The sequence below is a fragment of the Periophthalmus magnuspinnatus genome, chromosome 14 (assembly GCF_009829125.3).
Source record: "Periophthalmus magnuspinnatus isolate fPerMag1 chromosome 14, fPerMag1.2.pri, whole genome shotgun sequence".
Taxonomy (NCBI): domain Eukaryota; kingdom Metazoa; phylum Chordata; class Actinopteri; order Gobiiformes; family Gobiidae; genus Periophthalmus; species Periophthalmus magnuspinnatus.
Window position 1 is genome coordinate 14,748,041 of NC_047139.1, and position 71,588 is coordinate 14,819,628.

Sequence of the window (71,588 nt, forward strand, 5' to 3'; positions counted from 1 at the left end):
GATCTACAACACAGACATTAAAATGTCATTCGGGCTTGAGAAGTGTAGCCAGATGGTGAAAAAGAAAGGAAAGGTAGACCACACAGAAGGGGTCTTACTCCCAGAAGAAACAATAGCAGACATTGAGGACAGTTACCAGTAGTTTGGTATCCCACAAGCAAATGGCAACCTTGAAGAGGAAAGAAGGAAAGCAGCCACTGTCAAATCCATTGAGTAAGTCACCTCCTAAAGAGTCAGCTCAATGGCAAGAACAAGGTCCAGGCAATAAACAGCTACACCCTGCCAGTAATCTGACACCCAGCAGGAATCATAAGCTGGCCAAGATATACCGGCCACAGACCCAAAAGCCCCTGACCACACATTTTGGGGTTTCCATCCCAAATCAGCACCCTGAGAGTGTACACAAGCTGGAAGAAAGGAGGCCAAGGACTGGTGAGTGTGAGAGCCACTGTCCAGAGGAAGAGGTGCTGGTAAATGGTCAAATTTTTCTATAGCACTTTTCCACCTCAAGGCACTCAAAGCACTTTACAACAAGGAACCACTCACCCATTCACACACACACTCATACACCAGTGTATGAGGGCAAGGTGGGTTAAGCTCAATCAATGATGTTTATGTCGAGAGCGGGATTTGAACCGCCAACCTTCGGATCAGTGGCCAAACACTCCACCAACTGAGCTACTGTCGCCCATACTGGTACCATGAGAGGACAAGGCCCTGCATGGGATATACCACTGGAACATAACTGAAGTGGCTGATATCAAGAAATCCTACCAATGACTTGAGAGAGCTGGTCTGAAGGACAACACAGAGGCACTCATCCTGGCTGCAAAGGAGCAGGCCTTGAGCACTACAGCAATTGCGGCCCAGATTAACCACATCAGACAAGACCCAAACAACCTGAAACAATCCAGCACATGACTGCAGGGTGTAAGATGCAGACAGGGAAAGAAAACATGGAGAGACATAACCAAGTGGCAGGCATAGTGTACAGAAACATCTGTGCAGAGTACGGACTGGAGATCTCAAGGTCAAGGTGGGAAACACCTCCAAAGGTCTTGGAGAATGATCAAGCCAAGATCCTGTTTGACTTCCACATACAGACTGACAGAATGGTGATGGAGAACCAATCAGACATTGTGGTGCTAGATAAAAAACAGAGCCGAGTTGTTGTGATAGTAGTACCAAGTGATGGGAACATCAGGAAAAAGGAACATGAGAAACTAGAGAAATATCAGGGGCTCAAGGAAGAGCTGGAAAAGGCCTGGAAGCTTACCCTAAAGCTCCCAGGCTTCTGGTAGAGGACACGTCCATGGAAAATGGATGAGGCCACCCATAGACGGTAAGGATGAGAGCACTACTAGGAACAGCAAGATACTGCAGCAAAGATATATTTTATCAGATTAGACACATTTTTTACTTTAATTGATATAATGCAATTCTTATGGATTATGAGTTGTATTTATTGAGACTGTATTTATGTAGACTTGTCTGGTGTAAGAGTTTTTTTTGTTTTTTGTTTTTTTCATCAAAGTAGCTTGCTGGGGAAATCCAAAATTACATCTTTCTGTATTTGTATACAGATTAATATCAGTCTGACTAATCACTGACTTTTCCTACTGTGTCTTAGTTGCTTTGGACCATTTTTATGTCTGTACTGACATTTTCAAATCTAATTATTCAACCTGCAAATCTTATTTTTGCTAAGTAGGATTTTTAACCTGTAAATGAAGGACACAAGGATACAAGTCTTTCTCATTCTTAGTATATGGACAGGCCACGCCTCATGTGAAAACTCAAAATCCCCAGAATTCACTTAGTGAACAGCAGAAATTGAGGTTTGGGTAGTGACGATTCAGGAGTTCAGATTCTAGGAGGATTCAAAACAGCTTTCTATAAATAAATTTAAAAAAATCATTATGATCCATTGTGGGTCAGCTACAACCAGTAAATAGTCCAATTACAATTTGTACATGTGACTGAACCAATATTTGGAAGCCTGCATCTGTCCAGCAAATTTTTCAGGATCTGTCCAATATCAGTATTGGAATGGTACACCCCTACTCACACACCCTGTGCAGTGAATGAGAGCACTTCCACATCCCATTTAAAGGCTGCGCAGGGCAGCCGTGGTGCTCCACCACTGCTCTGGAGCAAATCTGTTTTCTTCTCTGCTGGCAAACTTAATAATTTAGAACTTTGATAACATGATCTTTTTTATTATGAATTAAAACTGTTTTTTTGTTTTTAAGACTTGCTCAATTTGTCAGTGCAATTTTAACTCTGGAAACACTGGACATGTTTCTTTTCCATTCTTCATGTGGTTTCAGTTTGAATTTTGTCAAATAATGTTTGTGCTTTGTGTGTTGTTTTAACTGTCTAAATAAATACATTAATAAATTACCAACCTGTGATGCTCCCACAAGAGATGCTCAGTCTGTGATCACAGATCTTGTGTATGTGTCATGAGGCACCATCCGCCTGCAGCTCCCTTGCTTATCTTAAACACATCTAAAAGTTAAATAAGTCAACTATTTGAAAAAACAAAAAAAACAAAAACAAAAACAAAAAAACAAAAAACATATTTTATATTCAAATCATCAAAGTAGCTTGCCGGGGAAATCCAAAACTATATCTTTCTGTATTTGTATACAGATTAATATCAGTCTGACTAATCACTGACTTTTCCTATTGTGTCTTAGTTGCTTTGAACCATTTTTATGTCCGTACTGACATTTTCAGATCTAATTGTTCAACCTGCAAATCCTATTGCTCAATAGGATTTTTAACCTGCAGATACATAGGACACATACAAGCCTTTCTATTTCTCAGTTTATGGATAGGCCCTACCACAGGTGAAAGCTCAGAACCTCCAGAATATCAGCTTGAAAATAATAATGATAATAAGTATTAAATCCCAAAACACATTGAACAGAAATAGAGTACCAAAAAATATGCAATTGTATATTTGTGTTGTTGTTTGCAGTATGGAGAGTGGGATGGGAAAAGCCGTGCAGGAAGAAGAGGTTAAACCCATCCAGAAGTCACCCATGAAGGAACCTGTGGTCATCTTGGTCAAACCTGCTGCACCTGAAAACATTATCCTACAAACATTATCCTATCAAATATTATATTATCCTTTAAAGAAGATGACTACGTGAGCAAGAAGTGAGCAGGCTTTGCTAGTCTAATGACTGACTGATACAATTTGTTTTAAAACAAATTAGCCCTGAACGGGATTAAAGATAGGCCCACTGCTTCTGACAGGTCCAATGCAGAGGTTCTGACAGGTAGAGGGACACTGTAATCCATAAATTGTTTTTGAAATGCAGCAAACCATGGCTCCAAAAGCTGGGAGAACAAGGCCTTCATATCCCTCCTGATGAACATCATGCAGTTGATCAAACAAAGTACCCCAAAGTTGCTGGTGTGATGTCACGTGATTGATTTGAGAAACACTGCTGCACTTTCATGAAAACCTCAGTATGTCTGAAGATGCAAAGAAGGACAAATTGTGGAAACTGAAGCCATGGCTCCAAAAGCTAGGAGAACAATGCCGTCATATCCCTCCTGAAGAAGATAATTGATGAGATAATGATTCCATTTAAGGGAAAATCTCATCTGAAAGTCTACATGCCAGCAAAACCACAAATTGGCATTCAAAATATGAGGACAAACAGGACAGAGTGGTTTCTTGTATGGCTTTGATGTTTGTCAAGGGGCAACAGATCGAGACGAGGTCAGAAGTTGATATGAGTTGAGATGTTGTTCTCAAATTGACATCAACCCTTTCTGCAGGGAAGAACCACAAAGTATTCGCAGACAACTATTTTACATCACTCCCACTGTGAGAACACCTGTGAGACAGAGAGAGATTACTACATTGGCAACATCAGGATGAACAGGGCACCCAACTGCAGCATGAAGGATGAAAAAGACCTGAGGAAACAGGGAAGAGGGTCCATGGATTACAGAGTCAACCAAAACAATGTGATTGTTGTAAGGTGGTGTGACAACAAACCTGTCAACCTGCACAGGCATTTTTTGTTTAAATCAATATATTGAATAAATATTTTGTAATATTTATATCACTGCCACTATTTTGTTCTTTTGGAACAAACAAACACGTCTATGATATACACAAGTGTCATTTTTCATCTATAGATTTCATCTATAGACTGTTTGGGCCCCCCCTTCTTTGCTCACTAGTGTCCCCCTCTCCCCTCGTACTGTCCACCCCTGCCCTTGCATTAAGAGTTTATGACAAATAGTAAATTATAGTAAAACCTAATTATATATAAGAATATATACAGTATCCACACAGTTTACTGTCATTAAATAAGTCTGAAATTGAAAAATCATTCCACCCCTGTTGTTACACTTTGGTTTAGTCTGTTGCTCCACTGACATGCACACGGGCACCAGGGTAGTACATTTACTGTCATTTTTTGCACCCAAGAGACAGAAAATCGGCAAAATTGTTTAGCTAATGCCAATAAAGCCTCATTGTATCTCTGTACCCTCTTCCTCCCTCTTCCAGCCTCAGGGTCAGCTCTTCCAGGGCATCCCTTTGTTGTATGTGCTCCTGCTGGGCGTACTCTGCCTGGACCATCTCTGGTCTGGGGTGTCTGTTGAAAACAGCAAGTATTTGCCCACTTGTCAGCGTTAAACCAATGAAATGTTAGAAAGGTCTTTACAGCCACCTAGCACTGCTTCTTGGTCACCTTTACAGTCAATCTCTTCTTTAGCCTGCCTCTAATCCTTGGTCTCGGTCTTGCTTACTTCCCAAAACGAAGGAAAAACTTTGCAACCTCTCTGAATGAGACAAGAGAGCTGTGTCTGACATGTGATCACTACTGCTTCTCACAGTAAAATAACAAGCCCCGTTATACTGACAGTAACTATAAAAATGTTACATTAGTGAGATTACTTGTTACTGGTTAAAAAATAACACTTTGACACGTTATTATACTTAAATGGTGTTATTTCCAACACTGATGAGGATGGGTCTACCATCTCAGTACTAGTTAAGCCAAACCCTGCTTTGATTCTGAGATTAGACACGATCTATGGACCAAGACTTTCATTGAGCAATAGTGGTACCTCTGATAAAATAAAGACACCCCTGACCTCCAGCTCACATAGCAGAGTAAAAACACAGCCCCTGTGGGCCTTTATAATCAATGTTTAATTTTTTTATTTTTTTTTAAGCATTTTGTTTAATTAATAAAATACATCTTTGTTTAATTTTTACTGTGAATAAAAGTGCAAATGTTGTCCTTCACTTGAAGATAATCTGAAAACGGCAAGTATGTGGACTGCGTTTACATGCCCACTCAAAATCAGATTAATGGATCATTCTGTGGGCCAACTTTTAAAAGATTTCAATTTAAGCTTGGTATACAGGCTTTAGTTAAAACAATTAGAATGGTCTGATAAGATAACAGATAAAGTGTGTTCAAATGTAAACATTTAAACATGATTGTTTCCTCCATTCTAATTTCTATATGGACAATTTGGACAGTTCTTTAGAAATTATCGTTGGCACTGGATTGCTTTAGGGCAAATGTCACATCTATTGTAGCAAATGGAGAGGAAATAAGTCCTTCTTTTTGAATTTAAATTCTACTATAGCTCTCTGTGGACAATGAAAAACTGGAAGACTACAAAAACCACCTGTTTAGAGATTACCTTTAAATTAAGATATAAGATAAAGTGTCTAAAAAATCCATTTACTTGGTTGTGTTTATTGGTAGGACTCCAGTGTCTCAAAAACCCATATTTTTGGTGCACTGCTTTACTTTGTTTTGTTTTGTTTTTTGTTTTGTTTTTTGTTTGTTCTTTTAACAACAGTCAAGATAAAGATTTAATTTTATCATTATTTAATACAAATAAATAAATAAATAACACCAGGGGGAGCTGTGGACAAGAGGGAGCTGTGAAGCCAGTTATTTTATTGTCTGTAAATACCTACATATGCAGAGCTATAGCATTTTCAACAGACAGTTTGCACCAAAACCTTGAATTCCTGTATCACCTAAAATACAAAGCATGTCGCAACCCCTTGACCAAACTCAGAGTTCGCCCCTGGTTGCAGCTCTGGCGACATCTGGTGGATTCGGGTGGTAACACGTTTGGAATTGTCTATATCAATCACTGCTGCCGTCAACTTTGTGCAGATTTAACGAGAAAAACACGTAAAGTGTGCAGCTAATATTCACAGTTGGTCTTCTTTAAATCATCACATTTACATTGCTTTTTTCGTCACTTACATTTACTTTAATACTTTTCCAATATATATATATTTTTTCCGATGCTTTTTTAGTTTGTAATTGTACTTATTGGTTTATTTTATTAGCATTAACAACAGTATTTAATAATTATTGTTAGTGTAAGAGCAGCCTGTCAGTAGCCCCATGAGCAGATTTCCTCTCTGACCAATGGGAAAACAGTGCAGCTGTGCCGTGATTACAAGCCGCCCTCTGATTGGCTGATTTGAGATGACTTCATTAGGAAACACACTTTCATTGGCTGATATCTCATGTTTAGCTTTAGCTTCAGCACGTCCCACAGTTTGTTCCGGAGTCGTAGCAACTCACGAAGGTAGGTTATTACTGCGTTTGATGTTGTAATTCATCATTTTATCATAATATTGTAACCGGATGCAATCATTATACTCATTAACAAACATTTTATTAATTTGTGTAACTTTAGGTTGTGCTGCTTCATGCATTTTGCAAGAACAACCTTAGTTTAGAATAGTAAAACAGACTATCAGTATACAGGACGTGAACTTTTGGCTCTATAGCCACTGCTAATATTGGACAGATTTTTTCACAAGGACAATTTAAAGACACCCTGTACAAAATGACATAAAACATTGTAAAATGTTGCTTTATTTGCAAGTGCAATTTTATTTGTTTAGTTCTGCTTTCTCCTCCTAAACCAAGGAGGCATTTATAAGCTTGGCAATAGAGTAGTAGTAGTAGTAGTAGTAGTAGTAGTAATTGTTGTAGAAATGTATTCAGATGAGACAGTGACATAATAATAACTTTGAAATCAATCTGCTTATATGGCCAAGGGGACATTTGTAACCTTGGTAATATATTGGTGGTAGTAGTAGTAGTAGTAGTAGTAGGAGTTGTAGTAGTAGCTGACATTTATTCAGTCAATGACATAGTAACACTGAAATTACCCTGCTTATATGGCCAGCCTTAACCTATCCACCCATACACCTACAGCCTATACACGTACTAACATTCCCGTATTTTGTTTTAATTCATTTTGTATTAATTCTGTGTTATTACATTTCTAATATTTTGTTGTATAATTCTTTGTGATATTTGGTGTATGTTCTGCTGGACAGTGGCTTCTTTCCAAGTGGCAGAGTCCAGGCACAAGCTGTAATGTGAAAGGCTAAAGGCTGATAATGTTGTTATAAAGTGATATAAATAAATTATAACTTGAAACTGGCTCAATATTTGTTAAGTTCTGCAGGTAGCTTTAGAGTACTATAATTTTAAAGCAGACCTATTATGCAGAATCGTCTTTTCAGACCTTTTAACCATGTTATAGTTGGTTCCATCCTCATTTATCCAAGTTGTATTTAGAGTGATTTGTGCAATGCATGTTTGTGCAATCTGTAATTGCTTATTTTCAAGACTCCATATTGCTGATTATCCCCAGTTTTCAGCATATTCCACCGTTACACACCCCCTCCTTTATTCTTACTTCATTCTCCAATTATATTTTCTTAATCGATAAAAGTTAAAATTAAAACAGATCAGGTACTAGCCCTTTAACCATAAAGAACTAATCCTATCTGAGTGTAATCTATTCCCTGTCCTCAGATCCCAGCATGGACCTGGTGCTGAATGTGGCCGATCACTATGTGCTGACCCCGTACGTGTACCCCTCCTCGTGGTCAGAAGAGGGTGCTCTGAGGCAGATTCTGAGCCTGCTGGTGCTCACAAACCTGGGGGCCGCAGTACTGTACCTGGGGCTGGGGGCCATCAGCTACTTCTGCGTCTTCGACCACACTCTCATGAAGCACCCGCACTTTCTGGAGGTAGGAGCCCATCAGCTATTTCTGCTTAGGCAAGACACCACCTACATCCTTTCTCTGAGTGTACAGAAGAATTTTATATTGCTCGAAGGAAGAAGCTGATTGGTTATGACAGGCTCTTGTTGTCTTATGACTTTGGTTCACACGAAACTTAACTATTGTTACAAAATACATGAATAATATATATTGCTTACTACCCGTTATGTGTCTGGTGTGTAGTGAACCAACGAAGTCTCTCCATCAATACAACTGATAATATTTTTTTTTTCTATCACTTCTGCTTTCTGTTATGATGCAATTTGCTACTATGCAACAAGTATAATTTATCATTTAACGCATTAAAGGGCCTGTACCTGACTTTAATTTATTCTTGTCAAAGATAAATGCTCTTTACATTATGAATTGCATGATAAAAAGCTGCTAAATAAGAAAATCATTGAGACTGTAAAATATAATCAAATCATTTTACATGGCATTTTCTCAGGTGATACCTAATACAGAAGCTACTTACACAGGGACCATTTTCGTCCAAACTACCTAAAACTATCCAAGGCACTTGATTCTTTGTTATGGTGCTTTTTTAAGAGTGACAACAAAACAAATATTAAGCAAAGACATTTGTTTCTGTGTCATGCTTCAATATCACAGAGGACTTTGTGAGTAGAGATAAAAGTTCAAACTAAAACTTGTTCCTGACTCATAGATTGAAATCAGGCACAGGTTTCCGCACATCATGGAACACCTGAAAAATGTATCAAAGAATAATCATGGATACTTGTGTTATCAGTAAACAATGGGTATTAGTGTTCAAATCAAGCATTGTTTTGAACTCTTAAGTACAAAGAGATAACTCCACAAAATGTGACTACACTGTTCTTTTTAAAAGTTTGTGATAAAAATGGATGGATGAGTTTGTAGTCAATTTAATCTGGATTCTTAACAATTATTATTCTTATTATCTGCCATGCAAAAACCCATATCAATCTCTACAGCTTGTCAATTTTAGGGATTTCAAAACCAACAGTTAAATGATGACGTTGAATTTTTGTTCAGTTGATAGAATTAAATTTTGCTTTTGCAATAGACTTGACACTAAAAAATATTGATTCCAATACCACGATGATAATAAAAACACTTCTAGACAATATAATGTCATTTTCAACATTAAATCATAGGACTTTCTTTTATTTTACCATGTCGTTTTACATCTGTGTAATCCCAAGTAGTCCAAGTAGATTCCATAGTGATCCATGGTGTATACTAGTCTATGTGATCTTATACTTGATCTGATACAGCTCAAGATCATTCTAAAGCTATTCAGGAAAAGTTGATTTATGTCATGTGAATGTGACTTTTTTAGTATCGATACCTCCTTTAATGAGTATCTAGTTTCAATACTAGTTTTAGTATCAATTACAATCTGATTTTTCATACTTTCGACAACCCTACATAATCTTACAATTGTCACAATAATTACTATATTTACTTACTGGTCAACAAATGATATCTGAAGCAGTATGTTTTGGAGCTCAGTATACATTGTGTGTACAAGTTTGTGAACCCTGATCTTTTGTGTAAATATTTGATCCAGAACCAGGTGAGGAGGGAGATCAAGTACGCCATGACATCTCTGCCTTGGATCAGCCTGCCCACTGTGGCCCTGTTCTTTGCTGAGGTGCGGGGATACAGCAAACTCTATGACAACGTGTCCGACCATCCTCTGGGCAAGTAACACATATACTTCTAAAATAGATATGAAGGTGTGTGGAATTTAAAAACACAGTGTACAACGTCCTGTATTACCACATGACCATACAATGTGGAAGAGAGCGTTTTCCATTTGACAGAAGAACGCAGTCAATCCCCGGGTCAGGCCACATGTGTGAATGGCGTTATAGAAGGACAGTCATTGTTTTTACTCAACTGTTCAATTAAATGCATATGACAAGTTTTCAGGTTTTTCTAATTATGACTTGGTTTGGTGGGATAGTAACTGTGCTAAATATTTATTAGTTTGGCATGAGTTAAGTGGTAGTTTGTGGAAAAAGTAGAGAAGAAAAGTACAAAAATACAGGAAGTAGCTGTGAGTTATTAAACAGAATACCTCTACCTATGTCATCAACATGGACAATTCCAATCAAAATGCAGATAATTCACGCACAAGTTGTCATTTATTTGTATTAGTCTAATTATAATTACTGTATATTTATTATTATTATTTCAGACCTTTGTTTCTTTTATGGTTGCTAGCTAACAATTATGGAATTACTGCTTCCTGTGTCCAAGCAGAAAGTGAAATTATAAACTTCACCAAAATCATAAAACTAGAAAAAAATTGGCAAAATGTTTCATAAAATCTCACAATACAACAAGATGGTGTTGACTATGTTTTGTGAAATGAGTAGTCTAATCTGTCATATTACTCAAGTTGAAGTAAAAAGTCACCTTGCAAGGCTTCACAAAATTGTTGCTTTATCCAACAGACAGTTCGAAAGTCAAATACTGAAACATACAAGCAGATTAACCCACATTTACAACCATAACTGTATTCCCCAGTCCAATATGCAGTGGTGTGTGCTGTGTGCAGGCTGGACAGGCTTCTTCATCAGCATGATCTCCTTCCTCTTCTTCACTGACATGTGCATCTACTGGATCCACAGGTTTTTGCACCACAAGAGCATCTACAAGGTCAGCCACTAGAGGAATTCTTATAATATTATTATCATAATGTAAATCTTTAGGTTTAGCTGGAAAAATACTTACAGAAAAGTTGTCTGCACAATAGTTTTTAATTTCCATTCAGAAATTCAGAATATGATGACATATTAAGAGTGCATTATAATAACAAAACAACATTTATTGTACCTTCCCTCTTCTCTCTCTTATAGTTGTTCCACAAGCCCCACCACATCTGGAAGGTCCCTACCCCGTTCGCCAGCCACGCCTTCCACCCAGTTGACGGCTTTCTGCAGGGCCTGCCATACCATTTGTACCCCTTCCTCTTCCCCCTGCACAAGGTCCTGTACCTGGCCCTCTACGTGTTCGTCAACATCTGGACCATCTCCATCCACGACGGGGACTACCGCGTTCCTCGCCTCCTCACAGCCTTCATCAACGGTTCTGCGCACCACACGGACCATCACCTGTTTTTCGACTACAACTATGGCCAGTACTTCACGCTGTGGGACCGGCTTGGGGGGTCTTACCGACACCCCTCTGGGCTCATGGGGAAGGGCCCGCTGGATCTCATTAGGAGAATGGAGAGAGAGGGGAGGCTAGGGGAGAGGGAGGAGAAGAGGAATGGACACCAGGGGAAAATGGACAAGGAGGAGTAGAGTGGAAGGACTGCTGTATTTACAAAATAGAATATCTCAAGTTTGTTTTTTCGCATTATCTCAGTAACAATATTTGGGCAGTCCTGTGGACTAAAACATTGCGTGAGGGCGGGGTCCAGGGGTATAAGAACACTGTGATTGGTTTAACAAGCAATCTCTCTGTATTATTTATGCAGAGAGATATCAGCCTGGTTCCCATTCCCTCTGTCACATCAATCTCCAATCAGATTTGGTTTTTTTATGACAAATGTGAAACAAAGTTCATTGGTCATTTGTCATTTTGAACACACTTTTCTTACATCACTAACAGAGTTTAGTGATTTGCTCATTGACTCTGCAGAAATCCACAATGTTTGTCAGTTCCCTGGGATTTTTTTCTCCTTATAATCAGCCTGGTTTGAAATGAGCGAACCATGCATGTACCTGGCTGGCTAATCTGTCTGTCAATCATGGCCATCTGAATTTGGAGAGATGCCCCGATGTATTGGAGAAGTGCCTATTCTAGATCCCAGGCAATTATGAAAGTGTCAAATGACTGAAAACTTGTCATTGTGATAGATTGTTGTTTAGTTTCCTAATGGTAAAGCTAACAACAACTAGCATGCTAACCATGCACGTCCCTATTATTAGACAATAAAACACTATAATTACATGCAGACAGGACACAGCTGACTTATTTTGACCTGAAGAGGTGCGTATACAATATATCTGTACTGGGGCTAGACAAAGTCTACACTACCAGTCAAAAGTTTGGACATACTTTTTAATTTATGTGTCTTCTTTATTTCCATGACTATTTACATTATAGATTCTCGTTGAAGTCAGAACTATGAATGAACACATATGGAAAGTAGTAAACAAAAAATGGACTCAAAATCACTTCAGATTGAAATTAAAATAGTCATCTTTTGCTTTGAACCCTGGTTTCATTCTTAACCTTGACAAGGTTCACTTTTGAAGTGAAAATCATTTGAGGATAATTCATCCAGAAGGCCAAGGGTTTGCAGCGCTGTCAACAAAGTGAAGGGTGGATAATTAGAGGATTTGAATGTAATATATCAAAAATATTTAGATCAGTTATTTCACTTTTTTCCTACATAATTCCATATATATTGCTTCATATATTTGATGTGTTTTATATGTATCAAAAATGTAGAAAAAAACATTGAATGAGAGGGTATGTCCAAACTTTTGACTGTAGTGTATATGGAAAATAAAAGTACAAACTTAATATAATTTATTGTAATGTTTTGAGACATTTCTTTGTACTGTGTCATTAATTGTATTTCCATTACATATTTTTGTAATTAAATAAAGTGAATTGAAATCACAATAACAGACAAATTACAGAGTGCCACTTTAAACTTGCATGAACAATTGTATTGAATATTCTTTAATTCTTTAATTCAACTCCTATTTCTGAGTATATAAGACACCATTGTTGCTAACAAAGAATTTGGATTACCACTTAATGACATCACAAAATGAAGATGTGCGTGACCTTAATATGCAGGTAGGGGTGGGGCCGGACCAATTCTCACAAAACCAGACACAAGATTGACTGCACATGATGAGATTGTAAGATAATTTACATTAATCTGTTCAATTAACAATTTTGATGTCTAAACAAGAATTATTTTAGTTGTGGGTTTATTTTATGTGTTAATATAATGGGATAAAAATAAATAAAAAATAGGTAACTTTCTGGAGGTAGCATGTTAGCTGCGTGGTTTCATGGAAATAGAAAACTAAAACCATACTTTGGAACATTCTCCATGTAGATAGATATGTTTTATAACATACTGTGGAATATTATGGCCAAAGGAATAACATTACTATGGAAACAAGCAGGACGAATAAGAGTCAGGTCTGTGGAGATGCAAGCCCGCTCACAGTAAGGACGCATGTTTTTCTACATTTTCAGAGCAAAAAACACCCAACAAGAAAAAATATTCACTTAATTTCTTTAAATCATTTTCTTCATATTTGCTTTTAGCGGTGTCAGTACAGACTAAGGCCAATCTGCCGTGAAAAATAAATAAAATAAGAAAGAGGGAAGCAGGAGGATGGGGCTGCAGAGGTGGATAGAGGAGCTAAATATTGTACTCGTGTAAGAGTAATGTTGCGTCAGAATAATGTTACTCAAGTAGAAGTACGAAGTAATGGTCCAAGAAACTACTTGAGTAAGAGTAAAAGGTATTTGGGAAAACCTCTACTCAAGTGAGAGTAACTTAAAGATTACATGTCAGGACATAACATCTGATTTATAATTTGAAGTTAATGTAATTTGAAGGACAAAACACTAAATAACTCACAAAATCTGATATTTTAGACACAAAAAGGCTAGACATAAAATTAGACAAATGAAATCATATCTAAAGGGGCAGTGCAAGAAACACAAATGTTCAAATCATTTTATATTGTCAACATAAAGCTTTTGGTTTTTTTGAGTAACCAAAATTTTACTCAATACTACTTTTACTTCAATAAAAATATTACCTAAGTGGGAGTAAAAATATGAAACCTATTCTGAAAAGTACAATTTCTTTAAAAATTGCTAAGTGAATGCAACAATTATGCCTTAAACCCAGGAATACATATTATTTCATGCATGAGAAATCAATTTAAAGCAGATCTAAGACACATGTAAACCTCATTAAACGTCTTTGTATGTCCCTGTGACGGTTAAATACATATTTTCGGACTGTTTGAAGTGTCCATCGTCTCCACCTGCTTTCTCTGTGCAAGGACAGGTATCAAGGAAAAGGAAGCAACGAAAGAGAATTTAGAAGCCACCAAGGAGAATCTTGTGGTCCCGCTAACTCACTGAAGGAAAGTCATTGTTAATTGCAGTAGTGGAAGAAGTACTCAATTTTATCATTTAAATAAAGGTACAGATACCAGGACAAGAAAAAAATCAAGTAAAAGTATCACATGAAAAAGGGACTTAATTAAAAGTATTAAAGTACTTCACAAAGTAAAAGTATTTCACACAGATTTTAAGATCTAATAAAGTTTAAAATGTAGTGATTTTGATACAGATTTGAGTTTAATTTTGTTCAACAGAAACAAATGAGTCAGTAGTTTTTTCTAACTGTTTTTATTTGTTTCATTTTTTTGGTCAAACCACAGACGTGTTAAAAAAATAAACCCCTCAGCATTTTCAGTAGGTCTAAAAAATGATAACATGAAGTAGAGTGTAGTGAAGTAAAAGTAAAATGTATCCACTTAAAAAATGTACTTACATAAAGTACAGATACCTAAAATAATTAAGTACAATACTACTTTTACTTCTTTACATTCCACCACTGTAAATAAGGTTTTAAATGTTAAAATCCTTAAATTCCAGCACAAATGCCGGGATACAAGTGACACAGGCAGACATCTGTAAACAACATTCAGAACAATGTAGTGGGAATGAAATGAGTCCCTGGAGGAAACTGCAGAGAAGAAATAGTTATTTCTTGAGTGAGGATTATACAGGTTTGAAGTACTCCCTGTGGAAGACTGACAGACACTGTAATGGAGCCTGTGACTACTGCACTCAGCCTGAAACTGTGGAGCATGTCCTCATGGATTGTGATCACTATGAAGAACAGCAAAGACAACACTGCTCTGCAGCTACAAAAGAAAAGATTTATTTTACTTTAAGTACTCTACTGGGGAAAATCAAAAAATTAAACAACTGTTTATTTTCATGAAAAATACAGAATTCACTGGACATATTTAAGTGCATTCTGACCACACGGTCCACACAGTCCAGTCCAGTAGGTGGCGGTAATGCTCCGATTACATTTAGTTGGCAAACATCAAAAGAAGAAGAAGAAGAAGACTCTGGCGCGCTCTTACGTTGAAAGTGTCTACACCGGAAGTTCTGCAAAGTTATCCGCTGTGTGGAGTTTTTCCTCTTTTCCTCCGTGAGATCAGTGTGAGCTGTGCCCGCTGCCCCGCGGCGTTACAGCTGTGTCCAGGTGTAAAATGGTCCGAACAACGACAGCAGAGAATGAGGAGGACCAGAGGGGACAGGAGCTCGTGGGTGAGTGTGTGTCCTGTGTGTTAAACTGCTGCTAAACGTGTGCTGTAGATGAGCGGCTGGTGTGTGTTTGTGGAGATGCGACTGTAGGATTTTATATTATATTATACACATAGGCCTATATCATAATGATATATTATATTCTAGGCTCTATAGTACAGTAGCCCACGGGCTGTAATCCCTGTATGATAATAACCAATGGCAAACAGTCATTTTGATCACTATTGGTTTAACAGTGTGTTGAATGAATTTAAATAAAGAGTCTTGTATTTCATCAGTCACCTGCTCTACACTTGCACGGGCTTTGGTTTGGTCAGAGCACAATGCACAGCCAAACACAGTGTTTACAGCAGCAAAACTCGATCCACCGCTCACATCCAGCCCAAACAGCGTCAGCACAACAAACTTTACTCAGGAAGCTGCTATAACTATAATAATAGGAAGGCATGGCATCAGCACAGCTCCAATAACGCACAGGCCACACAGACACACCCAACACCGGAGCAGCCTTTTAAGAGCCTGTACTTTTCTTCTGTGGCGTATTAATTGTTAACACATTACATATTTAGATCACCATGTTACCTTTTTTGTTTTGCTGCTATATTCGGCGAAAACATTGTCTTCACATTTTTTATAAGTTTCACTTTTGTTTTTGATGCACCAAGTCCCCCCTCACTCCCCCTTCAGAGCTAAGTCACTCCCCCTTCAGCCCAATCTTGCTTAATGAGACTACTGCACAGAGCATCATGTTTGTGAAGCTGTTGTGTACTATTTTGCATGGTGCTTTTGTATATTTATGGAGAATTGCCAGAGAATTGTTTGTGGGAGCATGGATGACGTAGGCTTGAGGACTGAACTTCAGACCGAATCTTGCAGATGACCCTAAGGAGAGTTTGAATAGGGCTCAGGAGAGATCGTGAGATTACTCAAACAAACAAACATATGGATGGACCTCATTGGGCATGTTTTTGGTGAGGGGGCAACGTTATAACATAGTAGAAAGCTCAAAATTCCGAATGCCTCCTCTTCAACTGAGGCTGTTTTGGGCATATTTGAGGCTCCATCGTCAAATATGTCCAAAACAAACAAAAACAAGCATCTTACTGTGCTTCTCAAGAGACGTGAAGCAGAGTGTATCCTCTATTCTCTGTTCTATTTGTTCTGTCTCAAAAAGTGTATAATTAAGTTCAATATGAAGAGATGGAACTGGTCCAAGAGGTCCAGAGGTTTAGGCAAAAGAAATAAGTAGCCAGCAGCCACTAATCAGTGAATCAAAATACGAATACACACTGCACTCATCCAGATCTACTCATTCCAGATTAATGCAAATCCTCTCCCACTGAAGAGAAGACACAGAATTCATCCTAAAAACGGTTCCTCAAACTTTAATTCGAAGGAGCCATAATTCACACTGTTGTTATCCGTTTATTATAGTAGTAAGAAACCGGCAGTCGAGATTCAGCAGCTATGCAGGAGACAGGTCACAATAGGTCCTGACTGCACCTCAAAGACATATGTTCAAAATAATATTACTCAAATAGAAATACAAAGTAGTGGTCCAAGAAACTACTTAAGCAAGAGTAAAAAGTATTTGGGAAAACTACTTCTCAAGTGAGAGTAATGTAAAGAATACTTATTGGGATGTAACGTCTGATTTATAATTTAAAGTTCATTTAAGGATGGACACAAATGAAATCATATCTGAAGTGTAAGAAACACAAATATTAAATACATTTCATATTGTCAACATAAAGCTTTTGATACTTTTAGATTTACACACAGTGGGAAGAGGAACCAAAACTTTGACTCAAATAAGAGTACTGCTACTTCAATAAAAATATCACTGAATTGGGAGTAAAATATGCTGCAAGAAAAATACTCTTTAAAGTTACTCACGTAAATGCAGCTGAGCCTGTCACGGCTGTAATGCAAAATAATGGACTCACGCACTGGACTTGATGTCAGATTTTCTCAAAGCTTCAGGCTCTCCCATAGAACTCCATTCAGTGCACACCAACCCAGTGCTCTCAAAGGGAAAATGGATGATTCAAATAAAGTGTGATATGACCAAATGTAACATTATCAAAAATACATCTATACAGATCAGCAGTTGTGCTCTTGTGGTGAGCAGGTCCTCAGCTCGTTTCATATACGCTGCATCACATGTTCAGCCTGAAAATCACATAGTGTAAACCAAGCTTTAAGTCAGTACAGACATGTTCACACAGAGTTCATTTCACAGGAAACCAGGAAATCCCTGAGACTCTCCAGATTAAACAGGAGCCTGAAGAACAGAGTGTCAAACAGGAGGAAGTGCAGCTGCAAGTGTGAGTCTCTGCCTCTTAACTTTTATTTTATTTTAGTTTTTTTTTTAATGACAGTTTGTTGTGTCTTTGTTGTGGATTCTTTCCAGGTCTGTCCCTGAGTCAACTGCTGTGTGTGTGAAGACAGAAGAGTCCACACAGGGAGAGGACATCAGCTCAGAGACACATGTCTGCTCAGAAACTGAGGGAGACAGAAACACTGAAAATGATGAAAACTGGGGAGCTCCATTCATCTATTCAATCTGTGAGAACAATTTTATTCATTCCTTTGCACTCAAATATCATCAGAGGACATAAAGGAGAGAAACCTTTCACCTATTCTGTCTGTAATATATGGTTTACCTCAAGGTATAGTAGAAATGCAGATTGCAACATCTTATCATCTGCTTGTTCAGAAAGTTCACACTTCACTGTGATTGGTTGAAGTGACCTGTGGCTCATTCACAGAACAATACTTTTGGACTGAATTGTATATGTTTACACTCTTAAAGGTAGTATTATTTTAAATAAATTTTTTTGGAGCCATATTATAACATTCTCTTTTCAAAGACACACCTGAAGAGGTTTTATATGTCATCCATGCATGTTTGAGTATTTTAGTAATCCTCCCAGGCCCTATTTGAACCCTCCTTATGGTTAGCTATAATTTCTGTGTAATGCTCAGCCCACAAACCTACACTATCCATGCTCCCACGCAACAATTTTCCATAATTATACAAAAACATGATACAAACCTGATGCGATGTGCAGTAGTTTCATTAGTAAGATGCACACTGATTGCGTTTTGATTGCAGTCTGAAGAGGGAGTGACACTGAGCAAAGGGAGGGGAGATTTAGAGCATAAAAAATGAAAGTGAAACTTGTAAAACATGCTTATACATTGTTTTGGGTGAATATAGCATTTATAAAACAATAAAAGGTAACATGGTGATCTAAGTGTTAGCAGTTAATACCCCAAAGAATTAAAATACCCGCTCTTTAAAGTAGACCAGAGACAAATTCAGAGTATTAATTTCACAGGAAAGAAATTACCTATTAAGTACTGCACATGTATGTGTAAGAAGTCCACAACTTTATTCCCCCATTGTCTAATACAGGTGTCCAGATCCCCTCTCTGAGCCCAGGTCCCACTCTGAACCAGGAAATCCCTGAGACTACCGAAATTAAAGAGGAGCCAGAAGAACACAGCGTCAAACAGGAGGTAGAGCAGCTGCAAGTGTGAGTCTCTATCACTTTAAACACCCACAGCTGCACATTTTGTTATGTCAGATTAGAAATCAATTTAAAAATCACGATTCACAAGCATTTGTTATTAGTCTGAAATATAAACTGCTGAAGGAATCCCATTTTGTGGAAAATTATAACAATAATAATCAATTTCCAAACCCTTGGTGAGTTATGAAATAGGACTAGATTCTTTGTTACAAGTGATGTGGAGCAGACAGAGCTGATCCAGTACTGACTGGACACTAATGGCCCGACTCCTGCCTGACCACAGGAGGTCTGAAAAAGTGAGAAACCAAATTAATGTATGGGGCTATGTTATGTTTGTACAGGTAAGTGTCCTATACAGATAAGATTAGAGCTCTGGACCCCACATGACCACATTTTCTTAGGACATCACAATTTTATCAATGAGTGCTACATGTAATTCATCTAAACGGGTAGGTAGCAAAGTATACAGGGTACACTCTAAGGCTGCAGTGTATCATAAATGTTCTGCCCTATTTGTTTGGGCCTGAACAAGCCTTTCAGGAGCCATATTTCTTTGTTTTGCCATGTGCCTTTTCCTAGCCACCATTTCATTTTCCACCACCGCTGCCCTGTTTAGAGCTGCAGTAGTGTATGGCTGACAGTCAAGCTCCATTCTCTTTTTTCCAAAGCTTTGAAGAACTTCTCCTGTCGCCTGGGTTTGTCTCTTGTTCCTTCCGATCTAGTGTCACACAGTCTCTTGACCACCATTCCAAACTTCAGATCGTCCCTCGTGAACATGTCCACACCGCTCTACTACCGGAACTGCAAAGCATACTCGACCATTTGGGTCGCACTGAATGTAGAGATGTTCAAGCTAGTAGATCTTTCATCAGTGACACTACTCATTAGATTAAATGAAGACTCCACCAGGGGAAAAATGGACAGGGCAGCTTTAATTGGTTAACAGAGGTGTGGGTATTTACCTTTATTACACACTACAGACCACCACTTACTGCATCCTCTCAGTCTTCAAAATCTAGCAGAGTAACTTTGATGTTGTACCTTAGAATCTCCATGTGAAAGTTAACATTTGCAGGCATGATGACCCAACAGCTGAACAGGTTTTCTAAGATGGGTCACAGCTTGCGAGTGCCCTCTCAGAGGTTGATTGCTTACAAAGCCTGGAGGGTTTGGCTGTGCGATGTATTTGGTGCATGAAATATATGTCTGCAATACTTGATCCAGAAATGGCTTTAGGTAGCTGAAACACAGAACTTGGTATTATAGCCTAAATCAGATTGTTGGAGTAAGTTAGAACTACAAAAAATTCAGGTCAAGGAGACAGGGTCTAAGAATGCTGTAAATATGTTTGTAATGTTCAACACACATGGAGCACTATGACATGTATTACTATGGAAAGGACTCCTTTATAGACACTAAGGAGCAGCCCAAAGGAGAAAACTGAACCTGCCCCTTGTGAAAGGCCTTAATCTCCATTTGTGTCTTTTCGCTAACTTTGTACTCAACAAAGAGATCCTTGAGAGGGTCTTCATTGATGGCCTTGTCCTCTCTGTGCATTAGGCCAAAGTAAAGCGCGTGGTAGGCCCTCAGCTTCAAATGTGTTTCAAGATATGCCTTCAAGGAAAATAATTTGGACACCTCTAACATAGACAAATAAACACAAACTAATGTTTTCGAGTGTTCGTTTCTGACTAATCTGATTCTGAAGTTCATCGCCTCCCCGTCACAAGATCATGCACAGCTCAGAGCTCTGTTTGCAGTTGCCCCGTTCAACACGGTGCACAGCTCAAGCCTGTTAACTTGTATCAGTTTGGTTCTTGGAGCAGCTATAGATTTGAACAATAGTACCCTGAGCGGTTTTGGGGTAAAGACCATTTGAATTTGGTTGTTTAGTGCACCCGGAGTTCTCTGTGCATGTAAATATAGTGAGTGTGGCTGCTGATCTTCTTCACATATGACAATGTCTGATCTGGTTCTCTGACTAAAATCGCCTGTACAGTATTTACATAAATACTCATACATTTCTATCACACCCATGTGCATGGGTAGCAGGTTTTGTAGATAAATAAGACTTAATGCAGGCAGAGATTCTACACTGAGAACAATATTCTAACTTTCTGTTTTCAATTCATTTTGATTTTATTTCATTTTCTTTTCAGGTGTGTCCCTGAGTTCAGTGATGCGTGTGTGAAGACAGAAGAGTTCTCACAGGGAGAGGACATCAGCTCATCAGAGACACATGTCCACTCAGAGACTGAGGGAGACACGGAGCACTCTTCTGACACAGACTATGATGAAGACTGGGGAGATCCATTCAGCTGTTCACCTGCACAGATGGAGACAGAGGCAGATGGAGACTTCAGAGCCAGAAACAGCACTGAACCAAACTCAGGTCTATCCCCTAATTCTGCACCAGAGACCAGTGCCACTGTGGACAATGAAGACATGTCAGGAACAGCTGATGGGGCTGAGAGGAAGAAACACCAGTGCTGTTTTTGTAATGAGAAATTTGGGTCTAAATATAATTTACAAAGACACATTAGAGTTCACACAGGAGAGAAACCATTCAGCTGTCCAATCTGTAAGAAAACTTTTGCCCAAAACGATCATCTTAAAGAACACATGAGAACACATACAGGTGAGAAACCTTACAGCTGCTCTGTCTGTGAGAAAACGTTCACCCACAAGGGGAGCCTATATGCACATGGAAGATTGCACAGAGGTGAAAAACCTTACAGCTGTTCTGTTTGTAATACACGGTTTAGCTCGAGCTACAATCTGAAAAGTCACATGAGTACACACACAGGAGAGAAACCTTTCAGCTGTTCCGTATGTAATTTACGGTTCACCTCAAGTTCTCATCTAAAAAGACATACAAGTACACACACGGGAGAGAAACCTTACAGCTGTTCAGTCTGTAGTACACGGTTTTCCTTAAGTTCTAGCTTGAATAGACATATGAGAACACACACAGGAGAAAAACCTTATAGCTGTCCTTTCTGTAATACACGTTTTACGTCAAGTTACAAACTGAAAAGTCATATGAGTACACACACAGGAGAGAAACCTTACTGTTGTTCTGTCTGTAGTACACGATTTGCCTCAAGTTATTATCTGAAAAGACATATGAGAAGTCACACAGGAGAGAAACCTTACGGCTGTTCTACCTGTGATAAACAGTTTACCTCGAGCTATTATCTGAAATGTCATATGAGGAGTCACACAGGAGAAAAACCTTACTGCTGTTCTGTCTGTAATTCACGGTTTACCTCAAATGATTCCCTGAAATGTCATATGAGGATTCACACAGGAGAGAAACCTTACAGCTGTTCTGTCTGTAATACACGGTTTACCTTGAGCTCTTCTCTGAAAAGACACATGAGAACTCACACAGAAGAGGATTAGGCTGATCATGACTGAAGGTTTTGGGGTGTGCTCATATGTGGGTACAATATTTCAAAGAGATTGTTGTTTAAAGTGCATTTGACAGTTTAGACTACTCATTTCAACTAAAACATAGTTAACTTCATTTTATTTAAGATTTGATTAAAAATCTTTAATAATAATATTGTAATTTTATTTTTTTCTATTTTACTTCCTGGTTGGACAAGGGCCAAAGCTAAATTGCACTTCAGTTATGATTGGACTAATGAATATTAATGACAATAATGTTATTGTGTTTAAATTAATGTTAAAACTGCCTGAAAAATGCCTTCCTGTGAAATGTGTGTGAGTGTGAAATTGCTGCACGTTTGGGTGTAAAGTTCTTGAGAGTAAGGTTTTGGGTGTAAGGTTTTTGGGTGTAATGTTCTGTGTTGATGTAGGTAGAGGTATTGGTTTTCAATAGAATTCCTCATTTTGATTATTTTTTTCATTCTGATTTTCAATTGCTGAATTTGTAAATATACATTTGTAATGTGTCACTATTTATAATTTCAAACCCAGTAAAAATTCAATGTAAAATTTGCAGTGAAAAAATTCACAGCAAAGATCCAAGATGCCAAGGCATGAGCAACCGATCACATCTGACTGAGGAGGATGGAGGCTGTGTCTATTCTTTTCTGTGGTTGGGACTTATGGTTAAGGAATCAAAGACATGAGGTATTGATTAGGCTAATTCTGATCAATCATACTGGTTCCCTACAGCCTTTCTTGGTTGTTACTAAGTTAGATCGATTGCTTGGCATCCTGCATATTTGCTGTGAAATTTTTCACTTCACAGAAATTATAAATTAAATAATTAATTAGATTATAATTCAATTCAAGTTTATTTATATAGCACATTTAAAAACAACCTCAGCTGACCAAAGTGCTTCACACAAAATAACAATATAAGGGTTTGAAAATATGTCTGCTGAATTTTTAAAAGGCATTTTTTTAATTTTTTTATTTCATTAACTGAAATTCAGGATAAAAAATATTCAAACATGTTTTTTTACAGTAAAAAAAAATCAAAGTGAGAAATTCAACACTAATTGAAATAAAAAAATCTGAAACAAATTATCTTCCATAGTAATGACATTTCTTGTTTTTTATGCATTAAATACTCTTTATATCATTGTTTTATTGTTGCAGTATTTGTTTATACACATTTACACACACCAGTGAACACAGAATCTCCTGATAGATTCACATAATAGATGAATATGGCCCTGACCTGTGGCGTGTCTCTGAGTTCAATCCTGGGACCCCTGCTGTTCAATCTCTACATGCTGCCATTAGGCCAGTTAATACGCAGCAATAATGTGTCCTACCACAACTCTGCAGATGACACTCATCTATGTCTCACTGCAGCAGGTGATTATGGACCAGTGGATTCACTCTGCCACTGCATCCAACAGATCAGTGTGTGGATGTGAAACAACTTTCTCCAGCTAAAATCAGACAAGACTGAAGTCATCATCTTTGGCCCAGAGAGACATAGAGAAAGTGTCAGCAGTCACCTCCAGTCTCTTTCTCTAAAACCTTCAACTCAGGCTAGAAATCTAGGGGTAAAAATGGACTCAGAACTTTAACAGCCACATCAAAACAATAACATCTGCAGCTTTTTCCCATCTACCATCTGTCAAAGCCAGACCTGGCAAAACTTATCCATGCATTTGTCTCCAGTAGGTTAGATTACTGTCACGTCCTGCTCACTGGTCTCTCCAAACGAGCCTTAAGACAGCTGCAGTACATCCAGAACACTGCTGCTTAAGCCTTGACTAGAACCAGGAAGTACGAGCTCATAAGTCGTGTGCTCAGGTCTCTGCACTGGCTCCTGTGGCTCAGAACATGTGAGACAGGCCTCTACTTTGGAAATGTATAAATTCAGGCTCAAAACAGTACTGTATAGCTGTACATATGACTGAAAGGTTTTTTTATTCTGCACTCTTCTTTTTTAATGTTTGTTTTATGATGATTATTTGTGATTATTTATGTTTTGATTTGTTGTATTGTGATTTTAATGTCTTTCTTATTTTCTGAAGCGTTTTAATTACTTTGTGTACAAATGGTGCTATATAAACCTTTTTATCATTAGTTAGCACAGAGCTGATTAGCCCTGAGCAAGCTTCCAAACTTTTAATTTAATTCATTTATTGTTTTGGGTTTTTTTTTTCTTTCATAATGAATGTTCAGAATGTTTTTTGAATGGGACTTTTACTTCCTGATCCATGGGCGAGCAGTCACTGTTGAGGTCCATAATGTATATTTTACATCATTTGTCAACATTTTCTTCAAAGACAGAAAACTAAAAGCCAGAGTGACAACAGCGCTAAACTGTACAGTCCAAACAAGCATATAACACTTTTTAGTAAAATAACGTCTATACATTCAGAATGTCATTTGATTTATTTTATTTATACAAGCAACAAGGTTTATCCATTTGAAAATAAAAACTACTAGTGAAGGAGATCATTACACACTGGTACTTAACTGTTTGCATGTAATGGGCTAATGATACATATTTTCAGTTTCATAAAATGCTATTTAGTGAACCTAAAATGTACATATTAGCCAGTATGTACAGTGCTTATAGAAAAGCTCTTAAACTCTTACACACATTATTTACATGGGATGGGACAAGATCTCATGAAACAAAATATTTACAAGATTGTGCTCACATGAGAAGCTTGATCTTGTGAAATGTTTTTCCATGTGTTTGCGTTTGGATTGGACAAAAAAGTGTGTGTGCTGGTGAGTTATAGCTCTTTAGGAACTTGAAAAGCCGTGGTACAATGACAGCAAAGATATTAAAAAGTAAATAAAAAATGATGAGGCCCACATCAGTTAATCTCATCATGTTTCGTCTCATTGTTTGGAAATTGTCTCTTGTCCCACCCCTATGATTCACACATTCTTCACAAAAAAAACAACAACATAAAAACATTAAAAGGTAAATTCATAAAGTCCAAATAAACAAACATTTAGCTGCTATACCACTTGCCAGCAGTGAATATAAAAGCATCTCCCAAATCCTTCGACCCGGAAAGACTATTTCTTTGTTTGCTACACGTCTGTTTACACCACAACTAAACTAGTAAGTGTTGTAGGCAACCTGATTTATTATGAACTGAAAACCTGAAAAACAGAACTAGTTCATTTTAAAGAGGAGTTATTTTACTTCTATGGGGTATTCACTGCTACACACGTAATATATTGACACCGAGCAACTATACTGTAAACAATGACCAAAGCTCTTTTAGTTTAAACAATAATAAAAAATACATGTCAAAAACCTGTCATGCATTGAAAGAAGAATCCTGCTGGAGTCAGAGATATGGGGCTAGTGAGGTATAATAAGAGAGACTGTGGGTTCTGTTGCCGTGACAAATGCGGCGACCATCTTGTGAGTTGAGGAAGAAAGAAATGCGAAAAGAAAATTATGTAAAAACAGGGCTAGAAATATAAAACATATACAGACATAATTGTGTATTTGTGTCCTGATGATGCAGAACTTTACCTGTCTCTGGACATTATAAAAACACTGTGCTGGTCTATATTTTAGTTTTTCAAGATTAGTTCACATTATTTTGGTAGAACACGGGCATTAGATAAAGTATTGTTATAATTAAAAAGTCCTGCTTCCTGTTAGTTTTGTCTGAGTTTTTGCGTAGTATCCTACACTCACAACATGGCTGCTCCAACAGGATGTTTGTTACTCTTAGTTACCATGGCGATGACCTCTACCCCTTGTTAATAGGTGACTGCGTGGAGTCCTCAGCAGAAGAAGAAGGGCATCCACAGAAAGGACCTCATAGCGACCCCTGCAGCCATCCCTGTGATCAGCCCCAGGACCACGTGCTCCGTGAGCTCATCCCACGGGTCCCGCTGTACGACCACCTGGTGAGTCCCTACGGAGGAAAACATACAGCACTATATGAAAGACGTGACATTAGTACCATTATTATGCCAAGTTGACTTTTTTTGAGCTTTTAACCATGTTGTGTGCTCTTGTCTTCATGAATACATTAATCCAAAATCGTCTTCTATGAGCACTCAAAAATGCTCCATTCAAAATTGCCAGTTTTGTTTCGTCACAGATAAAACTCTGGACTTCTATGCCACTTTTACATATATCACTGCTCAAGAAAATAAAATTGGAGAACGACGTAAGTACAGAGCAGTTGTTGTGTGCCGGTGGCGGTGAAAACGAGGGTGAACTGGAGCAATGACGTCTTGAATACAGGAGGATAAAGCGTTCTCAAGCATGCACGGATCACTCTAAATACAACTTAATGGATAAATGAGAAAAAAAACCCTACTATGACATGGTTAAAAGTTCTGAAAAGTTGATTTTACGCAATATATCTCATTGTAATGTAATTAGAAGGACAACATTAAATGGTGCAGCATCATCCAGTACTATAAATGTTGTGTGTTGGAGAGAGTACCTGGCCCGGCTCCTGGAGTGATGTAGACCGTGTGGTGGCCGTTCAGAGGGATGGCCTGGTACGAGTCGTCATAGGGATCGTATGCAAAAACCTCAAATCAATAAAATATGATATTAAAATGTAGAAAAGCATAACTCCATCAAGGATATTGAAATATGTAGAGCACTCACAGGGTTCCTCCGGGTCTCCAGCAGGGTCAGCTTCCACGCTCTGAAATCATCCAAGGAAAGTTCAGAACAGAGACAAAAACACTTGCGCACAAGCTATTTAAAGTGGGACTAAACACCTAAACTCTGCTCACAAACCACATTTCAACTATTCGACTAAAGAAAAGAGTGAGGGGGGGAGGAAGGGCACGGTCTGGAGGTCGTCTTTGGGGGCTTAGGGGACATTGAACTCACAGAGCCTCGTCCTCGCTGTTGGCACACAGGTTGACAGTGGATCCGTCTTTGAGCTGCACCACCACCAGGTTATCTCGGGGGTTACTCTCTGGAGGAGTTATGTCTGAACACAAAACATTGTCCCGATGTGAAAAACGCACTACAATATTGCACGATTGTTCTTGCTCGGCATTTTTGAGCAATTCTGTGTTCTCTCCTGCATTTTTTGAGGCTTGAGTGCTCGATAAGTGTCTGCTTTCATGTACCAACTATCTCCAACTAATGATAATGATAATATTGCTGGAAAGAAGCCACCTGATTTGTCTGTTATTAATGTTCATATCTTGATTTACGAAAGATATAGCAAAATAAAAACACCAGGATCATGTAGAGCGGGTCAATACGAACATTTGAAGACCAAAATGACGAGGCTCATGTCGAGTCGTCAGAAGCAATCAACTGTCTCTTGCCCCCATCTGGCAGTATGACATCATCATGTTCTAAAATCACCAACTCAAATTGTGTTTTTGATTTGATTTTGATATATTGTTCAGGCTCTAGTGTTCTCCTCACCTCCACACTCCAGGCCTGAGTGCACATCCACGCACAGGGTCTTCAGGCTGACCCTTTGCTCCAGATTCCTCCTCCTGTCAGTTTTATAGAAGCACAGGGAGCCGTCTATCCATAGGTCGCACCAGTTCAACTTCCACCGCTTCAGCACCGACGCTGAGAGAGAAACATTACAGAATGTGCAACGAATAGGTTGAATTCACAGTCTCTGGTCTGGTCTCTGGTGCCTGGTCTCTGGTGCCTGGTCTCTGGTCTAGTCTTTGGTCTCTGGTCTAGTCCCTGGTCTCTTGTCTCTTGTCTCTTGTCTCTGGTCTCTGGTCTCTGGTCTCTGGTCTCTGGTCTCTGGTCTCTGGTCTCTGGTCTCTGGTCTCTGGTCTCTGGTCTCTGGTCTCTGGTCTCTGGTTTAGTCCCTGGTCTCTGGTCTCTTGTCTCTGGTTTAGTCCCTGGTCTCTGGTCTAGTCTTTGGTCTCTATTCTCTGGTCTCTGGTCTCTGGTCTCGTCTCTCAACATCTTCTCTTTCAAACAAAACAAAATTGAAATAATGTTTTCACAATAGCTTCAGAAAGTGGTCCCAGTTGAAAGCCATAAAATTAATATGAGTTAAGTTTGTAGAGCGAATCTACAAACTTGGTCCTATATTACACAAAATGGATTCCTGTGAGCTTTAAACCATGTTATTACGTTCTTACCTCCTCAAAAACATACCTGGGGTTGTGTTTTGTTTCATTCACACGTATTTGAGTGATCCTTTATTATTAGTCTGTCTATATCTCCAAGCTCAAAATGCTCTATTCCACATTGTGATGTCATGTAGTGGCAGTTTTCAAGTTAACATCAACCCTTTAACTTTGGTTCAGCAGAGATGGGCAATTCCAGAGCTGACATTATCCAAAAAGATTCTAGTGAAGGTGTGTGGAGTTTAAAAACACCGTGGAGCACTTTCTGTATTACAACATGACATCACAAGGTGGAACAGAGTGTTTCCCATTTGAGAGAAGAACACAGCCTAAATATGCAGGGTTTGTGTGTTAAATATGAATGAAACAAAACACAACTCCAGGGATATTTTTGATGAGAAAACAGCATTCTACAATATATCAGAAAGTAGTACAACATAAGCCCTTTAAGAAATAATGATAAGGCTCAACATGGCAGGTGGAATACTGGTCTCTACCAGAAAAGTTACGTAGTGCATCTTTAACCTCATTCTGCAGCACACTTGTATTCCTTCAGAGGGCGCCAAATTCCATAAATATGCCAAGATATCATTACCTTAGCACTGTGTGGATTTAAATGTAAAGTTTTAAACATGTCTTAAACTAGGACTAAACAAGAACTAAAACAAGACCTAAAGAGCATATGGCAGGTTAGAATACTCACTTCACTAAATCAAAATCTAAATCTAAATTCAAATTCTGTTACCTAGCAACCATAATGTAAACAAGGGTCAAAACTTGCTTCACTTCTTGTTCTCAATGCTGTAAAACTATGATAAATATTTAGCACAGATATTATCCCACCAAACCAAGTCATAATTGGAAAAAAACATGAAAACCAACCAAGTCATTTGTACTTTAAAAAGGCTATCTAAACCCGAGCTCATTTGAAGCACAAAAAATAAGGCACCGAGACTAGTCAGCATGGCATGATTGGACTAAATAAAGTAGGACTAAACCAAGTCAAAATAAATACTTGATCTAAACCAGGTCTACACTAGTCAAACCAGATCTACACACCAGGACTAAAGTAACCAAAACAATCTACTCACTTTGTCTCCACAGCCACCCAGACTTTAGCAGTGCCATGTTTTCTAGCTATTCTGATATTATAAAAAATTGGTTTGTTGTAAATCCAAGCGTTCTCTACAGTTGTATATTCCTGTGTATATCTTCTGTGTGTGTGTTTATATTAACCTGTCCTCCTAATCCGCCTGACTCACTGGATCTTTCGGGATTAGCCGTAGCCTCCACATGAGCTGTAGCAGCTATATTCTTATAACAATTTATTTTCAACGTATTTTACATTTGGGATTAGTTTTTATGTATTAACACCTATTTACTTGTTTTGGTGAACTGGAAATATTGCATATTGGTGTGCATGCAGTTTCTACAACTAACTATAGCCACGTGTTAATCCCTACGATGACATAACAACAGGGATTAGCCTCATTAATTTACAGAGAACTGTCTAGTGTAACAGTGATATCACTGACTATATTCGAGAAAATTATTGGGCCTATTATTTTTTTCAGCAAAATAAAAGTTTTGTTTTTTGTTTTTTTAAGATAGTTAAAGTTTTCTCATACCTGAGGTTAAAATATTTTGAGACCTCAATATTAGGCTTGTTAATCTTGAGTTTTTGAGTTTTAAGAAAATCTGCCATGTTTGTAGCAGTCAGAGATGCATTAGTCATTTTACTCTAAAAAAGGTTCTACAGTCACAACTGAAGCTGCGCTACCAGTGCCTTCAACTGCAGATTAAGGACACATACAGGTTTTTCTCATTCTGAGTATATGGACAAGCCATGCCTCAAGTGAAAGCTCAGGGCCTCCACAATTCACTCACTGAGCTGCAGAGGCTGCACTAGCACTGATTCATGATTGGCTGTAGGTGCTGGGGTTTAGGCAGTGACCATTCAGATCAGAGAGTCATTTAAGGTTTAAACCAACTGGATTTCAGCAGTGAAACTGGCAACTCAAATGAAAGACTAATCAACTCAAAACACAAAGTTATAACATAAACAACTTGACTATCATGTTGAGGGTTTTTTTTTAAATTAAGAATAAATCAGAATTATTATTATTATTATTATTATTATTATTATTATTATTATTATTATTATTATTATTATTATTATTATTATTATTATTTAGATGAGTAAAGTTATACTTGATTTGAACAACCTTGTTTCTGCGAACAGAGATATGAGGAATTTAAAATCAAAATCTTGCACACACATTTCCTTGAAGGTCTGTGGAAATATGCAAGTTATTGATGAAAAATCAATTATCGTATTAAAAACTAATTAAGAATTTAAGTACTTTAAGTACACATTTTCAAATTTAGCTATTTTTATGGTAAAAGAAAGTAAACATATTTTGCTCTGATTGTTTGAGCTAATAAACAGTTAAATGTAGAGGTCTTGATAAAAAAATGGTGTTGAGGATTTTGGTCAACAGAATTTGTTTCTAAATCAATCACAGTTACAAAATGATAGCCAAAGTAAATGGGTATCTGGTTCAGGTTCCCCCACTGCCTGTAGTACCACACATACCATCATTATGTTCAGAGAAAAGAAGGTATGTGGTTATAATGTGAGATAAGATCAGTTAGGCTGCAAAAGTACACGCCCCTTTGTACCTGTTTACATTTGAATTTTCTTTGTGAAGCGGCACACCCTTTACATGCACATGCTCTAGTTTACCTGATGATAGCCGCTTGTGCAGTTTTGTCAGTCCTCCCCTGAAGGCAACAGTAAAAGTGATAGCTAAGAATGTGGAGAATGAGGACAATTTAGCCTTATATACATTTGTTATAGCAGTGTTAAACATTTGTAATAGAATCTTTATTCACCTGATCCATGTAGAAATGTAAATAGACAGGCTGCTCATACTCAGAGTTGAAATATATGATACATAGTGGGTTTAAGCCTAGGTCCAAAGTACATCTCTGAAATGTTAGTGCCATATGAACCATCTCGCAATTTGAGGACTTCAGGGATCGGCCTCCTGCTGATGCCCAGAGTCAGGACTAAACATGGGGAATCAGCGTTTCAGTTTTATGCAGCTAAAACTTGGAACAGTCTTCCTGAAGATGTGAGACAGGCCTCTACTTTGACAATGTTTAAATCCAGGCTCAAAACGGTTCTGTTTATCTGTGCATATGACTGACAGGTTTTTATTCTGCACTCTTCTCTTTTAATGTTAATTTTATGATGATTATTTGTGATTATTTATGTTTTGATTTGTGTGATTTTAATGTCTTTCTTATTCTGTAAAGCACTTTGAATTACCTTGTGTACGAATTGTGCTATACAAATAAACTTGCCTTGCCTTGCCTTTAAGGCCCTGTACCTGATTGTTTCCATGCATCTGAGGTAAATATGTCTTGCCCTAGTACAGATATATTGTATAAGCAGAGCTTGAGGTCAAAATAAGTCTGCTGTATACTGCCTGCATCTATTATGGAGGCAGTACACAGTGGTGAATAACTGGGATGCTCAATATGCATAAGGTAAGTGAGGAATAACTTTAGACCATTGCAAACTGTTTGAAACGAACTAGTCCTGTTCATCACGTTTTTTCAAAATTGTAAAAAGGTACAGTGCCTTTAACTATTAGCATATTCGCTTTAGTTTGATCATTGTTTTTTTTGTTTTTTTTTTGTTATACATGCAAATATTTATTTTGATTGTAAGCATGTATGGAAAATGCTTAGGCCTATATATAATGTGTATTATATATTATCAGTGATAAATAATACAAAATATGTTTTGTTTTTATTTATTTCAATTCTAAGTTTCTGTATAATCTGTTGTATTATAGAAAAAAGTGTGTGTTTTTCTTTTAATCCATGTGCAGAAGAGCACGAGGCAGCGACAGAAGCAAAAACAAAGGCATTTAAACTACGTCACGTCCGCTCAAGTCAAAGGGGGCGTGTCCAAACTGTCAACTGTTCAAAGGACAACAACAACAAACCAAACGCGATCGGACGGACACGGGAGCGATCGGGGCGATGAGGCGGTGAGTGCTCGTGAGTCCTCCACCAAAGTACGGCTTTAAAAACAAATAAAGACCCAACTAGCCCACGGAATACTTTTCCCCCCCGTTCTACTCGCATCTGCAGCTTTTTCTGCCCTTGATACTCCAAGAACAACTGCATCGGCCGTCAAAACATGTAAGAAAGATTACGTTATGACAGGTCTTGTTTTAGATGGTAATTTTGAAGCATGACAATGAAATTAAATGCACGATCGTAGTAAGAAAGCATTCGTGTACTGTACTCCTGTTGTGTTTGTCGTTATACCAGCTGAGATATATGAAACACTCTAGAGAAGTAACTCCAGCCGTGGCAACTGTGGCCGCCATCTTAGAACAGTAGATTAAGCTGTGAGCGATCTATAACAGCAAGTGGCACAAATATAATAGATTTACTTCCTACTGTATATATGACACAGTAGCAAGTAATTCTCGCTATTTAATGCTGTATAATTGTTATTTACCATTTCAGTATCTTTATGCTAAATTTACTTATTTGAGGTTAAAACATAATTGTGCTGTATATTTTTGACCAATCAAGCAAACGTCAATTAAAATGCCTCTTATTATAACCAAATAAATATGTTATTATCTTATTAGCTATATTTTACATTTAATTATTTCTTAATTTATTTTATACAAATTATTTCAGGCTATTCTAAGCAGAGTTGTTATTCATTATCTTTACCAGTAGCATAAGTGAGTGAATATCATTAGAGGACGCACATATGCAGAAAAGTAAAGTTAAAATAAGATTTACATCGTGTTATTGGTGTTGAATATAATTACCCATTCAAACATGGCTGCGTGTATTGACTTTGGTGTAATGTATGAGCCCTCTAGAGGTTTATGCTCCCTTCTTCTGATTGGCTGCAGTTTTTAACCTTACCCTGCGCTTTAATGATAAGCGCTTTTCACACGTCCTCGCCTAAAAGCGCTAAGAAAAGATAAGATTTACCGAGAAACTGGTTAAAATGTTACCTTAATTAAACTTTAAAAGCCCAAACTTGTGTTGTGAAAGCTGTGTATGGTGTTGGACAGTTGGGCTACCTGAAGGTGACGTGTGGGGCAGGAGCAAGAGTGAAAAAAAGTTTTGAAAGTTGCTCCTGAGGTGTTGAATTTTTAGAGGGGTTTCCAAAATGGCTGACTAGAATCTAATGGCTACTATTGTTTCTGTTTTTGTCAAGTGGTCTAAAAAAGAAATCTGTGCTAGGATGAATTGGATAGACATTAGGAGAAAGGAAGTAGTTAAAGGGTAGTATACTAGCTTGTTAAGTTGTTTATTAGGTCTCCTGTGTTTCCATTGTTGCCAGCCCTGACAATCTCTCAAATGCATGGGACTAACTGAAAATGTCATTTACACATTACATGGCATTTGTCTTCAGAGGGGAGTAGGGTAGCCAAAATTATACCCAAGTAAGAGTAATATTGCTTTAAAATAATATTACTCAAGTAGAAGTGCTATGTAGTGGTCTAAGAAATAGTAATTGTGCAACATGCAACATCTGCAACATCTGATTTATAATTTGAAGTTAACCACAGGGGACCTAAACTCTGGCTGGGCCCCCTGCGTTTCCTTTGTTGCTAACCCAGACGTGTTGTCAAAAGTATGGGACTAAAATTCATAATATCACATGATGTATGATACATGCTGAGACATGTTTGTCCTTGATAGTGGTGTCACTCACAGATACTGTACGTTCTTCTAACACGGCACATTGTCTGAGGTTTGGTTGTTGAGTTTCTACCATAACAAATGTGAACTGAGATATCAAAATTTATCTTGAAGTGCAAGATTTTATTTTTATTTGATTTAGTTAAAAGTTGCTGTCCTCACTTGGCCTAAGGATATTGCAGCCTTTGAAATGTGCAGTATTTTGTTATTATTTTCTTCTTAGAGGTTTAGCTAATGATTTTTTTTTTACTATTTAACTAACTGCAGTAATTTCTTTCACAATAAGCCCTCTCAATAATATTGTACTGTATTTGAATGACGTGAAGCTAAAACTATGGCGCCTGAGGACTTCTTGATGGATCGGTTTTCGTTATTTTTTCCATGACTACTTTCTAATATTCTGCCAAAAACTATGAGCAATTACTACGTTTTATTTTGATTAGGGCTACAATTAACAATTATTTTATTCTATTGCACATTGAGACTTTTTAAATACATTATCAATCACATAAATGTTGAAATATACTGAGTGAATGCTTCTAAATAGAGTACAGAGTGTAATATTGATAGGTGAATAAGTGAAATATCAAGATATCGTATCATGAAAAGTCTCACCATAATATCGCAATATATCTTATTACAAGGCCCATTGCTTAAAATCCTTGTTATAGTGAAAACACAGAGGGAACTACATAGACATTTTTTTATAAAAAAGACAGTATAAAAAGTGACTTTATTATTATTGACTAAACGTTGATATCTACCCAAAGTCTGTTTGCCTACCCACAAAAGTCACCGCACAAGATTTTCATCAATAATTTGTAATGATATCCAAATCTCTTGGTATGATATTTATAAGATAATAATTTATAAGATACGCATCTCATGGTACAGTATTTATTGCGATATTTTTGAGGAGGCTAACAAGATTGTGAATATGCTACTTTTTCCTTTAAAAATGCCTTGACAAGACTTTGGTTCTGTCATAAAATAATTCAAATTTAAAAATATCTTTTCATATGTGTTTTAGAGTCTAATCACTGCAACCCAGATTACTTAATTTGATCCATCCGATTTTGTTGTCATTTTTCCAGACACAATTGAATTTGATTTCTTGAATTTGTGAATTTTGTGTTTCAACCAGTGATGCCAGTAGCTGATTAAATGTAGGCTGCATGATAGGAAAAAAAGATGCAATATTCGATAACTGTGTTTTGTATTGCAATAACGATATTATTGTGAAAATTTTAAATACTTTTTGGCATCATAAGTTCAGTTAAACAAAGCAAAAAATGCACATATGCCTTCATGTACTAATCAAACTGCCTCAAAATAAAACTTAACATAGACTAAACCAAGACCAGCCCAAGTCTAATGTGAGACTTAAACATGTGAAACTCTTTTGAGCTTTTAGCCATGTTATAATGGTGTTACCTCATCGAAAACTTATCCGGAGTTGTTGTTTCATTCACATATGTTTGAGCAACCTTTTATTATTAGTCTGTCTACATCTCTAAAGCTCAAAATGCTCTGTTTCCCCTTGTGATGTCATGTGGTGGTAGTTTTCAGGGTTTCAGTTTGACATTTCCAGGGGTGAAATGATCCAAATGATACTACTGAAGGTATATGGAGTTTTAAAACACAGTGGAGCACTTCCTGTATTACCACATGGCATCACAAGGTGGAACAGAGTGTTTTCAGTTTGAGAGAAGAAACACAACTCCGATTATATTTGTGATGAGGAAACAAACATTAACAACGTAATATGGGCCCTTTAGTAAAAGTAAAATCATGAAAACAATCTGCCTTTTTGTACCAAACACATTCGTAAAATGGAAAACTTTGTGCTGTTATGACATATTTATTTTCTTCCAATATTGATTATTAATTGTGTCAACCAATATTGCGGTATCGATATGTTTGCAATATATTGTGCAGTCCTACAAGTAACCATTAAAAGCCTGAGTTAAGCAGTTGTAAATGTTACTCCTGTTCTACAAAGTCTTTCGTCTCCTCTGAAAGACTCTGTCCACAAAAGACCGTCCCCAGTGTGAGTGTGACATATGCTGAGTGGGTTGTTTTAGGGCCCTCATCTCTGTCCCCCAGGAGCCAGCTGTCCTGCGCTCTCTCTCTCTCACCTCACACATGCACACACGCACACACATACATACACATACACAGCTCTGCCTTTACGCACAACACCAATGGAACTTTTACCTCTTTTTGTTCCTTTTTTATTCTCATCCTTTCTTTTTTCTTCTCACAGGGTTGGAGTCATGTGATCTGAGCCGTCGCTGAACGCTGCCTGTTCTTTGTGGGGTAGGTAAGATTACACTGAGTTTAGTAGGGCAGAACAATTTGTGATTTCTGTTCAAAATAGATTGTCAAACATACTGAAAATCAGATACTAATCAGATATTTATTAAAACCAGTATCAAAACTAGATACTCATTTGTATCAGTACTAAAAAAGTCACATTCACAGGACAGAAATGAACCTTTCCTGAATACCTTTATAATGATCTTGATCTGTATCAGAACAAGTATAAGACCCCATAGACTAGTATACGAACATGGACCACTGTGACTACTATAACATACTGGGACGACTGAGGGATGACACAGAAGAAAGTACTATAATTTAAGGTTGAAAATAACATTCTATTGTCTAAATAAAAAGTGTTTTTTTCAGTTATCATGGTATTGGAATTGGTATTGAATATAGAGTCTCTTCCTTAGTATCGAAATTGTTTGAAATTTTTGTTTCGTGACATCACTAGTTCACAGTTCACATTTTAAACACGTCCAAAAGGATTGACAAAAAGACTGAAATACAAGAATCACATTTCTGAACATGTTTGTACAGATCTTAACTACAGAGCTAGCAGTTTTTATGCATAATTTGTTGTTTGTGGATACTTCAAAAATTGCAGCCTATTTGCTAATTGCGTCCATTCACATTGCTATTTTGATTTGATTGAGAGTAATCTTGCAGAGCTACTGAAAAGTAAACAGCAAGTAGCATACTAACACATACTTCCTGATTATTGGACAATATAATGCTTTAGAATTAGATGCAGAGAGTACACAGCACAGTCACTTTGACCTCAAGAGCGGCTTATACAACATATCTGTACTTGGACAAGACATGGTGAAAAATTACTTGAGCAGCAACATGGATTCTTGCAATATTTGTAAGTTCACAGACATGGGAGTCCATCTTGCCCGGCCGTTGGTGGGTTGGAGACTGGACCAATCACAGAGCAGCAGTGACGTTTGAGGGAAAGCCAAAGATCGAAGCACCAAAACAAACATGGTGACACAGACAGACGTACTTCATTTATTTTAGCACAAACACAGACTATTTTGTTTTTGAAAAACATGTAGGCGGAATTGCTTTGTGCATGTGTGGAAAGATTTTTTCTCAACAGGATGTAACTAAAGTTAGATTTTTTTGGCTTGTTCCACTGTTGTGACACTTGAGACCTATCAGGACATTCAAAAGAATACTCCGATTGCTTTCATTGAGAGCCACACTACATTTATGTGTATACACATAAACATTTGTATTTATGTGTATACACATAAATGTTCTATGTTCTATAGAACTCATTTCAGGTTAGACAAAACTCACGTACATGGCCCTTGAATATTTGTTCATGAACATAAACAAAGCATAAAAGATCCAGTTTATGCAACAAATGAATGTTCCAAAAATTAAAATTGATCTTACAAAATTTGAAACTCAAACAATGTAGTTAATTTTTATTTATTTATTTTTTGCTAATTTATCTGCCAGTGGAGACAATTGCAAGTTTTAGTTTTTTTTTTTTTTTTTTGTTTTTTTTAAACTGCTATTTTTAAACCAGGGATGAATACATCCAGATATCCAGTCTAGGGTCAGTGAAACTCTACTCAGGATTATGAGAGAAACATCGGATAGCAGGGCCATTTGTAGAGCTCTAGACGTGGGCTCGGTGGTGCTGGACGTGGGGGCGGTGGAGCTGATCATATGGTGAAATTGATAGGGCTGAGTGGGCTGGCAGCTCTGTATGGTCTGTGAGGGAGGGACACGTTAGCATGACTACACTGGGACAATAAAGGATCATTACTCGGGGCTGGATTGCTCACTGCTAGCATCTGGTCTTATGACTTCGACTGTGGGTGTATGCCATTGTATACGAATAGCTAATTCTCTGGTTGTAGATATCATACCTCTGGGAATCTCAGGGTTCTCTCACAGAATACTAGGGCTACGAGGTTAAACACAATTGAAATTGCAGTTTGAATGGACATAATTAGCAAATCATAAATTACACATCTGATCACAATTATATTGCTTCTCAGAAAAAAAAAATCCCAAATTGTTCTGTACATGGCTCACATTTCACTTAAAGCTACAGTATGTAACTTTTTAGCCAAGAAATAGATTCAAATAAAATAACTTTTTTTTTCCATTTTGGTTGTGTTTATTGCAGTGAAAAAACGTAGCCTTTAACAGCCCATCGGCCATTCACCCTTTGTTTATCTGTCCTTATGGCAAACAGCAGGGCTGGTCAGACTGGATTCACTGTTGTTTTGAAGGACCCTGCCTCGAGTCTGTTGGCCAGGCTGACCTTACTGCATCTGTGTATGTGATATGGCCTTCAGGTGCTCCGTTAACGTGGGAAAATGGAGTCTTCCTCGGATGAAGAGGAGGTGCACACATTCGTCCAGGTCATCAGTGACAAGTACAACCCAGACAACTTCCCCTACTCAAAAGGCCAAGGGCTGGGGATTGTCATGCTGCCCACTCCTCCTGGATCCCCCGTCAAAGGTTATATCCACGGCCATATGCCAAAAAAGTCATGACTATTTTGTCCCTCATATTCAACTATTTTGAATAGCGATTCATTCTCAGTATATGAACAGGCCATGCCTCATGTGAAAGTTCAGAACCCCCAGAATTCACTCACTGAGCTGCAAAGGCTGCACTAGCACTGATTCATGATTGGCTGTAGGTGCTGGGGTTTAGGTAGTGACAATTCAGATCAGAGAGAGTCATTTTAGGTTTAAACCGACTCAATTCCAAAATTGAAACTGGCAACTCAAATGAATGGATTATCTTATTGGGAGCCAAAACATCAAATTAGAACCTAAATAAATAAATGGGACGTCATCTTCAATGTTTTTGTAATTAAGAATAAATCAGTATTAGAATTGTTATCAGGAAAAGCTCTTTTTGATTTCAACATGTTTAGCTCATATCTGGGGACGCAGTTACAGTATGTAACTTTTCTGGTAGAGGGTCCGCCACCTTCTTGTCTCCATTGAGATTTTATTTATTTGCCTGAAATGTTCCGCAGTATGGCCTTAAATATATATGTCTCCATGGAGATAAGCAGGTGTAGCAACTGGGCCAAGTCACAGGTCAAATCTGTGGAGAGGCGACCACTGTGTTATTAAAGGTATATTTTCTGTCAGTTATGAAATAAAACCATGTGATGAGCTTGATTTATTGAAACATACATAACCAAGTTAATGACAGTCAGTTAGTTAATGGTGCACTGTGTAACATTTCTGGTGGAGGGTCCTCCACCTGATAGAGTTGTTAAGTGATGATGTCACTTCCGGGTCCAAGTGGCAACTTCACAGCTGTTCTAGCTTTGTTTTTTTAATGTTGCCACAGTTCTGTCTGTTTACTTTGCCTGTAATGTTCCATATTACAGCATTTGAAGTTAGGTTTGACAACATATCACCAAATTGTGGTTAACATCATTACATTTCATTTGTCCAAAAAAGGTTTGCCTACAGTTTTCCCTATTTGACCATTTTTTTTCTTTATTCAATGCTCACGACCATAGCTACAATACAAATATATTACAATGCAAAATAAAGCTATACTTTTTTGGAGAGGAAAATGAAGGAAGGACCTTTTTCAAAAAGTACAGAACACAGATGAAACTAGACTTATGAATAAGTGAGTGTTTTTTTTCTTTTTAATAAAATAGGAGAGGACATTTCTATTGCTTAGTGGCGTCTCTGCTGTTTGCTAACTTGTATTTCTGTTTTGGGGTTAGTCCTGTTTTAGCCTTAGTTTAGTCCTGATTTAGCCTTAGCTTAGTCCTCTTCAGACCTAGTTTAAATCTCGTAGTACTTGGAAAGATTTGAGGACCACTGCCTTAGCTAGTATTGTGTCTAACCCACGATTCCCCCTGTGTTGTGTGCTCAGACCGGCTGTTCCTGCCCAGTGTGCTGGTGCTAAATGACTGTAACATCAGTAAGGCTGGAGAGAGCTCTGACATTGCTGTGTTCTGTGGCCATGTGGTGGAGCTGGACCTGTCCTACAACCAACTCAGCGACTGGGAAGAGGTACACACGGAGAACACGTTACACTCACACACAATGGTGTTGCGTAAGAGATACTCTGTGTATGTGTATGTGGTGGACACAGACTATAAGATAAAACCAGCAGTAATAAGACAGCTAGTAACACTTTAAGTTTCTCAAGCATACAGTTCGATAGTCCATAAATACTTGTGCAAAGTAATTACAAATACTCAGGTTACTATCATTGAGTAGATTTTTGGGGTAATTGTACTTTTTTGACTTTTTTCTTTTAAACCTGTACTTGTACTTGTACTTGTAACTAATTGCCTATTACATAGCTAGAATTATACTCAATTATACTCAATTACATTATACTCAATTACATTGTATGAGTACTGAGAAAAGCACCAGCCCCAGCCTGCTAGTTCCAATCAGAGGGACAGTCTGCGTGACCATTTCCGGTATAATGTAATGTCTGAAGTTTTTGCTGCGCTACAGTCATTAAATCCTGACAGATGAGGCAGTGGACAGGAAGCTGCGGGAAGATGTCATTGATAAAACGTTTCACACAAATGTGAGGAAAACTTTCACCGGAGGATGGAGGATGAAGGATGGGGCAAATGCAGAGACGATATATGTTGGGTAAAATTTTCTTTTAACCCAATCCAGTGAAAAGTTCAATGTCCCTTTTGATCAAAGATTAATTACACTTTGATCAAAAGGGACAGTACAAACACAAAAAGGTTCCTGTTTGCACTGCCTTGCTGTGAGATTGTACAGATAAGTTTTACGCTGTGAAAAAATAAAGAAGAAGAGAACAATTCGCACATCGCATAAAGTTGTTTTGTTTTTTTTGTTTTTTTGGGGTGTTTTTTTTTTTTACTAATTAGGGCATTCAGTAGTAGTTTTATGTTGACCCCTGCAAAACTGAACAACCCTTGTTAAAAAAATTGAATATTATTTAATTTTTTTCTTAATTATCATGCTTAGAAAAAAATTGCAATAAAAAAATGCAGTTTATTTTTGCCAGAATGATTGAGCCCTAATAAGCGTAAACTCTTGTAATTGCTCAGGACCAGCATTTCAGACCAGTCTTTCTGTTGGTCTATAAATAGTGTCTCTTGCCCTGAGTAAAACATAGTAACAGAAACACGTGTCCCACAAAATGTAGTATCACCTCACCTCGGCTCTACTGTATGTATCAGCTCTGTAGTGTGAGGGGGAGGGGCAGACAGGGGCAGACAGGAGCAGACAGGGGCACATGGCAGGGGGCCTCTTCCTGTAGTATCAGCTGGCACACCTGTTCACTCAGAGTGATCACTCCTGCTCTGTGACTGAAGATACAGTTAGAGGCATGTTGAATCAAGGCAAAGCAACTAAACTAGCAGCCATCTACAGCTACCAGACAGGCTTAATCTGGATTGTATCTTGCTACTTTATAGACGCTATTTGGGGAAACAAATCCAAAAATGTTGAACCTGGTCATGTTTTTTTTAGTAAACTAAACATGGTGTAATATTTAATGCACTGTACCGGATTTTTACTGTCTTAAAAATGTGGAAAAATGAAGAAAAAAAAACTTTACACAGTTTGCAGTGGTCCAAAGCTATTCCTCACTTACCTTATGCATTCTGCGCATCCTAATTATTTACCACGATGAGTTTATAATAGCTTTTCACGACTTTCAGGGACCAGTACAGAGTTTTGCAGTCACGGTAATGCTAACAACAACTAGCATGATAACCATGCCTTCTTGATTTTAGGATAATAAAACAGTTTACAGTTGGTAGCAGTCAGTACACCGAGGGACTTTTTTTTACCTCAAGAGGTACAATATATCTGTATTTGGGCAAAACAGATTTTGCCCAAATACATGTTTAGAAATGATGACTAGCCCTAAATTGTAGATAATACTGTACAGTACTGAGTATGAACTCCCATCACAATCGTGAGGTTGCTCATTTGATCCCTGCTCCCAGCCAGGGAGTTTATGTCCTAAGACAAAACACAGTGGCAGTAGCTCAGTTGGTAGAGTGGGTTGGACATTCAAATCCTTATAGCTTTTGTAAAGTGGGTCAGATAGTCAGATAGTCAGATACACTGGCCTAGGGTTGCAAGATTAATCGCCATCAAAATCGCAGTTTGAATAGACTCAATTAGCAAATCGCAAAGGCTGCAATTTTTGAAGTGCTATTTGTTCCTCCACAAACAACAAAATATCCTGTCATATTCTACATAAAAGCTGCCAACACTAGTTTAGATCTGTACAAACATGCTGTCCACTGCTTTATCACTGCCTTAAGTATTTATTCATTTTAGCTCGCAACAAATGGGATAAAATTGGACAGGAAGTAGTAACGCTAACAGTGATGTTGCCGCGCACTGTTGCCAATTGCGTCCATTCAAATAGTGATTTCGATCCTGTTGTGATTAATCTTGCAGCTCTAGTGAATGTCTCCCTGTACTCGCAACCTTCTTCCTACCAGGTCATATGTGTTCTCTGTGTGTATGTTTAGATCTCCACCATCGTGTCCAACATCCCAAACTTGGACTTCCTGAACCTAAGCATGAACCCCCTGTGCGGGGCCCATTTGGAGCCCGCCCTCGCCCACTGCTTCTCCCGGGTCAGGAGACTGGTGCTTATAAAGACTCACATCAGCTGGGGCACGGTGCACACACTCACACGACACACACCCGAGTGAGTATTCCTGATGTATGTTTTTCAAAAGGATTAGTCAGTTGTTATTTTATTAGAAAAGTCCCATTGAGATAACTAATTTCTTTTTTGAGGGAGTTTTGGCAGATATGGTTGTCTAAAAATGAATATCCAGATAATAAATGATACTAAAATTAGTATGGAACAAAAGTCAGTAAATAAGACAAAAATGTACCTTTTCTGAATAGTTTAAAATTGTTTAGATCTATATCAGAACTAGGTAATATTAAACTGGAACTAAACACCTAAATCTCACCCACAATGACATTTCAAATAGAGCTGCTAATCTGGGCAGCACCTGGAGGACTAATGGGGGGAGTGAGATGGGAGGTGTGGGGTCTGGACATATAAGGGACAGTGTGATTGGTCTAACAGGTATTCAAACTTCAAACCCCGCCTCTGCAGCCAGGTGTTTGTAATCAGAAGCACCTGGCTGCAACCAGGGAAGTCCTGTGTGATGTCACATTGTACTTGAAATTGTCTGTGTACAGCAACAGGCTAGCTATTTTGCCATGTCTCAAAGCTTATGCTAACTTTCATTAAATGCATATAATATATACTAAAAACCTATAAAAATTCAAATTAATTAAAATAAAGACTACCCAATTGTTTGTAAATGTAGAATACCTCAGTTTGTGGTGTTTTAATACTTATTATGCATTAACATTAGTATTGAGACACAAACATCTCTCTTTCTAAGCAAAGAAGTGTTCTCCTGCGAAGTATTAATTTTATTTGTGTAATATTTTACATGTTGCCAGTGACATCCACCTGCAGCTCCCTGTTCACTGCCTGATCTTTAAATATGTATTCATTTTAGTGTGACTCTGCAAAAACAAAAAAACACTCAGTTTTTGACCAGAAATATATTTAACTTGCATTGAAATTTCCCCAAAACAACATTAGTTTTTAAACTATGTATTTTCATAACCATTTACACAGTTTTTAAAAGGCTGATTCACTTTAGACAGACTATAATCATTTTGTTGTGAAAATAAGGCTATTAGTCTTTAAATTCTGGAAGCAAAATAGGTCTAGTAGATTGAGAGAACAATATTTAAACATGTATAGACCATAGATACATATGTTTTTGTTTATAAATGTTGGTAGTTGGTGACAGCATTTCTCCAAAGACTAGTTTACGCTAGAATAACTCAAATTGCGCCCCCTAGCACCGACTGCACTTCTGTGTATTTACTGCTGTGAACATAGTGAAAATATTCCAAGTAACAAAATATGCTTTGCTGATAACATAGAACATTTTATTTTTCTATAGTTAAAAAAAGTAAAGTTCAAAAAGGAATGCACATATATGAAGCAGATAATCTTTGAATTAGGACTGATCCCAAAGCCATCTAAATATTGAACTGTGGCACCTCCTTGTGGTGTTTTTAATCATAGCAGACATAACATTTTAATTGTTCGTTCTTAAGTGTTTTATGTTCCTGTCATAATAAAGTAATATAAATTTCATAAATCAAAAACTCATATGGATTTATAATGGATTTAAAGTACCACTCAGTGAGGAGCATTTTTTTAATAAAATGTCAGCGCATAACCTCCATTCTCTTCCCACATGTCACTGTTCTCCTATCATAATAACAGTTTTTCTGTTTTTGTGTCCCAGACTAGAAGAGCTGTTCCTGTGCCTAAATGACTTCAACACGGTGGAGCACTCGGGGTGGGCCTGCCCTTCAGTGCGCCTGCTGCAGATCACTGACAATCGGCTCCAGCTCTGGGTCCACATCAGGAAGCTAGGCCTCATGTACCCCGGCCTTACCTCCCTGGTCCTGGCTAACAATTGCCTGCTGTCCGTGGAAGACCAGGAGGAGGCGCTGCGGAGGCTCTTCCCCAACCTGCGCAGCATCAACCTCAACAACTCAGGTGAGGGGGGGTATGAGGCCAGGAGAGCGATAACAGGGAAGAGAGGAGGGGAGACTGGGAGTTTACTGACTGTACTAAAGAATAGTATGAAATGATAATATATATTGTATGGGTGGTGGGATGATATTATGTTCTTTTGGGTCGCAATGTTGCTTTAGGTTGGGCTTCAAAAGAAAGAAACGTGCATATTTTTAGTAAATTTGTGGAATTAAACCTTTTTTTGTCTATTCTATATGTGATAATCAGGAGTGTATTGTTTATTTGGTTTAATGATTTAGGTTATGGCTTTGAATTTTTAATCATTGAAAAAATATTTCATACTTCATGCCCCAAAAGGAGCATGTTGTTTATGATACACTACTTATTGTTAGACATAAACATCACCAAATCTTCTATTTCGTGCATTTATTTACTTATTTAGATAATTTCTTTGTCTAAATGTCTCTGCTCCTCCTGACTCACTCGTCTGTGCATCGGCAGACACATGTGCTCTCCTCTTGCCTCTTTTTTGGGAGAATTCCAAGCGCATGACAATCACAGAGCCAATCCAAAGCGAGGCTGGTGAAGGGAGCGCCCCTCCTTGCCTGCTGGTTTGGCAGGGAGTGGGAGCTTAGCAATCCTGAGCTCCGGAGCTCCATCTCATTTGCTCATCACTAGTAATAGACCAATGAGGTGCCTTCTTCCCTCTTCTTTCTCCTCCTACTTATGTTAGCAAAAGGTTTGATTGACAGGATTGCTAAGCTGTACTGTAACAGTTTAGCGCTTGTCAAACCAGAGAAATGCACTGAACAATCTGAAGCACTGCCTTGGAGTTTGTCTCACAGCAGCCACTCACATGACCAAAGTGTCGAAGTGTCGTTCCCTCCCCCTACTGCTTCACTCTGCGTGTCAATCGCTTCAGTGTATCGAAGCGTTTCAATGGCTCAGTGAATGTTCCGCTCTGCGATTGGTTCAGAGTGCTTCAGATTGGTCAGCGCACTTCTCTGGTTTGACAAGCGCTAAACTGCTACAGTATAAAAGATGCAGCGATATTTCTTAAAAATGTTGGGTAGTGAGGAGTATTGTGTGATGCTAGTGGTGATTTTGGTGACTTTTGGTGACTTTTGGCATTTGTTTCATTTTTCGATTTTATCATCTTGGAAAATACTGGGACAATATCCTAATCTGTGGAGACTGGCTCAAAAATATCTTTGTATACCGGCATCCTCTGTTCCATGTGAGAGAATTTTTTCCAAAGCTGGTGAGTTAGTGAGCCAAAGAAGATGTAGACTAAAGCCTTCAACTGTGGAAAAACTTCTATTTCTTAAAAAAAAAAAAATCATGTGATATATAAATAGTTGTATTTCTTTTTTAAATGTTCAAAATAGAATATATACTATTTATGACTTCTAATAAAATAGAAAATACGAGTTTTGCATTCCCAAATCGTGGGTTGTGTGCTGGTTTGCAATGGTTAAATTTGTCCACTAGAGGTCAGTGTTTCTCCAAGGCCTCAGACACGTCGAACCATTTGAGACAATATTGCGACTGAGGTGTCAATGCTTCACGAGGCTCCATTCACCCATCACGATCTATTACTAATGTTCATGTCTTTATTTAAAGATAAAATTGCAAAATAAAAAGAATTTTAGCAATTACAGAGAGAGGGGTGGCTGTTTTTCAACAGAAAGGGATTAGGAGCCAGAGCCACTTACCCGAACCGCACCGTTGCTCACTTCCTGTTTAGAACACAATGGCTAGCGGACTAGCTATGTCTATCTATTTATACAGTCTATGCTGTTACATCAGTTCATATATTGTGAAAAAAATGTTTTTTGTGTCTTGTGCAGGGCTGAGTAAATGGGAGGACATTGAGTGTCTGAATTTCCTCCCAAACCTGGTGGAGGTAAAGGCCCAGGGCATCCCCCTGCTGCAGCCCTACTCCACCGAGGAGCGACGGAACCTGCTGTTAGCACAGTGAGCTCACACGCACATTTCCTATACTTTTACATGAACTTTACCAGAACTCACGCCCATTCTCCGCCCGCAGGCTGCCCTCAGTACTGCTGCTTAATGGCAGTGCGGTCTCAGACGGAGAAAGGGAGGATGCAGAGAGGTTCTTCATCAGATACTACCAGGAGCGAGGAGGACATGAGCTGCCACAGAGGTGGTTCACCAACACATCTCCACAGATTTTTGTATAGATATCTTTCAGCTGATGTCATGGTGAGGTACAGACCTTAGCCAAAAAAAAAAAAAAAAAAATGAAAATCCTCCTTGAATAGGAATGGGAGCCTTAGACATCATCTATCTCCTATTTATAATTACATCCTTAGACTCAAATCAAGACAAATGAAACAATAGGGCTAGCCAGTATGCTGATAGCACATTCAGCAAGTATTGCTCAGGCACAGTTCACACGTAGTGTAGCTCATTAGACCTAACCTACAAACAGAAACTGTAAACAATAGGTGTGTTAGTTTCGATGTAGTCAGCTCCTCCCTTTAGACAGATATAAGGCAATGTCCACCAGTGATCTGACCAGAACTGAAGAAGCGGCTAACATAAAAATACAGGCTACATATAGTTCCTTTAATTGATCATTTTATTTGTTTTTATTTTATTATTATTATTTTTTATTGTAGTTAGACCTATTACCAGCCAACATCTGATGACATTCAGATAGTAGATAAGATTTGCATTAGTAACATTTTGGGTCTTACCTCACAGTCCCCCTCTCCTCCACAATCCCCTTAGTCCTCCCCTCTGCCCTGCCTAAATGCACCCTCAGATTATGACAGACCCTGAATGCAGTCTGCCCGTAGCCCGCCCGTAGCCCACTTAACCTGCTCAGAATGCCCAGGCCATACTCGCTGGAGGAGCAGGCCTGACTCGGGGAAACTAACCTTTGCGAGACAATGGCACTAGTCTGTGCGCCTCAATGCTGCCTTTGTACCACAGCTGTGCCATTGGGAAACGGATACTGGGCTTTCTTAGGTGTAGGCCTTCTCCTGCGCTCGGATAGCTTTCGCCTTGCTGCGGATGGGTCCCACTTACACCCATGAGTTGTCAGATTTAAAAATAGGCGTCGGAGGACATTGGAGTTCTTGGGGATTGCCGAGATTTATCATACTTTGGTTGGTATTACACTACCAGTCGATGTAGATACATACTGAAGGCACCAACTATATGAAGCAAGATGTGTGGAGTGGAGTATGTGCAGCAAAGAAAAAAATTAAATAACTATTAAAATTATGTTGTATATTTTCGATTCCTCTAAGTATCCACTCCTTGCTTTGTCACCGGTGCTGCAAACCGTTGGCCTTCTCTCAGTGAGCTTCTTGATGAAGTCTGCTGAAATGGTTTTCACTTTGCTTTGCTTTGTCAGATTTGTCATTAGTGGAAGGAGTGCAATTTTAACTGGTGATCTAAATGTACTTACAGTATTCAATTTAACAACTCAAATATTCGTTATCAAAACTGCTTTGCCAATTTTATAACAAGAAATAGGAATTTATCTGAACCACAAATCTGTACCAATTAAATCGTAATCTCACATTAATTGAGCAGTGTATATTAATGAATTGCATAGAATTGAATTAGAAAGCGGAATCAGCCTCACATGAGTCTCTCAATTGATTTGCCAGTTTCAATGCTGAAATCCAGTTAGTTTAAACCTAAACTGACTCTCTCTGATCTGAATGGTCACTACCTAAACCCCAGCACCTGCAGCCAATCAATCAGCACCTCCAGCAAATCTGTGCTAGTGCAGCCTCTGCAGCTCAGTGAGCAAATTCTGGAGGTTCTGAGCTTTTACATGAAGCCTGTCCATATACTGAGAATGAGAAAAACTTGTATGTGTCCTCTATCTTCAGGTTAAGGCACTGGCAACACAGATTCAGTTGGGATTGTGGTACCTGTAAGAGAATAGGCTACATACAGTTCCTTTAACCCTTTTTTGTCCAAGTCAAAACAGAGGATCATTTTCCACTTGTGTGCGCAATCTTGTGGCAATTCGATCTTGTGAGATGTTGTGGCAAGAGATCTTGTCCTATCCCTAATGAATAGTCATCCATTCTAAGATGTAATTCTGTACCACTGGCGTGTGCCATTTTTTCACACAGGATTGGTGGAGGCTGGAGAGGTAACATGTGGAGAACATGCAAACTCCCTGACCTCCCCATTACTACTAACACCACTTTGCACCTGCACTGAAACCAAAGTGAGGAGCTATAAAACCAAAATGTCCACCCGCTCCTTGGACTTCCCGGTGTTCTTCCGAGATGGTCACAGGAGAAGGACACATCACTCACTCTGCTCATTAGCCCAGATGCCCCGCCGCTGATAGACGGATACAGCGCCGGTCCGGTTCGTACTTAACCGTCCATTAGGGAACCCTTACTGCATAAGACAATGAGAAAGTCCCGTCTTATCACCCGCATCATTATTGGGCTCTTCAAAGCTCCTTATCCTGATATAAAGCCTCTTAGCTAAATGGAATGGCACTTTGTAGAGGAGAAGTCCCAGAGCGGGGTGAATTTTGGCCCGGGCGAGGGGGATCAGAGGAGTGGGCTTTGTGGAGCTGTGCGGAGGGAAGGGCCAGCTGTTACAGTAGACCTTTTCTCCGGCGCTTATTTAACGGTTGCTAGGACCTTATCAAGAGCACGCTGTCCCAGGAGGAGGCTGAGTGCTTTCTCACAGCAGCACTACTCGGCTAAAGTAGTATAGGTGTTTTCGAGTGGGCTTGGTAAATATGGAGCCAAAAGAGGCTCATAACCTTTGAAACTCTAAAGTACAAATGTGAAACTAGGATCTCCATTTTTAACGTTGAACAGTGAAAAATAAATATTTGTATTCAAAAGTTACTATTTAAAATGTATTTCTAATATTGTTTTCAATTTTTTTTTTCAAATTTTCAAGTTAAAGTTTTTATTTCACTTTCAGATTTTTTTCACCTGCAGATCAACTTTTCAAGTTTCAAGATTCTAATCCTTTGCCACAGGGGGCGGGGCATTCTTCGTCATGCTTTCAGGCTTTAAACTGTACAAACAGCTAGACTTTGACTCTATTGGTCAAAGTTGTAAGAGGGCACGCCCCAGGCCCGCTGAGCTGATGAGACGCAGCGCATTGTTTCTGGTTTGCAGCCTTGGGGTTGTGATCAGAGCTCTGCCTCTGAAAATTCGGTCTCAAAAAGGGGGCGCCTAACCCACAGACAGCAACTATCCCATGGCCGGGCCTATTCACTGGGAATAGGCCCTTCACCAATTTCTTGCTCCATGAGGAAATTCTCTTAATTGATTCATTGCTTCACATTGTGAAATAATAACATGTCTTTTCCGTTTTATAATTTTGGACTTTTCATTTCAAAAGGAAAATCAAATGGGTAGCAGGACCCCCCCCCCCCCCCCCAAGCATATGGCCAACAAACCCAATAGTATAACTCGTGCGCAGGTTCTCCCAGGCAGGCAGCGAGTCACTGCAGCTGTCATGTTTATTGAACTCATAAGAAATGTGAAAATTGCAAATTATACTGTTTAGTTTTATTTCAAGTACAATGTAGCTGAAAATGTAATTTATAACACCAATAGAGTCAAAGTCTTGCTGTTTGTATAATATAAAGCATTGTTTAATATATTTATGCCAGGTAATCCAGTTTCCCTGAAGGCAGCACGAAGAATAGGTAAAAGTTTAGAACTACCTCAGTTAATATCAGTTCATTTGGACATGGTACGTATCCACCTGCACAAGTGTGCTTGCCCACCATTTGGAGGGTCACTAGTTCAAACCTCCCCTAAGTCCAGTAGTAGGCGTGTCATCACAAAATGTAATATGTCTCATAAACTTGGCATATCGGCATCCCCAAATATGAGGTAGATATGTTCAAATCAAATATAGATTAACTATATTAATTAATTCCAAAAACATTGACATGATGGTCAAGTTGTTCATATTATAATTTGTGTGAGTTTTAGTTCTCGAGATGATTATCCAATCAGAAAACAGAATGAGCCTCACACAGTCTCTCATTGCCAGTTTCAATGTTGAAATCCAGTTGGTTTAAACGTAAAAAGGACTCTCTCTGATCTGAATGGTCACTACCTAAACCACAGCACCTGTAGGTTGAATTAGTAAGTTTTTACATTTTATACTATTATGTATCACAAAAAATCGGTCACTGTGTCCTTTGAGTCCTGGAGATTTCTCGTCCTCTAGGACCACCCACCTCCCAATTCAATTCAATGAACATTTCTTCATCTTTGACAGTAATGTTTGGAAATCATATAGAATATACATACATGCATACATTTGCTAAATAATTATACTTTAATTACATTACATGTAAAGATTTGCCTTTACTCATATTTGTCAAGGTCACAATACTAAGAGTATGTAGTATTGACCTACCTATGAGTAGCTTATTATCTTATATCATAAATTTTCTTCTTTGTTGTACACCACAATATTGATTTAAAATGTTTTTAAGCATTTAAGTGTTGAATGTAGGACAATATGGGATTATTAATGTTAATGTTTGATTTTATGTTGTAAATTTTGTGATATTTTATTCTTGTATGTATTGTGAAGCGACTTTGAGTGTCTTGAAAAGCGCTATATAAATAAAATGTTAAAAAAATATTATTATTATTATTCAAATATGATAAAATAATAATGAGGTAACACTATTATGACATAGTTAAAAACTTACTGAAGAGGGTATATTATGCAAAATTGACTTTTTGGAGCTTTCTGCTATGTTATAACATTACTCCCTCATCAAAAGCAAAAGTTTTTTTTTGTTTTTTTTTTAAATGTCATCCATGCATGTTTGACTAATCTTGCGTTTTTCCATGGGATCTATTCGAACCCTCCAAATCTCAGCCCACAAGCCTACATCACCCATGCTCCCACATGACAATTTTCCATGAATAAACAAAACCATTATATAAAACTTAGAACGTAGAATAAATTGTAGTACACAAATAGTTGAAGAGAAGAGGTATGACGCTGTAGAGGCAGGAGAAGTTAATTGACCACCAGTACAGGACATAGCACATGTATACATGAACCCTCATTATGAGTGCTGATCATTCCAGTCTAGGTTGTTAAGTTATGTCTTCCTATGTACCCATGTGGGAGGTTTGGGAGGTGTGGCACTGGGTTTGGCGTTTGCGGTCGGGTCACGCGAGAAAGTCTGTTATATGTTTGACTTGTTCACAGAGATGCTAACGGTATGTGAGTAAAAGTTATTACAAAAACAACGTCTTTTTATTGGATCAACATAAGTCAATCCAGTGTGGCTATGCTTCTGGCTTAGGGAATATTATACCGCTGATGACAAAGGCCAAGATGACAAGGACTGAGCTGGCAGTGAGAGCCCTCAAAAATGGAATTTCTTCAGAAACAATGTAGCATTTTCAAAAAAAATAAAAGGTAACATGGTGATCTAAATATGCTATGCACTGAGAATTTATACCCCTTAGAAGTGTAATATCCCTCTTTTAAGTTGATTTTGCATAACATCTCTCCTATTCTTAACTGAATTCTTGTGATTGTTGTTGCAGGTACCACATCCTGGTGTCTAAGTATGGTGAGCTGGCCCCCCTGGCGGATGTGGACCTTAGGCCACGCTGCACAATCGTGGAGGTCCTGTGGGGGGAACGAGTAGAGAGCCTGGGCCTGGGGCTGGAGCAGACCGTGGGTGACCTGAAAAAGCAGCTGAGGAGCCTGCTGCAGCTGCCCAGCCAGGGGGTGCGTCTCTTCTACATTAACAGAGACATGTGCTCCGTGCTGGGCCCCGAGGAGATGAAGTGTGGCAGCCGCGCCCTGCACTCTTACAGCATCCGGGACGGAGACCAGATACTAGTGGTGCCGCGGAGCAAGAGTCGCAGCTCCTCCTCCAGCGAACAGTGAGCCTCCCACAGTGAACCTGCTAACTCCACCCTGAGCCCAGCTGGTTCTATAGGGCATATGGGCTAGCTTTGAATGTAATGTGTGACACAGGACATGCACAGATCCACTGCACTTGCACAGAGGGTGTATGTTAGGCTGCTCATAGTTTAAAGCAGTGATTCTCAACCTTTTTCTGTCGCCACCCCCTTAATAACCACCATTGGCATTCACAACCCCCAAACACAAAAGAGAGGCTACCTGCAAAATAAATGTTCATTATTTCCCCATATCATCATTGTGATCATGTGATACCCAGGTTGAGAAGCACTGCTTTAAAGTACAATAATATAAGAGCTATATATATATGTTCCATTCCAAAGTGATAGCACGTTGCACAGCAGAATCAAATTATAATTAATGAACAAAGTAGACAAGAATAATGATATACTACTCTGATTAATATAAGATAAAGACCTTTATTCATAAATACAGTTAGCTGGAGAAAAAATAGGTACAGCATGCGGCTTAGTTTGATCCTAATCCTAATTAATGATGACAGTACAAGAGGAATACATTTTAATATAAATGTAGAAATGTAATCTCCAAGACTTCAAAAGTCTCAACAGTTTAAAAACTGTTCAACTGTTCATTTAAAGTGCCTATGACAGGTCAGACTACTTGTTTTACTAAAACACAGTTAAAGTCATTCTATTTAAGATTTCCCATTTTGATTCATGATGATTTAATTCGGTGTGAGGGGCCATCTGGAGGAGCCCTCTGTTATAGTAACCATACATCAGAGGAGCCCTGGACACTTCTGCCGCCCTCCTCTGAGAACGGCTTTCCGCACAACTTACCTCATGGGATTCTGTTTTATACTTAGTTCTATTTACAGGAGGTATTATCCCATAAAATTAAATCAAAATTAGAAAATCATAAAACCTGTCATATGCACTTTAATATGAGAGAGAAGCTCCCTTGTGGGACTATATCTTTAGGTGGTCCTTAGTCCTTTGGTGGATGAACAGTGTAGTTTGGCCAGTACCATAGGAGCTCAACATCTGAATTTGGATTTGGAGATCATCGGGTGGAGGTTGCCAGAGAGGTGAGTGTTCTTTGATGGTGGATCTTACTATAGGACTTTGTGAATCAAGAGTGAATGTTATGGCGAATACCTTACTTCTCGGCATGATCCACGGTAACAATGCTTTGTACAAGAAAAGACTTGATATACAAAGACTAGTAAAAACAAACTATCCCAACTACTACATCTACTTTTGAGTTGAGCTGGGCCCTTTCGCTCCCCTGGCTCTTGAATGTGGGCCCCTATCCCTGGATAACCCCTGCAGCTCATGTCTCATCATGGAAAGAGGAGAGTCATGGAGGTTAGGGGCCCCTGCTCGCGTTACCACCTCCACGGCCCTACCCCAGTGTGTGTGTATGTGTGAGGGGCCATCCGGAGGGGCCCTCTGCTATAGTAACCACACACCAGAGGGGCCCCGAACACTTCCGCTGACCCTTGCTGAGAATGGCCTTCCGCACAACTTACCTCATGGGATTCTGTTTTATAGAAATGTCAGTTACTAATTATATTTGTTAAGTGTGATGTCACTTCCAAGTCTATCAGCAGATTGAAAACACTGAACATGTTTCTTTCTTTTTTTTTATAGCGACAACACATCTCATGTTATTATGCAAAATCTTTTTTTTTTGCTTTTTACCATGTTATAATGTTGTTCCCTCATCAAAAACATGCCTGAAAAGGTCCTTCATCCATGCATGTTTGAATATTTTAGTGATCTCTCCTGGGCCCTATTCGAACCCTCCTTACAGTTAACTGTAAGATTCTGTGCAATGCACAACCCACAAGCCTATGTCATCTATGCTCCCACATGACAATTCACCATAAATATACAAAATCAGGATACAAAACTGTGCATAGCAACAAACCCGATGTGATATACAGTAGTTTCATTAACGAGATGCACTGTGTTGTGATAGTGCTCTGGAGGATGACGCGGAGAGCAAAGGGAGGAGACACGAGTCAAAAATGAAAGGGAAACTTATAAAACATGTTAACACGTTAATGTGGTGGTGAATATAGCATTTTCAAAATGATAAAAGGTAACATGGTGACTTAGGTACACCTGGTCCTGCCCTGCCCATCCACCATGTGCAGTTAAGCTACCTCTGATGAGAGGCAAATTAATAATAAATAAATCACAAATAATAAATTATCATGTTTCCAGGGCGCTTCTGAACCATGTTCACCACTTGTGGCTCATTCATGACAGTTTGTCTTGTTCGCATCGCTCACATGCTCGTTCATGTTGTACTATGTGACTGCTCTAACCAGCGCTTGAACTTAGCTAGAGCGGACATTACGTAGCTAAAAGCCAAAGCTAACATGAAAAAAGTTTATTAAAATAGGTAAAAATCACCATAAAATTGTCCCTTTTAGAAAGCTCTAGGTGCCCTCAGCCAAACACGAACAGCTTGTGATTACATTGCGCTCCTTCCTTTCTGTCAGGAGAGATTTTTTCGTTGTAGTACCAATGAGTAGCCTCTAAACCAGCAATACTCTATCCAGTTATTTTAGATGTGTCATCAGGAATAGTTGTTTGAACCAGCCATGAACCTCACTGCACGTTACTGGGTTAAACGTACATTTTGGAAGAAAAGAAAATTGTCTCTTGTTGAATAAGAAACAAAACAAAGCTAGAAATTAGCCGTGAGGTTTCTAATTGGACTCGGAAGTGACATCATTACTTAGCAACTCTATAACAAAGCTGGAAGGATATGGGTAAAACACACATGGATTGCAGAAATGACGCTTTTTGGTCAGATACACTGTAAAAATGAATATCTACTCATTTTTTTGTAAAGGATCTCTCAATGACATAATATTGAGTAGCTTTGACTATTTTAGATTTACTAAAAATGTTGTTATTCGATGGGGTTAAGATAGCAAAGCTGAGGCTCTGTGCAGTGTGCACAGTGGTGCCTGAGCAGTATTCACAGCTCCTTTTCTCTCTGGAGGACACTGCTGAGTGTAGATAGGTAAGTGTTTGTTCCTCAGAGCTAATGATAACTTTTATTACAACATAATAACAATAAAAACAACACAACAAAAATTATAATTATAGTAAAGACTTGCTGATTATTTTTATAAGTAGATTATTTCATTTTATGGCTTTATTTTAATATTTATTATGCTTCAAAATTAGCATTAGTGTTATCATTGAGATGAAAATACCCATCTTTCTAAACAAATGAGTGGCCTCTGGTGAAGTCGTTAGCACGCTGTCAGTGACATCCACTTGCAACATGACTTGGCAAAAAATGAATAGATAGAACAGGAGCGGAAATGGCCCTGAATGCTGCTCAAGCACTACTTTTAGATAAATACTGAAGACATCAATACATGAAGCAAGATGCATGGAATTATGTAGCAAAGAAAGAAATGTTAAATACTTTACACAAATGTTTTATATTTTAGATCTAATTTCCTCAAAGTAGCCACCCTTTGCTTTGTTGGCGGGGCTTTTCTCAATGAGTTTCATGATGGAGTCTCTTAAAAGGTTTTCACGTCACAGCTGTGCCCTGTCAGGGTTCATTAGTGGAATGCCAAGAGTGCAAAGCATTGATCAAAGCAAAGGATGAAGGCAACTTTGAAGAATCAAACATCTAAAACATATTTTGATTTATTTAACACCTTTTAATTTACTATGTCCCGTGTGTTCATTCATAGTTTTGATGCCTTCAGTGAATATCTACAATACAAATGGTCATTGTAACTCATGTAGATATTGTTTTTAGAAGAGCAGCAAGAGAAATGGCACCTCTCAAAGTATGAAAGCAATAACATATTTCTGTCAGAACAAGTGCCATGGTATTCTGGACTTGTGTCTTTAATAAAACATTTTTAAAAGGTGCACTATGTAACTTTTCTGGTGTAGGGTACACCTGCTTGTCTCCATGGTGATGTCATATCTAAGTAATTATATCTCCATGGAGACAAATGGGTTACATAGTTTACTGTCACATAATTCAAGGCTCTTAAGTGTTCCATTTTACTCACCAGTGTACTGAAAAGTGCTTTTAGGAGCACAAATCTACGCACAACTTTAAATGTACCATTAGCAGTGTAAACGCACAACAGCCCTACGTTAAACAAAAAGCTTATTCTGATTCTGAAGTACATTTGGACTACTCTAATGGAGGCTGACATATGTAATTGAGCTAATCTCTGAAAATGCAAATGTCATAGTGCATTGAGAAGTTCCATTTCATCATTCATTGCTTTCAGCACTGACCTCTGGAGGTCAGCTGGGATTCATAGAACCGCTGTTAGATGTAGCTTTCATTTTAATGAGGCTAAAAACTATAGCTGCTACCTTCACAGTTGACGTTCAGCAATGCTCAGAACAAGTGAAGGTGAAGTTAACAACACAAGAGGAGCATCACAATGTGGAACCAGGTGTTTCCTGGATTATCACCTAATGACATCATAATGTGGAACCATATGTTTTGAGCCCAATTATGCAATGTCACTCAAACATGCATAAATTAAATAACTTCATAAATATTATAACATTGTTGAAAGCTTACACAAAAAATAACAACAGCATACTATAGATCCTTTAAACATGTGATTAATAAAAACAAACTCTTAACAATATTGTTTTCAGTGTATCTTCATGACAAATAATCTAGGACAACGGTGTCCAAACTATGGCCCAGGGGCCAGATGCAGGTCTCAGACTAATTTTTGTTTGATCCTCAGGCCTTCTGCTGAATTGGCCCATTTGATCATAGGCAGTACTGCAAATTTAAGTATTTCTACCACTACCACTTCAATAACATCACATTATGATACAAGCTAAAAATAAATGTATCAAGTATTATTAAAAGTACGATGGCTGTTAAAATTGCGTTAAATGCATCCATTTGAAAAATTCCCAGTATTGGCACAACTCTGTGACCCTCCGCCTCAATTTTTTTTCAAAAAACGTTTGGACATCCCTGAAAAATCTGAATGTCTTTAACGTGAAAATATTGACAGTGAGTAGAATTTCTGTGAAAATAACATGTACATTGAGTATGAAAATAAAGTGCCATGAGAATTCCTCAAAGTGAACGTTACTCAGCCTTGTAAAACTGATGTTTGTAAATGCTTTCATGTTTTAATGCTAATTTGTGGACTTTGAGAGATAAACAGTAGGCCTACATTGTGTTTTTGTCTTGTTTCAATAAAAATATTGCATTGGAATGGAAGGGAAAGGGGTTGGTGTAATCCTGGTTCTTTTATTGTGTGTCTAGGATTGGATTGGATGACTGTTATATTGTATTTCTAATGGACATTTCAGGGAATTGTGTTTAATGTCTTCAACTCACTCGCTTTACCAAATCACTCTGGACTAAAAAGCTATATAAAAATCACATTTGCTGTCTTTTCATGTTTATATTGGGGACTTGAATGCAGTTTTAATATGTACTGTATACAATGGTGCTTTTGACTTAAGAAATAAAGGATACTTACTGATAAAAACCTGACATTTTTTCATGTTATAAATGTACTACTAATACTCACACATTTTCATTGTGAGAGTTAGTATTCAAACATCACATCTTCACAACACAAGAACACCAGAGTCTTGTTAGAACACATTACTACATGTTTCTCGTAAATTATTAAAGTTAGCGATTAGCACTGAAATTAGCATATATGCTAAGAACATTTAATCGTGTCCCTCATGGTGTACTTTGGAGGGTGCTCTGGGAGTATGGTGTCCGGGGCCCTTTGCTAAGGGCTGTCCGGTCCCTGTGTGACCAGTGTGAAGCGGCTAGGATGAAAATCAGCTCCTCCAAATCCAAGGCCATGGTTCTCGACCGGAAAAAGATGGTTTGCCCTCTCCGGGTAGGTGGTGAGTCCTTGCCTCAAGTGGAGAAGTTCAAGTATCTCGGGGTCTTGTTCACGAGTGACGGAAGGATGGAGTGTGAGATTGACAGGCGGATTGCAGCGTCTGCAGTGATGCAGTTGCTGTATCAGTCTGTTGTGGTAAAGAAGGAGCTCAGTTGAAAGACAAAGCTCTCGATTTACCAGTCAATCTATGTTCCTACCCTCACCTATGGTCATGAGATTTAGTTAATGACCAAAAGGACAAGATCACGGATACAAGCAGCTAAAATGGGTTTCCTCCGCAGTGTGGCTGGGAAGTTCCTTAGAGATAGAGGCATGTCCCATCGGCAGGAGGCCCTGGGGAAGACCCAGGACACGTGAGAGGGACTATGTCTCTCAGCTGGCCTGGGAACGCCTTGGGGTCCCACCTGAGGAAAATGTGTCTGGGGTGAGGGAAGTCTGGGAGTCCCTGCTTAGACTACTGCCCCTGCAACCCGGCCCCGGATAAGCGGAAAAAATTGATAGATGTCTCCATGGGCATATTATTGTCTGGAATGTCCCACAGTAAAGCAATAAACTGTCTCCAATGAGATGAGATGTTGTTACCACAGGGCAAGTTATAGGTCAGATCAGTGGAGATGTAACCCCGCTCATTGTCAGAATGCATGTTTTAGTTCAGGCAGTTTTTGGCCATAACACAAATGCTAGATGTCATGATTAATACTATACTCTAGAAAATAACATCAACATAGAAACCACCAGAAATGTTACACAATGAACTTTTAAAAAGGAGTCATATTACTCTATTTTCAGATCTGTTACAATGTTGTTTCCTCATCACAAACATGCCTGGAGTTGGGTTTTGTTTCATTCACACATGTTTAACACACAAACCCTGCATATTCAGGCTGAGTTCTTCTCTCAAACAGAAAACACTCTGTTCCACCTTGTGATGTCACGTGGTAATACAGGATGTACTGTACTGTGTTTTTAAACTCCATACACCTAGAATAATTTGGATAATTTCAGCTCTGGAGTTTGCAATCTACTGAACGAAAGGTAAATAGTAGCTGTTAAGTTGAAAATTACTGCGTCATGACATCACAAGGTGGAACAGAGTGTTTTGAGCTTTGGGGATATAGATAGACTAATAATAAAGGATTATTCAAACATGTGTGAAAGAAACAAAGCAGAACTCCAAGTACATTTTTGATGAGGTAACAACATTCTAACATGGGTTAAATCTCACATGAGTGAACTTTGTGTAATATATAGGACCTTTAACAGGACAGGCCTATGTAATGGACTAGCTACATAAAAGTACAAGTTCATCCATAGGCTGACTTGTGAAAGTGTGCCACTCCTACGTCAGATCTTCTCCATTTCCTCTGTTCACTCTGACCGATGGATGAAGCAGATAGGAGCTAACCTGGATGTGCGTTGGGCTAGCTCATGTTGCATTTGCACCTCCATGTGTCCCAATGCACAGCTCTGTTCGGGAACCTGAGCGGAAGAGCTGGGACGTACTGGTCTTCCCCGCTTCTGGCACCCTGCGTTAGCCCTCATTCCATACGTGTCAGCCTTAGAGTACAGTTTCTGGGCATTCCCTCTGTGTAATTTCTCCCTCCTCTCTGTCCAACGATGAGACTTGAATTCAGTAAAAATTGGGACAGTTATCCATTTGCTTGTTTCCTGTGAATGTCAGCTTAAGGCACTGTACCTGATTTTACCATCTTAAAAAAGTGAAAAACAGAACTACTTTATTTTAAACAGTTTACATTGGTCCGAAGTTATTCGTCACTCATCTTAAGCATCCTAATTATTTACCACAATAAGTTCTAAGAGCTTTTCACAACTCAGAGACAAAAGCGGAGTTTTACCGCCACGGCAATGCTAACAGCTAGCATGCTAAAAAATGCTCTTCTTTATTACTGGACAATAAAACACTTTATAATTGGATGCTGACAGTACACAGCTGACTCATTTTGACCTCAAAAGTTGCTTATGCAATATATCTGTACTAGAACATTTGTATTTCATGCAGTGCTGCTTCAGATATGATTTAGTTTGTTGCATTTTTGCATCCATCATTTGAAAATATGAAATTATGTGCATTATTTCATGTTTTGTCCTTCAATTCCTTACTTGAGTAGTAGTTTTTTACTCTTACTTGGACCAGTACTTGATACTTCTATGCGAGTAATTTTATTTTAAGTAGCATTGCTCTTACTTGCGTACAATTTTTAAATACTCTAACCAACTCTGACCATAGTAGGCTCAACTACTTTCCCCCAGGTTCAATTTACAACACTCCGTACTTCTCTACCTCCTTTGATAGTTAGGATTAGGGTTAGTTGGGCCAGTCATTGTCCCCTGGGTGAGGAGCGGTGGCGGGGAGTGAAGGTGTGGGTTACTGGGGCAGGTGCTGGGCAAAGGGTGGGCTCAGATTGGACCCGCCTGGGGATTGGGTGACCACCAGTGCCCCGGGCTGCACTGTGGGTTGACTGGGTAAAGGTCAGGCTTGATGGGCTCTGCCGGACTGTGCTGGAGGAGCCTGTTCCCACACAGCCACTCTGCTGCGACGTGCACTGTTTCACAGTTTCAGCTGCTGTGAAATAATACAGTGCTTTAGATAGAACTCAATACTCAGTTGAAGCTTACTTGGATGGTTTAATACTTTTCCACTGGCTGGGATCATGCCAGCTCAGACTGGTGCAGTGAGGCATGCTTACGGTTTATGGCGGAGGGTGTTTCAATGCTTCAGATACAGGGTCTAGGTTTTCCAAATGCAAATGCAAGTGTTTTTACTAAATAAAATGTAAATTGTACCTCCTATGCTAAGCTGAGTTTTGTTTATACTCAAGCATGAAATCAACACAGTGTTTTAAACTGTGGGCTTTGGACCCAAAAGTTTAAAGTAAAAGTTTATTTTACAGGTGGGGTTCAGTTAAGCAGGTGGGTACTGTGCAGGGGGGTCCGGAAGAGCAGGAGCCACGTGGAAACCAAATGAGTTGAAACTGTAGATATCCAGGGAGCACTGAAAGCAAAGGCACCAACTTAAAACCAGTCCACAAAAAATGTCAAAACTCACAATCTTTAGAAAGAGTCAAGAGCTAGTTACCAGGTGAGAAAGAACCAGGCATATATAAGTAGGACTTGATTGTAGATGGGTCTCAGGTGTGTGATTGAAATAGACTGCAGCTGGTGTGGGCTAACGAGGTGAGTGACAGAGGCTGTGTCCCAATTCTCCAAATGCGTTATAGCGTTCGAAGTACCCCCCCGACGAAAGGTACTCCTCCGTGTAGCCACCTTCATGCTGAAATGGGACAAGGCACTTCAACCGCTGTCTGTGCGCTTGTGGAGAATTTGGCACCAGGGAATAAGTGCCCATTCTCCCCTCTCAAGCGAATAAATTCCGCCCTCTGCTCGTCACTCCCTCAAGACAAAAGAATATTCTTAAATAAGGACAAATATTAAACATTACGATAGCTACACTAATATACAAAGATGTGCTGCACAGCTCTGCGACACACATAAAAGCCAATTGGAAAGCTGCGTGACTCACCTGACAGCCAATCAAAGAGCTTGTGGCTCTTGCTATGCCGCGTATGTGCTGTACGTGCACCTCAGCAGAAAAGTCTTAGGCCGTGTCTCAATTTGATGGTTGCACGCTTCATCGGTTGCATTTGAAGGGCACCAATGTAACTTCCAGCGCAACAAGGCCTGTCCCATTTCATGCACCCCACGAATGCAGTCAACAAATGTACCCTGCGTTTCTAACATTTCCATGGAGATTGTCCGTGAGCAAAGCATGCATCCGAGCACACTTCACACACTGCCATACCCCGTCATGCACCGTGCGTGACTTCTTGTACGGGAGAAACAAGGTATATTTTGTTAGAGTTATGCAATATTAGCTACACCTGGGAAAAAAATCACCTAGAGCACTATATTTGCCTTGATATTCAAAGGGAAAGATTGATTCCTTACTCCATTCAATCTAAACAGACTCCTCTTCAATGAAATAATAAAGAATTAAAAATAAAACTAATTATTTCGATGTCCATTTTACACATTTAGGTCACGAGCACTGTTCCCTCTAAGCTGCGCGCGTGCGCAATTGCGCACTGCTGACACGGTCTCCGCACACAGAAAAATCGAACCGGAATTGAAAATAAAATAAACACAGAACAATTCATTCTGCGCTATTTTTCAATGTGATTCAGTGAGTGTGACCGGTGACGAGCTGCTCCAGTCAATTATGTGATTCACATACGTATTTGCGCAGCTTATCCACGTTATTGACAGGCTCCTCATGCGCCGCTACCAGAGTTTTAGCCGAAGTGGCCGATGTGGAGTGACGACTCGCTAATGATGCTAATGATGCTAATGATGCTAATGATACTAAGGATACTAAGTGCTGTTTATCCCCTTAACGTTCCGACGGCCCGCGCTCTAGCGCACTGTTTTGTAGCAGTTTTGCGTTTTAAACATGACGAAATGGACAAAACAAAGGAAGTACGCGACCGAGGACATGTGGATGTTTGTACAAGTTAAACTAGAGGCATCTCGGACCCGGAGCGGTTCGTGGAACCGAGTGAAGATCTCATGATGGACTCAGGAGTAGAGGACCTTATGATTTGATGGACTGGATGCTGTTCCTGATCGGTAAGCGTGGTTTATTCTGCTATTGACTTAATTGTGGGTCAAATATATCATGCGTAATCATTAGCGTTAGCTAATGCCAAAGTGTCTTGCCTAAGGACATAATGACGGAAGTTGGTCAGAGCGGGACTCGATCCTCCAACCTCTAAACACTGAGCCACTGTCACAGAATGAGTGTCACACTGTACAATCATGTCCAGTGTGTTCTTAGTTTCCAGTGTGTGTTTTGTTTACATTTTGAAGTGTGTGTGTGTGTGTGTGTTTGTTCACTGTTTGCAGTGTGTGGTTTGTAAATATATATTTATTTTGACCCATACAACTTGTTTTGAATATATTTTATATACAAATACACATTATATATTGTGTTTTGATATGTTATGTAAATGTACAGTAATAGAGCAGCTGTGCAGATACAGATTCCTCTCAGTGTGTATTGGTCATTGAAAACTGTCACTAGTTTATGAGTTGTAAAAATCAAATGATCGTGTCATATACTGAAAAAGAGTTACCGGACTGTCTCCCAGACACAGTAGGACAATCTCACTCAGTCACAGCAAAAGCTTCACACAATGGCTTATACTCATAATACAAGTCAAAGCTTTATCATAAAAATGTTAAGTGTGTTTTCAATATTGGAGTTTACAGTTGTCTTGGTTTGGTTGGAAGCTCATGTTTTGCCATAGTTAAAATTAAATATTTATACTTCCAATAGCATTAACATACTACACAGGTCATGAGCAAGATTTTTGTCATTTTCATTGTATAAGTGGCTAAGCACTTAATTAAAAGTCTTATAACAGAAATGTAAATGCAGTAATTTGATTCTTTTAATAAACCATTTAACTTGGATGGATGTGATGCAGCATGACCACAGTGTGCACATCTGATGTCGCTCACAGTGGTCCATGGGACCGCTCAGGGAGTTTGTGTGTTTGCTCAGACTCGTGAAAAATTAGAGGGAACATTGGTCATGAGTCAGCAGCCGTCTAGCTCATTAGTCCGCAGCCGTCACGGTTGCCAGGTGACGTAACATATGCAATGTAACATAAGCACACAAACAGTGAATGACGTATGCTCCGTGGCATAGGACTGTCCCATTTGGGCATGGCCTTTGTGGTCAACGGAGGGTACATGGAGGAGTACCCTTCGTCGGCTGGGTCCTTCAAACGCTACTTCGAAGTGTGCACCCACTGAACGCAGCTCGTGCTGCTGACCGCAAGATCTGTGATTAGGTGACCTACAAAGATTATGAGCCACTGATTAAAACACTTCAGAACAGCTGGGGTTTGGCACAGAGACATCCGTATATAGCCTAATTTGATCTGTTAACACCAGTACTCAGCTGTACTGAGCGTGACGCAGGACAATTATCCAACCTTTAGATTATTTTCTTCACAACTCAAGTCAGTGTCTGTTGAGAAATCATGATTTTACTTTGTTGCTGGTGTCTTGTGTTTTCACTGGTCCAATCATTGCACAGCAGTGCATAGCTCTTCTTTAGCCAGCATGTTCCTGGAGCTCATTTTATGAGATGTTGTTTATTTAGGGGTGTAACGATACAGCAAATGAAATACAAAAGTCTTAAATATCATTCCTATTAATGTAAAAATAAACATGAAATAATATTCAAACCCAAAACATGTACAGGACCAACGTCCACACCCTTGGGACTACACACTTAATATGACCATATTATTAGTAGTAGTACTAATTTAATCTGGTTTGTCAGAACAGACATAGGCCTGAAGTCAGTAGAACTCTCTACAGTCTCCACCATGTGTCCACCTCATGTGTCAAAGGGCTTATTACAGTACAGGCTCAGTAGGCTCACTAAACTCATACAGCTGTGTTTACAATGCGAGTTTAGCTACTCATTTGTAACTCATTTACTACTCATTTTAGTAACTCATTTGAGACACTGGGCTCCTAAACCTGCGTAAATAATCTCAGCTTTAAATCCCTCAGAGCCCAGTAGAGTGTGCTGGTGCCTCTGGGTTCACTGTCACTTTAGAGCTCCTTTTTTTCTGAGCCAAAAGTAGGACAGTATTCTGATTAATATCACATCCCTTGCTTTACATTTAAAAATATTTTGTTATAAACAGGCCGTACACTCTGACAAAGGCGTGCAAGCCAGTGAAGTGACCAGACAAGGTGAGTGTACAACATGTTCACTGTTGGCTTGAAGCTAATAATGTGGTATGAGCTTAACATATATGATTGTACAGCCAGATACAATTTGGACTGTAAGTCGCTCTTATACTCAGATGTGCCTTAAATGTGAAATTATTAAATATATAATTTCACATCTTCATTACTGTCATACTGACAAACGTGAGAGGGCACTCTAGGCTTTTGTACTAGTATGACAGCCACGCAGGAGTGATGCTTCATCTACTTCCAAAGTTGGTGGAGTTCAGAAGGACAAAGGACATCGAGGACGAAGAATTCAATGATTTAGTGATTTGGAGTGACTTCTAGAGTAAACTTGTTAGCATGTTTTTTTTATGCTTTAGTTATCTGATTAACTGTTAATATCTTACGTTAACATATTAGACACATATTCAGTTTGTTGTCTATGCTTCATGTAGCTGAATAAATCTTAATTTGTTACATTAGCATGCTGTACTGCTATTCAACCTGTAGTTCTCCATTTAATTGTTATTATTATAACTTGCCTTTAAAGATAAAATGTCTGTTCTTGGTCTCAGATTTAGTAAAATAAATTTCCCCCAAAAATGCGACTTATAGTCCAGTGTGACTTATGTAAGTTTTTTCCTTCATTATTATGCATTTCCACTCCGGAGCGACATATAGCGACAGACAATATGGTAATTCTTAAAAACACAATCAGGATTAGGACTAGAAAAATCGACTAGTGTGACACCCACAATGTGTGGTCACATAGTTTTTATTTAATATAATTTTGTAAATGAGTATTAGTGGTGCTTTTATTTTGAGAAATAAACACTTGTAATTCTGATCTTCACCACCTGATGGCAGCACGCGCAGCGAGACGGTTTGGAAGAGCTCTGGCTTTTGCTTCCTGTTAATTGGCGGTAGGAGAAAGCCAAGATAAAAAGAAATTAATGTCTTCATCTCACTTTGTTTATTTCAGCTTGGTACAGGCATAAAACTGACTCATGAAGTCATAACAATACAGTTGTTCCTCACTATATTGCGGTTCACCTTTCGCGGCCTCACTCTATCGCAGATTGTTTTAGTGCAATTTTACATGCTTTTTACAGAGTATGAACGTGCATTGTGTTCTAATTCTTGATTGACTAAGGACTGTAGACCGTTGTTAATCAGCCTCCTCCATGCCGTGTGTCCTGTACAGTACAGAATGCATTCAGCCATATTTGCATAAATGTTCGATCGACACTACAGCAGAGTAGCACCAGGACGAAGAGGCGCAGTCAGAGGAACTGTGAAATACACGTGAGTCACTATTAATTAATTAAACAAGAGAGAAATGTGAGAAAATGTTAATGCCTGTCTGAGAAAAGTGTATAAAGTGTGTGGTGAGGGGTTTTACAGCCTTAAAACATCATACTGCGAAGTAGTCAGCTTCTTATATATATATATATATATATATATATATATATATATATATATATATATATACATTTCTTGAGATTTTATGATTGAGAGTTTCTTAAAAGCCACAAATGGGTTAATTTTGAAGTAAACAAGGTTATAAATGGGTGATAATTCATGGAAAATGTAATTTCATGAACGTTTTGATGCCATAATTTGTGTCACTGGCATAAAAAACTGATAATACATTGGTTAAGCTTAAGAGTAGTAGTAGAATTGTTATTAACATTTGAATGATAAAATCTCATAATCATAAGAACCAGAACAGAATGTTTACTTTCTACCTTTGTGTAGTTTGGTTTTAAGTAATGTTGGAAATCTCCATTGAACCTTTCAGATCAGGTCCAGATAAGACACAGATGCACTTCACACTACCTAGGGGAAAAGTCAGAATCAACCAAACTCAACTTTTATTTGTGGTTTTATTATATTTAGCTTTTATTGTCTAAACATGGTACATTTACAAATATGTCTCACTTGGGGTGAAGTGATAAAGCATCAGTTTTTCATCTCCGTTAATCTTGGAAGTCATAAATCTGTCTTAAATCCTAATACCTCTGCCCTCTCTGTTGTCAGATGCATTTAATATTGTGGCCAAAACAATCCTGTTTGCTGCTAAAGTTAGCAGGGCTGAACCTTCACAGACGGGGGACAATGGCACTGGATCAGGGCTTTAAAGCTCAGACCTGTGTTGTGAGAGAGGAGAAGAGGAGGCTCACATTATGAAAATGTGTTTTTGATTTGTTTAAAACACAAACATCTGTGTTAATATTATAGTCGTGACATCCTGGTCCATCTTGTTCTGACTAAAATGCTCTGGGTCCTAGTGTTGCCACAATACTAAAACTTGATTTCAATACTAAGGAATGGACTTGATACTGATACCAAGATGATTAAAAAAAAACTGTCTTCATTTAGACAATAATGTGATTTTCAACATTAAGTCATAGTACTTTCTTTTATATCTTGTATCTGTGTAATCCCTCAGTTGTCCAGGTTGATAGACTAGTCTATGTGGTCTTATACAGCTCAAGATTGTTCTAAAGCTATTCATCAAAGATGCATTTTTCCTGTGAATGTGACTTTTTTAGTATCGATACCTGCTCAAATGAGATTACAAAATTTAATATTGATTAGAATCTGATTTTCAATACTCTACTTATATTAGACAAAACCTTGAACAAAATGGATTACACTCCAGTGTAATTACCGGATCGTAGGAAACATCGTAGGTGGAACACACCCTGACAGTTGCCGCATTCTGTTCCAGGTTGTTCCGGCTTAAATCAAGCTCTGGGTCCAACAACAACATGAATGAAAGGAATCACATGACCAACAGTTGAGTCCCTAAAGGAGCTGCGGGTCAGGAGCCCTTAGCTTTACTATGAAGCCAACAGGATGGTATCGTTCTTCATCATGTTCTGTTTTTGACCTCCTTGTTCAACCACAGAAGAAGAGCCATTTGATGAACCAGCCACCTCCAGCTCCTCGTATCACCAGCATTTCTCCAAACACACGGATTCCTGGGCAGAGAAGCTGTGGCCCAGTAGGTCACCTGTATTTGCTTTGTGTAGCAGCCTCCTTCACAGTTCCTCCTTCACAGTTATCCTGAGCTGGTGTCTGTTCACACACATGTATCAGGAGCCTGCTTGGTGCTTAATGGTGGCCCGGGTCTCACCTTCACCTCTCTGCTTTCACACGCCCTGCTCCTTCTCTCTCCTGTTACCTCCACTGTCCCCAGCCCACAAAGGCCCATCTGACTGGCTTGTCCTTCCCAGAGCCTGGCGTGAGGATCCATCGGAGATCTGCCTCCTCTATCACTCCACGATCTGCGCAAACGAAATGTCTTGCAAATGAGGCGTCCCTGATTGAAAGGCCTCTCATGTTAATGCTGTAACAGTAGCGGGCCATGACTGTGTACACGCTGTTGTTTTTGTCCCAAAGGCCCCGAGTGATACTGGAAAAGTCTGTACTGGCTGTGTACTGCCGTGTGAGTGCTGACTGTAGTGAGGGGAATTCATGGTGACTGGCACAGTGGCTGAGTGAGTAGCAAGAAGGTTTCAGGTTCGATTCCTGGGTTGCCAGGGCCTTTCTCTATGAAGTTTGCATGTTTATCCCTGTGTTTTTCACCGTATCAAGTTCCTACTTTGTGAACTGTGTTCACAGACTATGGCAATAAAAGTCTTCTGATTCTGATTCTGATTCTGATTCTGTGTCTGGGTGGGTTTCCTCTGGGTGCTCTGGTTTTCTCCTCCTCAAATCCTCCAGCTAAGGTAGTCCTGACCAAGACTAGATCAAGGTCTGGAGATGGGTCAGAACGCTCTATTGCAGCAGCTTACTGCTTCTGACAGATTGCTCCAGCTGCACTGGTTTGTCTGGAATGTTTCACGGTATTAAATTAACGTTATTTGGTGCAACTGTATTGCCAGTGTCTTAACTAAGTTAAAGGCACTGCTAAATGATTGGCAGCAGGTGCTGGGGTTTAGGTAGTGACTATTCAGATCAGAGAGTCCTTGTAGGTTTAAACTGATTGGATCAGTAAAAGCTATGTTGGACTTGATCATATTTACCTTGCATCTGGGGACACAGTTAGGTCATGCTTATGAAATTAAAAAAAAAAAATAAAAATATGCACTCTTACTGCCTGTCATTGACCTCTGGTGTGAAATCTTGTCTTCATTGAGATAGGTAAGTTAAATTCCTCCCTTCCTTTCTGAGAAATGCAGGTGTCAGACCCTCCACAAAAAAAGTAGCATTTTGAGTTTTACCACAATATTAAAATTTCAAGCTTGAGTTGATACTCGATACAGATCCAATACCACAATGAACAAGCACTCTCATATGTGCAACGAGATTTTTTTTTATTTTTTTTTAATATATGTGAGGTATGCACAATTTCAGAGAAGTTAAATGCTTTGTATTTGCATTAAATATATTTAAGTAATAACATAGACAAGTCACACTTCTCTCTCCTGTGGTCTCTGCTTCACCTCCCCTCTTCCCCTCTACCAGTGACAGACACAGGCTGAACTGGGTCTGTGTGGTCCTGTGTGTCTGTAGGAGCACTCGGAGCTGAGTGAGTTTGCTCTAATAACAATACGTTCACAAAGATGACTTTTTTCCTTTCATCCAGCTCATAAATAAATCTCCATTAAACCTCTTAGCTGTTACATTACAATTGCATTAATAAAGCATATAAAGGGCTCTAATATTGACCAGGAATATACTAAGGGATTACACAGATATAAAACCACATGGCAAATGTATGATTTAATGTTGAAAACCATCTTTTATTGTGTAAATAAACAGTGTTTTATTTTTTTTTATCATCGTGGTATCAGAATCAGTATTGAGTATCGAGTCTATTCCTTAGTATCAAAATCGAGTTTGAAATTTCAGTATCGTGACAACACTACTGCCATCACTCCTCTCCTCCATGTTGCTCTGAATCCGGCCCTTACCCCTCCCTTCTCCTCTCCCCCCTTGCCTCCCCCACACTGATCCCAGATTAAGTTGAACACTATCCCAGGTAACGTTTGCACCTGCTCCTTCAGGCAAAACTCCCTCCACGGTTCCGACCACCTCCTACATTCCCACTGACTCATCATTCCTCCGCTTTACTTCCTCACCAGGAACTTAAGAACCCCTACGAATGTGACGCTCTCTAGATTTGCGACCGTTTGTGTGATCTGTGCGGGGCATCCTGGTTATTCTGTCACCCGATCCTCTCTTTGACTGACTTGAATGGCAGTCTGCTGAGGAGGTACCAGGTTAGACTAGTGCGGAGCTGGATGTCCATGTTCTGAGGCAGGTAAGTACTGTCATTTGAATGGATCAATCTTAGGCTTGTTTTATAATAGTGCTGTCATGATACTAAAATTTAAAACTTGATTTTGATACTAAGGAACAGACTCGATGCTCAATACTGATTGCAATACCACAATGATTAGATTAGATAGATCTTTATAGACAATAGAATGTGATTTTCAACATTAAGTCATATTTTCTTTTATATTAAGATAAAAAAACAAAAAATATATTACCATGTGGTTTTATATCTGTGTAATCCCTCAGTTGTTTCAATACTAGTTTTAGTATCAATTAGTAAATGATTTTCGATAATTTTGACAACTTTAATCTGCTCTCTAAATTGGTATAGGTGCACTAGGTAACTTCTCTCTACCTGTGTAATCCTTCAATCTCCGTAGAAATATCTCTTTACCTCGAATGTTCCAGAGTATGCCATTAAACATATCTATTTTGCATTTATTCAGATGTTTATATTACTTAAAAAACACCTTGAAAAATATGCAGTCTTACTGTGAGTGGGCTTGCCTCTCCACAGATCTGACCTGTAACTTGGTATTGTAGTGTCACCTGCTTGTCTCTATGGAGATAATACTCATTACTATGAAATGAT

General features: G+C 38.7%; 4 protein-coding genes across 8 annotated transcripts; 3 read left to right on the plus strand and 1 right to left on the minus strand.

Annotated features, from left to right (window-relative positions):
* The first annotated feature begins 6,561 nt into the window (after nucleotides 1-6,561).
* LOC117381099 (lathosterol oxidase-like) lies at nucleotides 6,562-13,120 on the plus strand. Its single transcript, XM_033977948.2, has 5 exons — nucleotides 6,562-6,603; nucleotides 7,851-8,068; nucleotides 9,657-9,789; nucleotides 10,653-10,753; nucleotides 10,954-13,120. Exons 2-5 carry the CDS (start codon nucleotides 7,859-7,861, stop codon nucleotides 11,398-11,400), a joined length of 891 nt encoding a protein of 296 aa, XP_033833839.1. The 5' UTR covers nucleotides 6,562-6,603; nucleotides 7,851-7,858; the 3' UTR covers nucleotides 11,401-13,120.
* A 2,205-nt stretch (nucleotides 13,121-15,325) lies between these two features.
* Nucleotides 15,326-23,532, plus strand: LOC117380917 (zinc finger protein OZF-like). Of its 2 annotated transcripts, XM_055226509.1 has the most exons (5): nucleotides 15,326-15,436; nucleotides 17,676-17,760; nucleotides 17,847-18,001; nucleotides 18,855-18,975; nucleotides 21,132-23,532. In XM_055226509.1, the coding sequence occupies exons 1-5, from the start codon at nucleotides 15,379-15,381 to the stop codon at nucleotides 22,375-22,377; spliced, it is 1,665 nt and encodes a 554-aa protein (XP_055082484.1). In that variant the 5' UTR covers nucleotides 15,326-15,378; the 3' UTR covers nucleotides 22,378-23,532. The 2 variants fall into 2 exon arrangements, with proteins under 2 accessions (XP_055082484.1, XP_055082485.1); XM_055226510.1 differs by lacking the exons at nucleotides 17,676-17,760; nucleotides 17,847-18,001 and having other exon boundaries at nucleotides 15,327-15,436; nucleotides 21,132-22,590.
* Nucleotides 23,533-26,135: 2,603 nt separating this feature from the next.
* Nucleotides 26,136-29,609, minus strand: plekhb1 (pleckstrin homology domain containing B1). The gene is made up of 6 exons (XM_033977949.2): nucleotides 29,565-29,609; nucleotides 27,800-27,952; nucleotides 27,248-27,350; nucleotides 27,017-27,056; nucleotides 26,847-26,937; nucleotides 26,136-26,306 (listed from the first exon to the last, which is right to left on the minus strand). Exons 1-6 carry the CDS (start codon nucleotides 29,599-29,601, stop codon nucleotides 26,173-26,175), a joined length of 558 nt encoding a protein of 185 aa, XP_033833840.1. The 5' UTR covers nucleotides 29,602-29,609; the 3' UTR covers nucleotides 26,136-26,172.
* A 2,827-nt stretch (nucleotides 29,610-32,436) lies between these two features.
* LOC117381097 (tubulin-specific chaperone cofactor E-like protein) lies at nucleotides 32,437-58,550 on the plus strand. Of its 4 annotated transcripts, none has more exons than XM_033977945.2 (9): nucleotides 32,437-32,691; nucleotides 36,494-36,546; nucleotides 38,877-39,042; nucleotides 40,438-40,577; nucleotides 43,052-43,233; nucleotides 44,879-45,135; nucleotides 46,965-47,091; nucleotides 47,165-47,281; nucleotides 52,677-58,550. In XM_033977945.2, exons 3-9 carry the CDS (start codon nucleotides 38,898-38,900, stop codon nucleotides 53,023-53,025), a joined length of 1,317 nt encoding a protein of 438 aa, XP_033833836.1. In that variant the 5' UTR covers nucleotides 32,437-32,691; nucleotides 36,494-36,546; nucleotides 38,877-38,897; the 3' UTR covers nucleotides 53,026-58,550. The 4 variants fall into 4 exon arrangements, with proteins under 4 accessions (XP_033833836.1, XP_055082659.1, XP_055082660.1 ...); XM_055226684.1 differs by having other exon boundaries at nucleotides 36,494-36,550; nucleotides 52,677-53,478; XM_055226685.1 differs by having other exon boundaries at nucleotides 32,453-32,537; nucleotides 52,677-53,478.
* Nucleotides 58,551-71,588: the final 13,038 nt, after the last annotated feature.

What these genes read in the sequence shown, in the direction of transcription:
- LOC117381097 (XM_033977945.2), top strand. Translation starts at nt 38,898, where the DNA reads ATGGAGTCTTCCTCGGATGAAGAGGAGGTGCACACATTCGTCCAGGTC. An exon ending in CGGAACCTGCTGTTAGCACA is followed by an intron (nt 47,092 to 47,164) that starts GTGAGCTCACAC and finishes CTCCGCCCGCAG; the next exon opens with GCTGCCCTCAGTACTGCTGC. An exon ending in GGACATGAGCTGCCACAGAG is followed by an intron (nt 47,282 to 52,676) that starts GTGGTTCACCAA and finishes TTGTTGTTGCAG; the next exon opens with GTACCACATCCTGGTGTCTA.
- LOC117381099 (XM_033977948.2), top strand. Translation starts at nt 7,859, where the DNA reads ATGGACCTGGTGCTGAATGTGGCCGATCACTATGTGCTGACCCCGTAC. An exon ending in AGCACCCGCACTTTCTGGAG is followed by an intron (nt 8,069 to 9,656) that starts GTAGGAGCCCAT and finishes TATTTGATCCAG; the next exon opens with AACCAGGTGAGGAGGGAGAT. An exon ending in CGTGTCCGACCATCCTCTGG is followed by an intron (nt 9,790 to 10,652) that starts GCAAGTAACACA and finishes TGCTGTGTGCAG; the next exon opens with GCTGGACAGGCTTCTTCATC.
- LOC117380917 (XM_055226509.1), top strand. Translation starts at nt 15,379, where the DNA reads ATGGTCCGAACAACGACAGCAGAGAATGAGGAGGACCAGAGGGGACAG. An exon ending in GAGGAAGTGCAGCTGCAAGT is followed by an intron (nt 17,761 to 17,846) that starts GTGAGTCTCTGC and finishes GATTCTTTCCAG; the next exon opens with GTCTGTCCCTGAGTCAACTG. An exon ending in TCCATTCATCTATTCAATCT is followed by an intron (nt 18,002 to 18,854) that starts GTGAGAACAATT and finishes TGTCTAATACAG; the next exon opens with GTGTCCAGATCCCCTCTCTG.
- plekhb1 (XM_033977949.2), bottom strand. Translation starts at nt 29,601, where the DNA reads ATGGCACTGCTAAAGTCTGGGTGGCTGTGGAGACAAA. An exon ending in CTCAGGCCTGGAGTGTGGAG is followed by an intron (nt 27,351 to 27,799) that starts GTGAGGAGAACA and finishes TTTTGTGTTCAG; the next exon opens with ACATAACTCCTCCAGAGAGT. An exon ending in TGGAGACCCGGAGGAACCCT is followed by an intron (nt 26,938 to 27,016) that starts GTGAGTGCTCTA and finishes TATTGATTTGAG; the next exon opens with GTTTTTGCATACGATCCCTA.